Here is a 55,000-nt window from a genome sequence, read left to right as displayed (position 1 = left end):
CTCCTCTCTCTCTCTCTCTCTCTCTCTCTCTCTCTCTCTCTCTCTCTCTCTCTGGTGGGACCTTCTTCCTAGCATAACCACATCCTGCGGGATGTTTTATTCAAAAGCCACGTACGTAGGAATTTCTTAAGGAACATTATGCAACCGGCTTTGAATTCTCCACATCAATATGTGCGACTATGTACCTGTAACTCAAAACTGTTTCACAAAAACTCTCTCTCTCTCTCTCTCTCTCTCTCTCTCTCTCTCTCTCTCTCTCTCTCTCTCTCTCTCTCTCTCTCCGCGTTCACTCTATTTTCTGTAGGCTAATATCAGCCGGAAAAGTCTTGGTAATTCTGCACACGGCTCATTCATTACAAGTTTCCCAGAGGAGCGAATCGTCTTTCAGAACCTGAGAGAGAGAGAGAGAGAGAGAGAGAGAGAGAGAGAGAGAGAGAAGAGAGAGAGAGAGAGAGACTTGGAGAAAATTATTCCTGGCGGTCATGAAAATTGGACTCACAATGAGCTGATGAAATTGCAGTGGAATATTTTGGAATATTTTAGACATGTTTCCTTTGATATATGTACTCTCAGATAGTATTTCTATTATACTTTTTCATAAAATCTCTCTCTCTCTCTCTCTCTCTCTCTCTCTCTCTCTCTCTCTCTCTCTCTCTCTCTCTCTCTCATGCATAATTCGCAATGTAAGGTACAATTATATGAGAGAAGAGTCATCTGAAATAAAAATTATTTCTCTTCTACTATCTCTCTCTCTCTCTCTCTCTCTCTCAACGTCAGCTACAAGTATACAACAGAAAATTCATCCAAAAAAAAAAAAACTTCCCTTCTACTATTTCCTCTCTCTCTCTCTCTCTCTCTCTCTCTCTCTCTCTCTCTCTCTCTCTCTCTCTCTCTCTCTCAACATAAGCATGTACAAGTATACTTCTTCCCTTCTACTATTTCATAATTCTCTCTCTCTCTCTCTCTCTCTCTCTCTCTCTCTCTCTCTCAACGTAAGCTACAAGTATACAACAGAAAATTCATCTAAAAAAAAAAAAGTACTTCCCTTCTACTATTTCATAATTCTCTCTCTCTCTCTCTCTCTCTCTCTCTCTCTCTCTCTCTCTCTCTCTCTCTCTCTCTCTCTCTCTCAGCATCTCTATACAACAGAAAAAATTCATCTAAAAAAAAAAAAAAAAAAATTACTTCCTTCTACTATTTCATAATTCTCTCTCTCTCTCTCTCTCTCTCTCTCTCTCTCTCTCTCTCTCTCTCTCTCTCTCTCTCTCTAATCTCTCTCAATGTAAGGTACAATTCATCTAAAAAAACTCCTTCCTATTTCATGTTCTACTCTTCTCTCTCTCTCTCTCTCTCTCTCTCTCTCTCTCTCTCTCTCTCTCTCTCTCTCTCAGAGTCATCTACAACAGAAATAAAAACAAAAAGGTACTTTCCCTTCTACTATCTCTCTCTCTCTCTCTCTCTCTCTCTCTCTCTCTCTCTCTCTCTCTCTCTCTCTCCTCCGAAAGCCGAGGCCTGTAACGTGATCCGAAGGTCATTAAGAGTTTCTGGCCTGTAGTGGCTTTTAGAATGCTATTTTTTAGAATTTTTTTTATCCATTTTCCGTTTTTTATCTTTTCGTTTTTACTTCTTCCCTATTCGTCATATTTTCCCCCATTTCCAGAGTTTTATCTTTTCGTTTTACTACTTCCCCCATTTGCTTGTCTGAAATTCGTTTCGAATGGACTAAAAGTGAGTTGTGTGTTTCAGCCAAAGTCTTCAAAAAACTTTAAAATTAAAATATAACAGTCTGTAATTATTAAGTAAATGTAAAATAAAATCTATTATTATTATTATTATTATTATTATTATTATTATTATTATTATTATTATTAGTTTTACAAATTAGTAAGTAAGTTAAGATAGCATTATCTTGGTGGAATGAAATGGGAAGTGGTGGGGAAAGGAATTCTTTAAGACAATTTTAAGTAAGTTTATCTGCTATTACATGAAATTGCTTAAATTTATAAACAAATTTATAAGAATACTAAATATATATATATATATATATATATATATATATATATATATATATAAAGTCCCTATAAAGTCCCTATTTTGGAACGCCCCATATCAAAGACCATTCACACAATTCTCCAGAACCCTTAACTACTTAATACTGCATCCGCGTAGGCTATTTATTAACACACTATTCTACCTGTTTTTAATATAACAACTCTACGCCACTCCAAAAATAAAAGTTTTTTTCTTTTCGATATATAAAGAAAACTTTTTAATATATAATCGACAAAAGTTTTTACCTTCGGCATAAATAAATGTATAAACGTAATGCAATACAGAAGAAGAAATGCGATCAAAAATCACCATGAATCAGAGAGAAAAGGTTTACCCAACTGGGCGGAGTCGCCTCCCCTACCTGGAGTTAACTACGTAGGCGATGACGTATCTTAGAGGTATACCTGCTCATTACGGCAGTTCACCTGCTGACGCAGTAAGGAGGTAGAAAAGTCTCCGTCCACATGCGGGTATTTTGGGGGGAAGCGCGCAGACCTTCTCTTTCTCTTGGCCTTGACCAAAACAGCTTTATTTACATTCCGTTGAAATTTACCTCCGCAGTTGACTTCAGAAGCCACGCCTGTATTTGGGTCACTCTTGGATTGGGCAGAAACGCGATTCCGGTCCAGGACTCGGTGTTTCAAAAGTCTCTAAGTCAAAAAAAGTCAAAAAGTCATAGAGTTAAAGAGTCGAAAAGTTAATAAGTCAAAACGGCACATAAAAGGTCCAAAAAGTAAGAGAGTCTAAAAGCCTAAAAAGTCAAAAAGTCTAGTGTCAAGAAGTCAACAAATCTAAGAGTAAAAATTCAGAGTAAATAAAGTCTAAAAAGTAAAAAAAGGTCAAAAAGTCAGAAAGTCAAAACGTCAAAGGTCAAAAAGTCGATAAGCTTAAAGTCAAAATGCCTAAAAGTAAAAAAATCCGGTTAAAAAAATCTAAAAAAGTACAAAAAGTGAGTCAAAAGGTCAACAAGTCTAAGAGTAAAAAAAGTCTAAAAAGTCTAGAAAGTCCAGAAGTCAAAGAGTCAAAAGGTACAAACAATTCAGAGAAAAAGTCTAAAAAAAAGTCAGTCAAAAAGTCTTTAAAAAAATCAGTCAAAAAGTCTAACAAAACTCAGTCAAAAGTCTTAAAAAATCAGCCCAAAAAGTCTAGAAAAAGTCAGTTAAAAGTCTAGAAAAGTCAGTCAAAAAGTCTTAAAAAGGTCAGTCAAAAGTCTAAAAAAAAAAAAGTCAGTCAAAGAGTAAAAAAAAAGTCAGTCGAAAGTGTAAAATAGGCCAGTCAAAAAGTCTAAAAAAAGTCAGTCAAAAATTCTAAAAAGTCCAAGAGTCAATTCCACACAAGTCTAAAAAAAGGTCAGTAAAAAAGTCTACAAAAAGTCAGGCAAAAATTCTAAGAAGTCCAAGAGTCAATTCAACACCTCCGAACGGCACCAAGTCTTATAGAACACTGAGGGAAGTGGTAATTATACCAGGTACCTACACTACACTAATAGCGCCCCAGAACAAGCGATTGGTCAGTCTATCAAACAACCTCGTTAAATCCACACTATGTACTTCGTTATTGTCTCTTTTTCGTATATATTTATTTTAAATATAATTTTTATTACAAAACACAAGACGCTCTTTTTCGTATATATTTTTCATATATAATTTTTATTACAAAACATAAGACGCTCGTCAATGAATACGCTAGTTTAACATTTGCTGGTGAATGATATAAAAATCAGTTTCAAAATGAGACATTAATGATTTGGTGGTGACATTTTATATATATATACATATATATATAGGCTATATATATATATATATATATATATATATATATATATATATATATATATATATATATATATATATGTATATATATACATGTATATATAATATATATACGTATGTATGTATGTATGTATGTATGTATGTATGTATGTATGTATGTATGTATGTATGTATGTATGTATGTAGGTATGTATAATGTATAACTTCAGAGAAAAAAATACTAGAAGAAAGAGAAGCTTAAACGTAATAAAATCGAGCAAAAAAAATATAATTTTACTAAATCATTTTTCTTATTTTTGCAAACTGGAAAAAAATCCCAAATATTAAAAAGAAGAAGAGGAAATCAGAAGCCATTTCTGAACTCAAAGAAAACCAGAAAAAAATCTTTAATTGATTAATGAGAGAAAAGTTACAAAAAAAAAAAAAACACTCATGTTGGAAAACGAGAGAGAAAATATCTCTTCCTGGAAACGGAAAGAGTGAATAATGGCCTCGTCATTAGCGGGGAGAGAGAGAGAGAGAGAGAGAGAGAGAGAGAGAGAGAGAGAGAGAGAGAGAGAGAGAGAGAGAGAGAGAGAGAGAGAGAGAGAGCAAAATCTGCTTTTGTATACATAAATCTATTTATAGCTACTTTATTCATTATATATTCTTCGAAGAGACTGGGTGATAATATATTTGCAAAGCATGTTTTAGGAGAGAGAGAGAGAGAGAGAGAGAGAAAGCACCGCAAGTATGTAGTTTTTACCTCTTTTGTGATTAAGGATCCTAACGAAAAAGTAGTACAGATATTATAAGAAATTAATCACCATATATATAATATAAAATATATAATATATAATATATATATATAATATGTGTGTATAATATATACATAGTTAGTCAGGTTAGGTTCAGGATAGATAACGTCTTCATACAGCTAAAATCCCACAGGTTAATGAACGCAGGTAAAATCTGGCCTTCCAAACCGCAGGTGAAATCATTTGCACAAATATTCAGACATCACCGGACTTCCCTGAACTACTCCCCTTCTATATAGCTGGCCCTGCGAGTGCATGAGAGTGCCCGTAACTTCAAAAGGCCCACGAAAATAAATTCGGGAGAGGGGGGAAAGAGCAATGCTCGTGGCAAGCAGATAGGGCCAGGTGAGGCCTGGAAATGACAAGAGACCCTTCCTGACAGTCCTTCTGCCCCCTCCCCCGCCCTTCCGCCCCCCTCTGCTGCTGCACGCGTGACCTCATTAATATAATTAAACGAGTTAACCCCAGCCCACCCCAATGAAGGTCACACATATCTAAACCCACCCCAAACCCCCTATCCCACCTGTAACCCTGTGACAGACCCAGAATTTCCTGTCCTCTCTCGTGTCTATGTACCAAAATGCCACTTTACCACAATTTTTTTTTCCTTTTTAGTCAAAAATCAATTCAATTTTTACATACTCATACTTCACTTCTCTTTTTCTAGGACTGAATATCTTAAAAGAACGATTTCTAGGTCTTAATATCTTAAAAGAACGATTTCTAGGCCTGAATATCTTACAAGAACGATTTCTAGGCATGAATGTCTTAAAAGAATGATTTCTAAGCCTGAATATCTTAAAAGAAAGATTTCTAGGCCTGAATATCTTAAAAGAACGATTTCTAGACCTGAATATCCTAAAAGAAAGATTTCTAGGCCTGAATATCTTAAAAGAAAGATTTCTAGGACTGAATATCTTAAAAGAACGATTTCTAGGCCTAAATATCTTAAAAGAAAAATTTCTAGGCCTGAATATCTTAAAAGAAAGATTTCTAGGCCTGAAAATCTTAAAAGAACGATTTACGAAACACAATAATAGTGTAACTGTTAACAATAATTTTAAAATATTATGATATATATATATATATATATATATATATATATATATATATATATATATATATATATATATATATATATATATATATATATATATATAAAACAAAAAAAAAATTACACTCTATCGGAACAATCCCTTTTTTTCTTTACCTTCTAATCCATTTTCCATTCACCCAACCCACTCCTGCCTCATTCAAATTTCCTCATCGTCAAGCCTTGTAAATACGTCCCCTCGGGGTATATCCTAACTCGGGATACCAACTTTCCAATATTCTTTGAGATATAAAATGAATCAAGAGATAAAGAAAGAGAATGGGTACCATATAACTTTAACGGGACAGATTAATATTTTCTTCAACCATAACTTGTGAATTAGAATCCTATTTCAACCCTCGCAGACAGGAGGTTTCTCCTGTAAATGGCCGAACGCTTCAGGGTCCCTCCAATTTTTCGTAATTTCCTCTTCTCGTATTTATGGTCTGCCACATTAAATCTCCTATTGGGCATTCTATCTGATGCCCCTTTCTCTCTCTGGGATATTGTTATTGAGAGGGGCAAAGGTTTTATTGGAACTCGTCTGACGGTCGTAACTTTCTCCTACGCCCTTTTCGATATCTCTCCTCACTTCTCTTTTTCCTCCGGCCCTTTCTGAAAGCTTTCCTCACTTCTCACTTCGATTTTGCCTCCGCCCCTTTTCGATATCTCTCCTCACTTCTCACTTCTCAGTTCTCCTCTCGAGGTATTGCCGCACACGCCCCCAAAACTTCTCGTTGGCGGGTGGGCGGAGGGTGGGCGTGGGAGATTTTTAAACTAAGGTGGAAAATTCCACAGATATACACAGTTATAGGCAAGACATGAATGTATTGGCACAGCTGACATAAATGTATTGAAAACTGACACAAATGTATTAACAGCTGACATAAATTTATTGACGCCTGACATACATTTGAACAGCTGACATAAATGTATTGACGCCTGACCTAAATATATGAGCAGCTGACATAAATGTATGAACAGCTGACATAAATGTATTAACAGCTGACATAAATGTATTGACATCTGACATAAATGCACTGACATTTAACATGAATATATTATCATCTGCATTTAAATCTACTTAAAGTAAATAAAATAGAAGGTAATTATGTAAGCATACATTATTGTAATGAGATAAACTTCTGTATTGCAAAAAATAATAACCCTTGCAATAAGACATCACTGCACTACATTCCTAACTAATAAAAAATGCCCCAAAGTTTCTTCGGCGCAATCGAGTTTTCCGTAAGGTCGCTACAGCGTATAATCAAGGCCACCGAAAATAGATCTATCTTTCGGTGGTCTCGGTATATGCTGTATGAGCAGCGGCCCATGAAACTTTAACCACTGGCCGGGGGTGGCTTATCCTATACCGTTGCCAGAAGCACGATCATGGCTAACTTTAACCTTAAATAAAATAAAAACTACTGAGGCTAGAGGGCTGTAATTTGGTATGTTTGATGACGGTAGGATGGATAATCAGCATACCAATTTACAGCCCTCTAGCCTCAATGGGTTTTAAGATCTGAGGGCGGACAGAAAAAAAGTGCGGACAGAATAAAGTGCGGACGGACAGACAAAGCCGGCACAATAGTTTTCTTTTACGGAAAACTGAGAATGTGTTAATATTCGCAACCGAAGCATTAACTCGCATGCAAATCAGTTCCTTCAGGCAACAGCTGGTCAGTAAATCAGGAAAAAATTACATTCACGCGACAGCAATTATCTATTTTCATCGGAGCAATTTTAAAAGCGCGGAAAATAATTGCTCTCCGACGAGGAACTCATTATACAGGATTGCTCTCAAACGAGATATTCATTATATGTGATAGCTCTCCAACGGAGGGAGGGAATGGATTTATTTTTCACTGAATTACAATGAATGGGAAATATCAGTGACGGGGATGCCACGCTGAAACCGAGGGAGAGAGAGAGAGAGAGAGAGAGAGAGAGAGAGAGAGAGAGAGAGGCCTAAGTTTTTGGTGTAGCTTTTCATCCTTATCCCCACCTTTATTTTCTCTGAGAGAGAGAGAGAGAGAGAGAGAGAGAGAGAGAGAGAGAGAGAGAGAGAGAGAGAGAGATAGAAGAAGAGAGGCTAAGATTTTGCTTTCATTCTTATCCCCACCTTTATTTTCTCTGAGAGAGAGAGAGAGAGAGAGAGAGAGAGAGAGAGAGAGAGAGAGAGAGAGAGAGAGAGAGACAGGCCTGCCTTTATATAACTAAAGCTCTCTCAATTTAACATTACGATACGAACATTCACATAAAAACAAAATAAACATCAAGGCAAAAATTAAAATCATGACTCAAAAACAAAAAAAAAGATTTTCAAAGGACGGACGCTTTTAATCATTTGAATCATTTCCATACCTTACTTACATTCTTATCTGTTTATTCATTGTTTTGTTCATTTACCTTTTCCTTTTTTTAACAAGTGATCCCTTCTTTCTGTACTCCCCATTATCTTCTGTGACCTCTTTCTATTGAACGTCATAATGTTCTTTGGAAGCTTCTTGAATTTCAAGTCTTTAGCCCCTTGGGTGGGCTTGTTCTATATGAATAGGGTTCATCTTCTGTGTAATAATAATAATAATAATAATAATAATAATAATAATAATAATAATAATAATAATAATAATAATAATAGCTCTCTGGTGTAAATTGTCTACCTGCCTGAATAATAACAATAATAATAATATAAAAATTCTAACAGCTCTCTGGTGTAAATTGTCTATCTGTCAGAATAATAATAATAATAATAATAATAATAATAATAATAATAATAATAATAATAATAATAATAATATAAAAATTCTAACAGCTCTCTGGTGTAAATTGTCTACCTGTCAGAATAATAATAATAATAATAATAATAATAATAATAATAATAATAATAATAATAATAATAACAATAATAATAATAATAATACTAACAGCTCAGAAACTGTCTACCTGTCTGAATAATAATAATAATAATAATAATAATAATAATAATAATAATAATAATAATAATAATAATATAAAAATATTAACAGCTCTCTGGTGTAAATGGTCTACCTGTCTGAATAATAATAATAATAGTAATAATAATAATAATAATAATAATAATAATAATAATAATAATAATAATAATAATAATACTAACAGCTCTCTGGTGTAAACTGTCTACCTGTCTGAATAATAATAATAATAATAATAATAATAATAATAATAATAATAATAATAATAATAATAATAATAATAACAATAATAATAATAATAATAATACCAACACATCTCTGGTGTAAATGGTCTACCTGAAAATAAAATTGAAAAAGAAAAAAAAAAGAGCAAATGTCAACAAGTCTAAAGGTGAAGAGATCAGAATCGCCAGTCAACTATTTCACAGTGTATTTTGGAGGGTTTCGTCCAGGGGCCTCTTCCTGATGGGTTGCATCCTCTCAATTTCGCTTTTCGAAGCGTTGTTAGGTTTTCTTTTTAGTTTTCTGTGAAAGAAAACTATTGTGCCGGCTTTTTCTGCCCGTCCGCACTTTATTCTGTCCGCCCTCAGATCTTATTATAAGCTACTGAGGCTAGAAGGCTGCAAATTGGTACGTTGATCATCCACCCTCCAGTCATCAAGCATACCAAATTGCAGCCCTCTAGCCTCGGAAGTTTTTAAGATCTGAGGGCTGGGCTTTTCTGTCCGTCCGCACTTTATTCTGTCCGCACTTTTTCCGGTCCGCCCTCAGATCTTAAAAATTACTGAGGTTAGAGGGCTGCAAATTGGTACGTTGATCATCCACCCTCCAGTCATCAAGCATACCAAACTGCAGCCCTCTAGCCTCAGTAGTTTTTAAGATCTGAGGGCGGGCGGAAAAAAGTGCGGACGGAAAAAGTGCGGACGGACGGACAAAGCCGGCGCAATAGTTTTCTTTCACAGAAAACTAAAACGGATCGCAAAGCATCGAAGTTCGTTCCAGCAAGATTGCATGCATGCTTGGATCTCGTTAGCCGCAAGCAAAAAGCACCTAACTGTGTTCTGATGTGACGAATGGAGGACGCCAGGCCATTACCGAAAGCGCTACGGCAGAAACCTTTTTGGACAATGCCGGGGAATTCGAAAACATGGGGATATATGAGATTATTCTCTCTCTCTCTCTCTCAGTATCTCTCTCTCTCTCTCTCTGTCTCTGTACCTCTCCAGTCGTCAGTATATCTCTACCCTACCGTCAGCAAGTCTTCCAAAAGCCAGTGCTCTCTCTCTCTCTCTCATCCTCAACCAGTCGTTTAACGACAGCATTGAAATATGACCAGTCTCTCTCTCTCTCTCTCTCTCTCTCTTGCATCACACAAGTAAATTTTCGTCCTTATTTCATCATAAAATAGTCTCTCTCTCTCTCTCTCTCTTGCATCATACAAGTAAATTTTCGTCCTTGTTTCATCATAAAATAGTCTCTCTCTCTCTCTCTCCCCCCCCCTCTCTCTCTCTCTCTCTCTCTCTTACATCATACAAGTAAATTTTCGTCCTTATTTCATCATAAAACAGTCTCTCTCTGGCATCATACAAGTAAATTTTCATCCTTGTTTCATCATAAAATAGTCTCCCTCTCTCCCTCTCTTACATCATACAAGTAAATTTTCGTCCTTACTTCATCATAAAACAGTCTCTCTCTCTCTCTCTCTCTCTCTCTCTCTCAGGGCAAGAAGTCAAGCACCTAGGATTGTTCGGGAAATTCACAACACCAAAGAAAGATACAACTTCGAACCATATAACATAAACGCTTAGGGATCAGGGTGCCATCCACGTAGCCATGTTTGTCAAACAACGGCTTAGACACCCACCATACCGAGTCTCAGTGCGCATGCGCGAGCATATCTTTTACGTCTTTCTTTATCCTTTTAACAAATAGATACCGCTTCAAAAACCGAAGAAATATGGGACCCCTCAGAGCAGCCAGGGAAAAGTTATTTATTATTTTCGTCTCGCGCCCGATTGACAGATAATCAAATCAGTCTTATTTATCTTCCATACGTACAAGCTTCCATACGCTCGCATGCACATGTCGCATGCGCGCGCGCGTTGAGAGCGTATGACTAGGATATCTAGGAAGAGAAAACAAAATAAGAATCCACTGGAATGGGTGAAAGTTTTTTTTATCAACTTGGTAGAAGAAGAAGGAGGAGGAGGAGGAGGAGGAGGAGGAGGAGGAGGAGGAGGAGGAGGAGGAGGGAGAGAAGAAGAAGAAGAAGAAGGAGGAGGAGGAGGAGGAGGAGGAGGAGAATAAGAAGAAGGAGAAATAAGAATATCCAGGAATGGTTCAAAGTTCTTTTCATCAAACTGGCAGAAGAAGAAGAAGAAGAAGAAGAAGAAAAAGAAGAAGAAGAAAAAGAAGAAGAAGAAGAAGAAGAAGAAGAAGAAGGGCGAATGGGATATAAACGAACGAACCCCTCCCCTCCCCTCTACACCCCATACCCCATATACCCTACACCCGAGTAGCATTCGATGGGGATATGAAAATATTCGAGTCGTCTATTGAAGTGCTTCAACGCCGTTTCAAAGTTCTGATCCTTTTTGCACCTTTGGTATTCATGGGAACTGGAGTCTTTGTAGTTAATCTCTCTCTCTCTCTCTCTCTCTCTCTCTCTCTCTTTTCTCTCTCTCTCTCTCTCTCAATCTCTCTCTCTCTCGATGTCTCGTTCTCTGTCCTCTGTTGCTCTCTTTCAATTTATGGCTCTTTTTGGTGAATTGTTATTCTGTCTCTCTCTCTCTCTCTCTCTCTCTCTCTCTGTTGAGCATATTATGTATATATATATATATATATATATATATATATATATATATATATATATATATATATAGAGAGAGAGAGAGAGAGAGAGAGAGAATATATATATATATATATATATATATATATATATTACATATATATATGTATGTATGTATATAAATATAAATATATATATTTACTGTGTACATTAAATATATATATATATATATAGAGAGAGAGAGAGAGAGAGAGAGAGAGAGAGAGAGAGAGAGAGAGAGAGAGAGAAACCTGAAATCTCACATACAATGAAGTTTCTTTTAACACAATTTTGCACACACACACACACACACACACACTAATTGAAATGGTTCGCCATTTTCCCCCGGAGCAAATGCAATTTTTGTTTTGGTGATTTATTTTCACTGGTTTCAATTGCAAACAAAATTACGGCTTCGCTTTTCTCGGCTGAAAATTAAAAGAAAAATATGAAAACAAAAATAGAAAAGTGAAACGTGCAATGGAGCCTTTCGGCCGGAGAGTTTTATTTCTCCCTGTTATTTACAAAGCTCTTTCAGTATTACAAAAATGCTGAAGAGGAAATGAAGCTGTGTGTTATGGTATTGGGAAATGGAGTGTGGTTTTATTCTATATATGTGTGTATGTATATATATATATATATATATATATATATATATATATATATATATATATATATATATATATATATATATTTATATATATATATTATATATATATATATATATATAATATATATTCATATATATATACATAATATATATATTTATAGATATATATATAAACATATATAAATATTATATATATAGATGTATGTGTATGCATAATATACACATATACATATATATACATGCTTCAAACAACAGTATAACAGTTCATTCTCGTCCACCGTTTAGTTTTTAAGATTTCTAAAAAAAAAACAGAAAATTGAACGAAAAAAAGAAAAAAAATTTAGTCAGGTCAAAACGCGGAAACAAACTCTCTCTCTCTCCCCCCCCCACCCCCCCGCCCCAAAACGTCAATGCATCGCCCCGCTGCCTTTATCCTGACGTTTATAAAGCCCACATAGTAATATTTAGCCGGGTAAACAAAACCCCCGATTATTACCTGGGCATTTCAATGCAATAGGATATTACCCACCGTGTTTGCTTGCGTCCGGCAATCGAAGGCAGGTATTATGAGACTCCATTTTTTTTTTTTTTTTATTTATTTACGTTTTTTTCAGTTTTTTGCTTTATTCATTTATTCATTTACGTTTTTTAATAAGCGTCTATACTGCCATTCGCTACCGACAGATGGTGGGGCGGGGGTGGCAAGATATATTTATTTTTCTGTTTCAATTTTAATCTATTTTGATTTTTTCTTGATTTTTTCCCGTTGTCATGGATAAAACATTTAATTTATGTGTGTATATATAAATATATATATATATATATATATATATATATATATATATATATATATATACAGTAAATGTGTGCATGTGTGTGTGTATAAATATATACATATATTACATACACACACACACATTGACACACACACACACATATATATATATATATATATATATATATATGTGTGTGTGTGTGTGTGTGTGTGTTTATATGTAACTCTCTCTCTCTCTCTCTCTCTCTCTCTCTCTCTCTCTCTCTCTCTCTCTCTATATATATATATATATATATATATATATATATATATATATATATATATATATATATATATATATATATATATATATATACATATATATATATACATAAATAAAGTGGAACTGGGAGAAAACATCGCAGTTATACTCAAAAACAACTGTTAGAGGAGTTGGACAGCAAGCCTGAAGCAAGGGAGACGGAATGGAGGTCGAGTAAAAGGCTATACAGAAAGTTGGCGTAGCTAGGACACGACCCCAATACCTTTCAGCAACGCCTACAGCGCGCCACGCGATGAGTCGAGTCACCTGGACACCCTGACAACAAAGTCTTAAATTCAAACGCGAAGGTCATCAGCTTTAAAAAAAAACTCTCCATCGCGTGAGTATGCAATTGCTCTTTTCGCAAGCACACCAACCAACCCAATCTCTCTCTCTCTCTCTCTCTCTCTCACCTTCACCCTTATCAACACTCGACAGCCAGAGTGACATTCTAATCAACGTATTGGAAGATCCACTTCACGCTGGAAGTCTTTTTTTTATTTCATTTTTAAAAGATCGTGTTCCAACAATATTCTTCGGTCCCCCGGAGAAGGCCTTGCTTCGCCGATTTCAATTATTTTGACCTTTGTCTTATTTACGTGAATTAGGAGTGAAGAAGAGTTCGTATATATAAATATATATATATAACGAAAAACTAAAAAATAAATATATATAACACAAAAAAGAATTTAAAAAATAACAAAAGTCAAATAAAACAAAGAGCAGAAAAAAGATGAATAATAGCACCAGCTTCTACTACAAGACGTGACCGATTAAAAAAAAAAAAATTACGACAAATATTATGCAAACGTATCTTTACCATCTTTGATTAATGAGGGGAAAGAAGTCTTCGCGTAGACTCGCAAGAAGAAGAAGAGGAAGAAGAAGAAGAAGAAGTAGAAGAAGATAGTGAGTGTTGACACTAATTACAAGACGCGTTGGTAACAAAGGCTGTCACTAAAACGTTCAGTTATACCTGCGCAGTTATGCCTGCGCAGTTATGGGCCTGCGCAGGCAAAACAGAACTCACTAACGTTCAGTTATACCTGCGCAGTTATGGGTCTGCGCAGGCAAAACCGAACCCACTAACGTTCAGTTTTGCCTGACATAACTGCGCAGGAATAACTGAACGTTAGTGGGTTCAGTTTTGCCTGCAGTCACAGGCCGACTGCGCAGGCATATCTGCGCAGGAATAACTGAACGTTTTAGTGGCTCCCTAAAGGCTTTTTCAGGTCAATAAGCCTATAGGTTCAACTTACAATTCTGGAAGCACCAGAATTAAATGAATTCTTGGAAAAGAAATATTTCACGTTTTGTAAAAATACGGTTTCTTTCAGGTCGAAATCGTCGTATATTCATTAAAAACAAACATTACTAAATAGGTCTATAGAAACAGAGATTATTCAGTAGGCCTATAGGTCCAACTTACAATTCTGGAAACACCAGAATGAAATGAATTCTAGGAAAAGAAATATTTCACGTTTTCAAAAAGGATAAGTTTTCTTTTAGATAAAAAATAATCGTTTTATTCATTACAAAGACGATTCAAACGGTCTAACTTTAAGTTCTGGAAGCAACGCAGTGAAATGAATTATTAGAATAGAAATATTTCGTGATGAGGCTTTTTCAGACCAAAAATCTTTTTCATCAATTACAAATAAAGATTATCCATTAGTTCTCACTTGCAATACTGTATTGGAAAATAGTAACTCATGTTTCTAAAAGATGAGAATGTTTTTTCAGACCAAAATCACCGTTTTATCAATTACCAAACAAAGATTATTCACTTGTTCCAATTTGCAATTGTGAAAGCTACAGGATAAGATCAATTATTTGAAAGCAATCATTTCTAAAAATATAGAAAACTCGAAAAGCATAATTCTAAAAACTGTCACCTCACGCTGGGATAAGCATCAGTGACAAGTAACATTTATAATCACTGAGAAAATAACTCCGAATTTCCTTCTCAAAATACAAACGAAAAAGCAAAATCATTCCTCTCTGATCTTACTTCGGTGCCCAAATTGCTCGTGAAAATAATTACGTTATGAGATCACGCGGGGAATCTCCTTACCATAAGTTTCTTTCAGAGGAAGGCCAGTTACTCTGATGAGAAAAGTAGCCTGACTTTTTTTTATTAAGAAAACACGAAGAATTTTTAAGCTTTTCTTCTGAATTTTAAGCAAATGTTGTTGAATATATATACCCCGCGACGTCACTGATGTTAAAAAAAGACTAAAATGCAGTGATATTGTATGCCGTGACGTCACTGATCCTAAAGACTAATGAAGTGGTCACTGATCTCAAAAAGAATAAAATGCAGTGATATTGTATGCCGTGACGTCACTGATCCTACAGACCAATGAAGTGATTTTGTACGCCGTGACGTCACTGATCCTACAGACCAATGAAGTGAGTTTGTATGCCGTGACGTCACTGATCCTAAAGGCTAATGAAGTGATTTTGTATGCCGTGACGTCACTGATCCTAAAGACACGACGTGTTTTGTTAAGTAAGTTTGGTTCCGGAAATTAACACCAAATTTTGACATACAAAAAAATACGGATCTTGAAAAATTTGTAACTTCTCCCTTGAAATCCTTCAGTTGTTGACTTGACAGACAAATTCTTTCAAGGCAAAAATGATAAACAAAACAGACTGATTTAAGTAATTGATGTTATCTAAACTATAACAATCTTCTCCATTAAGAAGTGTGTGTGAATTGTATCACTTCCAACTTACGAATTTCCTTTTTTTTGGGGGGAGGGGATTTATTTAAACAATGAATAATGACCATTTTGTCACCTCGATGGACAAAAAGACATAGAAAAACTAAAAGATAAAATAAAACTTCCCGTCAACTGAACCGTTATATCTTCTGTCCAAATTTCCCGATATTTGTCTGTCTGTCAATAAAGTGTGTTGACCTTTTGAATTCAACTTCGCGTTGTTTTTTGGCTGGAAATTTTTCGCGTTCGTTCATTCTGATGTAATCTTGAGGCTACTTGATGTAATTGCGAGTCTTCCTGAGGTAATCTGGAGTCTACCTGATGTAACTGAGTGTCTGAAGTCTACCTGATGTAATCTTGAGGCTACTTGATGTAATTGCAAGTCTTCCTGAGGTAGTCTGGAGTCTACCTGATGTAATTGAAAGTGTCTGAAGTCTACCTGATGTAATCTTGAGGCTACTTGATGTAATTGCAAGTCTTCCTGAGGTAGTCTGGAGTCTACCTGATGTAACTGAAAGTGTCTGAAGTCTACTTGATGTAATCTTGAGGCTACTTGATGTAATTGCAAGTCTTCCTGAGGTAGTCTGGAGTCTACCTGATGTAATTGAAAGTGTCCGAAGTCTACCTGATGTAATCTTGAGGCTATTTGATATAATTGCAAGTCTTCCTATGGTAGGCTGCAGCCTACATGATGTAATTGGAAGTCTGAAGTCTAACTGATGTAATCTTCAGGCTACTTGACGCAATTGGAGGCCTGAAATCTACTCTACCTGAGGTAATGCTATGAAGTCTTCCCAAGGTAATCTGGTCTATTTGATAGACTGTAATTGGAAGTCTGAAGTCTACCAGATGTAATCTGGGCCTACCTGAGGTAATCTGAAATCTACTTGATATAAGCTGGAGTCTACCTAATGTAACCTGGAGTCTACTTGAGGTAATCTGAAATCTACATGATATAATCTGGAGTCTAACTAATGTAATCTGGGTGTCTACCTGATGGAATCTAAAGTTCACCTGATGAAATCTTAAGCCTACCTAATGTAATCTGAAACCTACTTGAGGTAATCTGAAATCTACTTGATATAACCTGGAGTCTACCTAATGTAATCTGGAGTCTAACTTGTGTAATCTCAAGTCCACCTAAAAGGTAGTCTGGAGTCTACTTAATATAATCTGAAGTCTACCTGAAATAATACAGTCTTTCTGATGTTATCTGGAATCCACCTAATGCAATCTGAAGCCTAATTTAAGGTGATCTGAAGTCTTACCGATGTAATCCAAAGTCTACCTGAGGTCATCTGGAGTCTAACTGATGTAATCTCAAGTCCACCAGAGGTAATACAGAATCTACCTGATGTAATCCAAAGTCTACCTGAGGCAATATAGAATCTACCAGCTGTAATCTTAAGTCTTACCAGATGTAATCTCAAGTACACCACAGGTAATACAGAATCTACCTGATGTAATCCAGTCTGCCTGAGGTAATACAGAATCTACCTGATGTAATCTTAAGTCCACCAGAGGTAATACAGAATCTACCTGATGCAATCCAGTCTATCTGAGGTAATACTGAATCTACCTGATGTAATCTTAAGTCTACCTGAGGCAATACGGAATCTACCAGCTGTAATCTTAAGTCTACCAGATGTAATCTCAAGTCCACCAGAGGTAATACACAATCTACCTTATGTAATCCAGTCTGCCTGATGTAATACAGAATCTACCTGATGTAATCTCAAGTCCACCAGAGGTAACACAGAATCTACCTGATGTAACCCAAAGTCTATCTGAGGCAATACAGAATCTACCAGCTGTAATCTTAAGTCTACCCGATGTAATCTCAAGTCCACCAGAGGTAATACAGAATCTACCTGATGTAATCCATACAGAATCTACCTGATGTAATCCAGTCTGCCTGATGTAATACAGAATCTACCTGATGTAATCTTAAGTCCACCAGAGGTGATACAGAGTCTACGCGAAAAATTAACATCAATTCCTTCCTTTGGAAAAAAAACAATAATAAAAATATAATCAATAGTATTCGCAGTATTTTGTATCCCAATGACAGTAAATAAAAATAAAATGAAGTACACAAGAAAAACAACAACATAAACATGGAACAACAACATGAAAAGCAACATCAACCGACACCCAAATATTAATAATTCCATTTCGCTTCGCCGCCATATCTATAAACAATTACCGAACGATTAGGCGAGTTGGTAATTTCATTGGAGGATTCGATTACCGGGGCTCTCTCTCTCTCTCTCTCTCTCTCTCTATGTGGCATTTTTGACGCATGGCGGGAATGGAATGGGAATTAAGTGGGAATTATTCCAGCGTCCGTAACAGGATTATTTAATGTTTATACACACACACACACACACACACACACACACACATATATATATATATATATATATATATATATATATATATATATATATATATATATATATATATATATATATATACTGTATATATATATGTGTGTGTGTAAAGAATAAAGCAATTATCTACCCAATGCAATTCGTCTCGTCTAAATGCACTTCTTCGTACATCGCCCCGTAAAATAAACAAACAAGTGCTCTTTTAATTGTACAACGTACAATGTACAAATTCTCTACATATTGTGCATTCGCGATGAACTAAAAATGGCTACAATCGCCGGCCTTGATTTGCCTCACGGCTGCACGGGAAATGAGACTCATTTCATCATGATAGTCAGTCTTAGTCACCGTTAAAAGTTACGTCACTTCCTTCAGTAAACACACCGAAGCTCTGCTACGATGGACGGAAGTGTCAGAAAAAAAAAAACTGTCCAACCGATGACGCCTCTGTCTTTCAAAACTGTACTTTGGTCTTAAAAGTTAAATGTAAACAATATTACAACACGGCGCTGGCGGCCGCACGATATTAGACGTTGCAATGTCACGGTAATCTGCCTATGGCGTCTGCTGATCTGAGTTGCATTCCTTGCCTCCGTTTGAAGGGAAGTTGAACTTGGGTAGATCTCGGCGTCTGGTTAGTGAGGATAACTAAACAATCGTGGTAGTTGGGTAATGCAGAAGGGTAAAGTTGCATGTGATCGTGCAATGTCTAGGCCAGCCTGCGTTTCTGCCTGGATAGACTCTGACGTGTATGCTGGGTGGGCTAGCACTAACCTGCTCTATCAGTAGTCTGTGGCTTGAGTGTTCAGTGTTCGCCGCTAATCCGTTGGCGTTGTCAAACCCTTTAACAAGAAGTATTATCTCGCCAAATAACAACCGCAGCTCGGCCAATGTTTATTCAAACAGACTGATTCCTTTTCGAGTTGAGACAAAGCCTTGTTTTGTTACAAAATGGTTTACTTTTTCTACGACTTTCTGCATCAAAATGCCTCTTAGCAACACTGCTTGACAGTGTTCTATATCTCACTCTCTCACTCTCTCCCCAACTCAATGAACGATTGAGAGGTGGAGGGTACTGCAAGAAGGAAATGAAGTAAAGGAAACAGAGAACTTTTGTGGATTCATTTATGTTGCATTTGGCTGTCGAGAACAGTAATCAGCTAATCGTTGTTATCCTTATCAAACCTAATCAGATGCAGTTGTCACACTGGATACAAGTGTCACAAGACTGGTATACAACCCTTTTCAGCTGACAAACACGTAACATTCATCTTTCCCTTCCGTCTGTTGTCCTAATATGTACTGACTGCTCTGCCATTTGTTGTGAATTTGTATACCCAAGAATGACGGTACTGAAGAAGTGGGCCGTCAGCTGTAAAGGCGCACTTTATAAAAATGGGCAAAGCTTCACAGTACTTAAGTTTTACAGCTAATAACAGCGACAATGAGGCTCTGGATTTGTGATACCCAAGAAATAGTAGAATCAGTTGTAGAATCAGGTTGTTTTAACACAGATTGGAGGCCTTAGGTCTGCCCTTGCCACAGCTAGACAGTGCTTAGAAACCAGAAAACTACACAGTGCAGTGAGAAGAAAAGGAGAACTGTTGTTGTTTCTGATGACTGAGGGGTGGCATCAGTGTTTAAAACTCACAGATATTGAGACATGAGTGTAAGACCAACGCCTCCAGATTCTCCCGACACAAAAAACGGCTCCAGTGTCTTGTGGTAAGTGTGCAGAAGAGATCTGTAGTCGGTCTTTTTTTTCACTAAATATTAGCCACTTTCAACTCTTTCTTTCTTTCCTTACAGCTTTTGCCTTATCCTTATTTAGGAGTTAGATGCTTATTCAGGATTATTAGTCAGTATTCTTAGTCAGCTTGTCCTATTTCTTGATGTTCTCTGGCGTGGAAATCAGCAGAGCCTCAGAAAGTATTCTGTTACCTAAAACATACGTAAAACATAGCCGTCATAACTGTCAACTGATGTACCACCGTAATTCAGTTTAACTCTTACACATCAAGAGATGAAAAAATATTACATGTTCACTTTCAGTCACATCTAGAAATGAGAAAGTGAAGAAAACAGGGGTATGGTCTACAAATCTGAAATTTTATAGTACAACAAGCCGTAAAATTTCTCTCTTACGCTTTAGGGTTAAGCCAGGGGTCCTGTATATTTCCTTATTCTCATGCTTTCTTTGTGTTTGCCTTCGTAATAATGTCAGTGAATATGCATGAACATACTCATCACTTCATAAGTCTTTACAGCAGTCAACTTGGACACTCCATTTCAGGTCAACATGGCCACCCCAAGCGCAGCGTCCACTTTCACCGAAGGCAAAGTTCGAGCCTTTCGTCTCCTCCATATGACTTGCAATGATGCCAGTCATGTGTTGTACTCTGTCTTCTCGTGGGGTACGCCAGATAAGGACGAAAGTATGAAGCTAGATCAGTTCTTGACGGAAAAACTAGGGTATGTCAAAACAAAATTCCGAAATAGCTTCAATACGGATCAAAGAGAAAAGATTTCCAGAGATCCAGCGTGCAGATCTTTCGATGTAACTTTGCTCGTAATAGCTGTCCTCATGGGATGCAAGGGTTTGCGAACTCCATTTCCGTATGTCCCGTCAGAAGAAGAATTCAATCTAAAGGAGCTTGTCATCAAAGTTAAAGAATTTAGGAACTCTCTTGCTCATCTGCATCCATTCACAATGGAAGATCAAGTGTTTACTCAAAATGCTGATGAACTCAGAGACCTTCTGAGGGCACTATTGGAAGTTGCAGCGAAATGTTACGGCGTAGACAACTCTATACTGAAAGAGAAAATTGAATACATGATTGACAGCGTAAACAGATCAAGATATGACAGCCTTGAAAGTCAAGACATCTACACTTATGAAAACAGCATCTTTCTGCAAGGCAGACAGAAAATCCTGACTACTGAAGGTAAAAGTCAGCTGGTCGATAAATATATGGTTTTTGATCACATCAGCCCAGTATTGTTTTACACCGACAAAAATATACACCTGGAAGTAGGACTTATTTTCACTCACATGGAAATAGTAGAGTCTAGGTCATCGGACTGCCAAGAACTGATTGCGTACGAAGACCTTCTGGAGTTCGTGCAAAGGAAGACAATCGACAAGGGGTCAAAAACTGACATCCTGTTCATCGAAGGAATTGCGGGTGCTGGGAAAACGACGCTGACAAGAATAATGACCTGTGAGTGGAGGAACCAGCAAAGCAGCATGCAGAACCTTCTTGAGTATGACCTCCTCATTTACTTTGAATGCAGAAACTCTGCAATTCACTCTTTCAAACAGTTGTTGGAAACTCTCATGTCAGATGTCCTCCCAAAATTCAAAGAGGGTGACTTGGTGACGTGCGTTCTGACTCTAAAGCTACTCATCATTGCGGATGGTCTAGATGAACTTAACCAATCATCAACCAAAGTATTTCAAGAAATCTTAGATCTTGGGACTTTGGCTGTCATAACAATCGTTTGCACTTCTCGCCCCGAGTATGTCAAGAAGTTTTACGCTCTAGTTCCAGAAGGTCAGTGTGTAACTCACGTAAGGATAAAAGGAATACCAAGTGAAAAGAGAACTGATTTTGTGGAAAGGTATCATGAAGAACTAAAAAGGAAAGGAGTTACCGAGAAAGAAGTAGATGGTTTGATTACTTTCATGAGAGACTCTTCAAATCATCTGGAGGAACCATTGCGTCTTCCTCTAAACTTAGCCTGGTTGACAATCATGTGGTCTCTTTCACCAGAGCGTCTGATCAAAGTTACTGGAGCAACGGAGCTTTATACAGAAATTCTGGGTCTGAATAAGGAGAGACTCGTCAACAGACTAAAGATGACTGAAGCGATGAGTTGTGATGGAGACCTTACAGAAAACTTGGACAGATTTCTACTCTTCCTTTCATGGGAGGCTCTTATAAGTCTTAAGGAGCAAACAATAGACTCTCTACCAAAAGATTCAGTCGACAGACTGAGGAATGCCTGCTCTTCTCTGCGGCTTCCTTATGAACCTGTCCTCAGCACCTTCCTTATAGAAACAATTGTGTATGATACAACAAGGACCAAGTCAGTCTTCAGCATTGCTCACAAAGGGGAGCTGGACTATTTGGCAGCTAACTACGTGATCGAGGCCCTCAATGGCAAGGATCTGCGATTCGATATTACCAGCATCATGAGAAGTATTGAGAGTCACCCATCATATCAAAATGAATCTTTGCGAGAGGAGCTCATCGAACACATTCTCAGTCGCCTGAAAGCATCGCTGACCAGAGGTGTAAGAGAAGAAGTGCATGATAAAGCAGGAGAAAGTAGGGTTTTAGTTGGCAACGAAAACCATCCAAGAATTACAACTATAATAGGTGTGCTGGAGGGTCTGTACGGCACTGACAGAATTCCCTCAGATCTCAGCCGTTACCAGAATATGTTCCAGTACGTAGCGGGCCTCTTTCATAGGGTTCCGAACACTATCAGGAAAGAAATAGGGGATGAGCTAGTTAGTCTTTTCCATAAGTCTGGAGTAAGTAAGGACCAGTGGCACGACCTACTAGCAGAAACAAAAATGAATGAAGATATAGCCAAGAGCATTGCTACTAAAATATGCAGTCTAGGAGAAGGTAATGCAAATATCACAGATAGCCGGAGTCTGAATATCTATTCCAAGCTTGTGCCTCATGGAAACTATGCCAAAATAACAGTCAATTTGACAGATAGTGCAGAAAACAATCAAAGGCTAGATGAACTGTTCACTAACATGACTGAGAAGAAAAATTGTCCACTTCAAATCTATCTTCACCATCACTTCCGCAACGCTGGAACAACTAGCCATGAATTGGATGTCAAGCTGAGAAGGCTATTTGAAAGGTAAAGTAGCACTTCTGAATCCCAAATTCCAGCCTCCTCACTGTCATGTTCTTTTTCAACTTTAATGCAGATCTATATAGATAATTCTCTTGACCAGTCAGATCATTATTCATAATTTTCTTGACCAGTCAGATCTTTATAGACAATTCTCTTGACCAGTCAGACCTTTATAGATGATTCTCTTGTCCATTCAGATCTTTATAGATGATTCCCTTGTCCAGTCACCGGCAGGTATTCTTTTGTTTTACAGAAATTATGGTGTAAATGTCACAATAATTGCAAGTAACAAAGTCAATATACTCAACATTACAGAAGAAAAATTTAGAGCCTCAGTATGCTACAGTGATTCAGAAACAACCTCTGATCGACCTAAAGACACAAACAAGTCATTAGGAAAAAGAAAGTAGGGAAATATGAACACTGCAAGAAAAATGAACAACTCTCAGATCATTATGAATTCATTTGCCAAACTACTACAGCAGGTGGACAGTATACATCACAAGCAGTTCTATTTTCAGGGGAAATGTCAATAAATTCATGGGCTGGTTGAGTGGAGAGACTTCGCAATTGTTGAAACCCACCGTGGTAGGCCTGTGGCTCCAACTAGACGAGAGAAATGCAGGACCAGTCATTGAAGTGCTTTCACACCTGAAGGACCAGGCAAAAGGGCTCGAAAATCTCTGTGAGTTGCTTTTACATCTTTGCTGAAATTTTTCAGAGATATAGTCTTCTGCCTCAGACGTTACCGTGATCTCTTTCCCTGTTCTCTTGTTCTACACCATACAAAGGTCCCGCCCGTAATTTTTTTGTGGCAATGTTAAGTTTGTCCAATTCACTCAGGTGTTCACGTTGTGCCCGGCCTTGACCCTGGCGTTCTGGCACCTCTTCCTGGAGGAGTTGACCTCATCCTGTACTTGAGTGACATAGATGATCAGAATGTGGAATGGGCCAGCCAAGTGGCGAAGGCTCTCCAGCCAGCTGATGGAAGGTAAACGTGTACGAACGTGTACTGCTGTCTCTCAATGGCCGCAACGTTTTCCGTCTTCTACTTTTCATCTTTAGCCCTGTCCACACTAGCAGGCACTGCCCGATGGGCAAACACTGTTCCCATAACCCGTTCCACTATACTGTACTGACCAACCGAGTATGGAGCCAGAACGATGCGATTGTCTGGTAACACTGCATCAGAAGCGAGAGAAAATATAAACTGCTGGAAGTGCCCGTCAGGCAAGCCCGCTAGTGTGGACAGGCCATAAATTACATGGTTATTGCTGCTGAATATAACATTCATCAAGCCCAACAGCCCAAAATTTATATAAAAAATACAGTACCTTTTTATCAGTACGACCAAGTTATAATTGAAACCTTTTTTTTTTATCCAGACTGGCTGATCTAGAACTCTACAGACCAATCCAGAAAACATTTGCCGCTGCACAGAATCTTTATTAGAGGCTTTAAGCAGACCTCATCCATATTAACTCAGCGACCTGTTTGTTTCAGAGAAATATCATGATGGTGCTGGTCATGATTTTGATAGCCGTGGCCTCAGTTTGGTTCTAATATTGCCACAAGTCCCTTCAACCATTTTTCAAAAGAGCATCACAGATTACTTACTACTAGCTAAGCCTGTTCGCTTACCATTCACTTGTTCTACTGCTTTTGGCTTCTTAGTATGCTTGAAAGTTCTTGTGATTTCTTCATATCTTCTGTAAAAGTTCATATTTTGTTTCTTTTTTTATTTCGTTCATTTTGCTTGCTTGTCTTGCTTGTACAACATTCATGACTGTAACCTCTTTTTTTTTTCCTGCCTCTGAGTATCTTAAGTACTGTACAAGTTTGTGTGAGGTCTCGACTTAGGAGATAGGCCTAAGAGCAGTTCAAAGAGAGAGCGGCAGGGGTAAATATTTGTGCTTCGATTATGGCATCTCTCTCTCTCTCTCTCTCTCTCTTCAGTTTACATCCATTAAAGGTAAACGTTTAAATCCAAAAACCCAACACAAGCGTCATTTTGACCTTTCCAAAACTGTCATTTTAATCTCTACGAAAACTGGCTGATGTATTCTCGAACTCCAAGACATACCTTAGAAGACAGACCTTGCCTTAGCTGATTAAATTAGTCTTTTTTTATATTTAACCTTGCTCTCAGGCACGCTGTCTTGCACCCACTATCACCAAAACCACCTGTCTCACTGATCAACATGTGATGTTCTTCTGTCAGATTCCGTCTGCTTCGTAACAAAGCCAAAATATACTTGATTCTCTTAATACATTACCAGCAACTGTGCAGCCCCGTAAGGAGTTAGTACGATCAGTGCGCCTCACGTGGTGCACCGTATAGGCACTGTACCGCACAGGGTGTTGGCAGCTTCCCTTTGGTCCCTAGCTGTACCATTTTTTTTTTAAGCCTTTCTTCTCCACCTTATCTGAAGCGCAACATAGCCTATGGAAAGAGTCCGAGTGCTTGGCTTGACGGCCTAAATCTCATTAAGAGGAATAAATTCAATTCATAAAATATATATCCATTCATAAAACAACTCGTGAAAGAATATTTATTATTAATACATAAAAAAAACAATTTCTTTTCCAGGAAAGCCTTCGGCAACATTCTCATCCCAAGAAGCCGCCTGACTCCCGACGGGCTGATGCTGTTGGTCGAGCACATGGGAAGATACGAGGTCTGCATTCGTGGTGTCTTCATCAGCGACATGGCTGTGTATTCGGATAGGATCTTCCCGCAGGATCACGACAGGCTGAAGGATTTCACTCGGCAGGTCCTGAAATGCGATCTAAGGTGAGCTGTCTGTTTCAAATTGGCTTTTCTTGCACGTTACTGGCGTCGAGTACAAAGATGTGTGTGTTTTGTTTTCGAGGTTTTGAGTCGTTGCTTGTGCAGTCAGATGAATTATATGTATATGTAAGCATGTAGTTTTATATATATAATATTGCTGTCTACAAATTCCTCGTGGCTATATGCTCTTGTGTCTGCAGTATTTCATATCACGTTGTTGTTCTCGAAAGAGAACGTGAGTCTTTATACCAAACTTTCTGAGCCCACCAGAACCGTTTGTCTTTTGACGCAGATTCTCCGAATCGGAAGAGAAGCTGTGGCCTAAGAGCATGAGATGAGGCCTCACCATACACACCTCACTATAAAGGAAACTGAATGACTCGTGAAGTTTTCCGTAACGAGAGGAAACAATAACAGCAGCAACAGCAACGAGCCTTCGCACGGCGGGAGTATATACGCGACTCCATAATGGCGTCGAGAAGAAGAAGAGGAATCGGATGGTCTGAGGTTTCAAAGCTATCCAAGGGCGGCCCTTGGCTTAACCATTGAAACTATCTGTGATAAATGTTATCGAGACGCGTGCCAAAACATTAGGAGCTCTTCGGCCGTGACGTGAAAAGCGTAATGAATGAATATGGGTTGTAATAACTTTCACCATGCCTTTTCCGGACGCGTATTGACGCGAACTAAAAGGCGCTATTTTCGTGTTAACTAGGATGACAGTTCCAGCAAGGCTTACCATTTCCGCCGGAGGTCCAACCGCCATCATCCAGGGACATCCGGTTATTCTGTTCGTCTCCACCAAACAAACTGTCTGGCAAGAAGTGAAAAGCAACACGAGAAAACGTCGGTAAAATTTTATAAGTTGCCAATAAGACTCCAGCCAGCCACTTTTGAGCGAAAAACCACTTTAGGTTTTTCATGCAAATATAACTAGGAAATGGTAGGGCACCAAAAGAACCTTAAAATACCTATATAACTTAACCTAGGGGTGTTTACCGGTTACAAATTTGCCGTGTTAGCTATGGGGAGGGAGGGGCGTATTCTTACCTTGTAAGTCGTAATTGTATTAATTTTGTATTTATCATTTGCCCATAGTGTTTATGGGGTTCAAAATAACGAGAATGAAGAACTCTTTTTAAAAAAATGTAGGTTACAGTTCTATAGCTGTATTGGCAACTTATAAAATAATACCAAAACGTCGCGTGTCACAGTCGACAGGAATCAGACCATTACCTGCAAACATCAACGATAAAATGAAGTGCTTTTTTTTTTTTTTTTTTTTTGCGTGTAAATTTATCAATGAGCTGATAGTGATATCACTATACCACATTACATGGTAAAACGTTTAATAATCTATAATACGGAATCAGAAATTACCGTTATTGTGGCATGTGAGAAGCTGCAGCAACGAAAGAATGGCTCTTCAGGAAACACGGCCTTTAACTGTCACGATGTAATGTCGGAAACCGCTTCTTCTTCTTCCTCACTTCTTCTTCTTCTTAGCCAAAGTCACTGCTTTTAATGAACCTTTTCCTTCTTTTTTTTTTATCTTCCCTTCCATCGTCTATTCATGGCTGTGAAGAAATGTGCAATTGAAACCTTAAAACAATTTAATTAGCCGATATTAAGCAGGAAAAATTTCGCTACAGCAACATTGTCCCATCAATGTTGCAAGACATTACTTTGTGAAAACACTTTTTCCACATTGAAATTCATAAAGTCTAAACACACATGTTCGTTATTCAGTCAATCAATAGTGCGAATCACGTTTTCAAACTAATATATACTCCACTGCATCACTCAGTGAAAACGAAAAACCAGTGTTTTCGATACAGTTAAATATGAGCGTCCATTCGTGTGCCTTCACCAAGCAATGTTTGCATTTTCTTAATAAATCTTTTAACAATGGAATCGTCTTTGTTTTATCATGTGATTTTAATGGCATAATCATCACGCCATTATTTATGAGGTATTTGTACTAAAAGGCAACGGTTTTCTGCACGTGGGCCTATGAACTTTCTCTAGACCTAGTAAAATTCAAAGAACGAATTTTATGATGATAAACAAATGAATTAAGTTAGAAGTAAGTGGAAATCAGTGTCCATTTAAATCAGAAGCTTTGCAGGAACAATGCAATCAACATGGCGCCATATTGTGAGCAAGATTTCAAGTACGCTTTGATAAACCCAACTGCCGGGGACAAGCATGATATACTGAAATGAGATTTAGTTTTTTTTTTCAGATTGAAATCATAAGAATCGTGATAAGATAAAGCTAGATCAGTGGGTATTTTCCTGTTGTCAAGGGTAGGCCTTTAGTTAAGGAGAAGGTGGGATTTGAAAAGCTACTGTTATAAGTACTTGAACTACGTGGTAATGCACACAAGTCTGGCGTAAGAAGATTGAAATGATTAGGAACAGAGTTTATGAAATCGAGAAAGTGATTTTTTTTTTACATATATTAATGGGATGGAAATGAAAAGGTGAAACTATAGGTGAAGATAGGACTCAATGGCTGACCCTCCGTTAGACATTATGGCGGCTGATTCAGTCAAAGATTTTATGGACTGATGCTTGAACACTTCACCCAGCATCGCTCCAAGCAGATATCAAAATAAACATATTAAGTGTCGACACTTATTATAGTACTTCAAGCAGGAACTAAAGTGTTTAGAGTGTTTTGACAGTGATCGAGTTGTAGACAGTGGTGCGCTTTTGTTTTTTATTTATCTTATTTATAGCAAGACTTTCTACAATGAGCAAAGTGTTCGATATACGTCACATGACAACTTGATCACTATACTGTGGTGTCATTGTTGCATATTGATCATTATACTACAGTGAAAGCTACGATTTTCTATAGGAAAACAAACGGCTTACTTCAAAACCACTGGAATTTATTTTTGAAAAAACGCATCTTAAAGTTCTTATATTTCCTTACTTAAAAACGAAGTTCTTTTATTTTCTTACTTAAAAACGAATTTCTTTTTCATTTTCTTACTTGAAAGCGAAGTTCTTTTATTTTCTGACTCAAAAACGAAGTTATTTTCCATTTTCTTACTCAAAAACAAACTTCTTTTTCATTTTCTTACTTTAAAAACCAAGGTCTTTTCATTGTCTTACATAAAATCGAAGTTATTTTTCATTTTCTTACTTAAAAAAGGAGCTCTTTTTCATTTTCTTACTCAAAAACGAAGTTATTTTTATTTTCTTACTCAAAGGCGAAGTTCTTTTTCATTCTCTTACTTAAAAACCAAACTTTTCATTTTCTCACTTAAAAACGAAGTTATTTTTCATTTTCTTTCTTAAAGATCAAACTCGTTTTATCAAAAACGAAGCTTTATTTTCTTACTTACAAAACGAAGTTCTTTGTCATTTATTACTTAAAAACAAGCTCTTTTCCATTTTCTTACTCAAAAACGAAGTTCTTTTTCATTTTCTGACTCAAAAACGAAGTTCTTTTCCATTTTCTTACTCAAAAACGAAGTTATTTTTTAATTTTCTTACTTAGAAAACCAAACTCTTTCCATTTTCTCACTTAAAAACCAAATCCTTTCTTATTTTCTTACTTTAAAAAAACTTACGTGGAGAAAAAAATGTCATTTGAGGGAGAAGGTGAGCCGTTACAGAGATCCCCTTTTCAACTTGTAAAATAAATTCAGGAGCCGTTACAGAGATTCTCCATTTATTAATACATTCATAAAGGCGATGCCTCCTCCTCTTAACAACTGCTGCTACTACTACTACTACTACTACTATTGATAGTATAGGCCTATCATTGTAAATATATATATTTTTTTATTGTTATAGTGTTACAGTGACGTAAAATGTGTAAAATATTTTTGTAGACATTTTTTTAGACATATTTTTTAGACATTTCGGCTTTTTAATCTTTAGTCTATTTCGGTTTGGCTTAGGCCTAATGGCCGATGACGTTGCAACATTTATTTTAATATATTATAGTTTTAAGCTTTTTTTATTCATTGTAATTTGCAATTAGGCCTATTTTATTCCAAAGTTTTAAGGCCCGGGCTAATTTTGGGTATCGGCGCCCTATCAGGGTCCCGTGACCAGCCCTGACGCCCCCCCCCCTTGACCCCCTTTAGTAGGCCTAGGCCTAACGCTGAATTAACCCCAGACCTGATTATACTTTCCCCATTGCGCATGCGCACCATAATAGGGGAACTTTTGGTAAAAACTGGAGTTTCCTTCAATTGGGGTCACGAGGGGGGGGCTCCGTCCCCTGCTAAGTAACGCAGGCTAGGCTAGGTTAGGTTAACATGGTTCCCTTTATAATAGATTTCCTTAGCCAATCCCTTCCCCGGACAGATGGCTCCCTGACGTCTCTCGTCTTCGCGGAACCGCTCCGTACAATCCGCGCGGAGCTGTTACCCGGAAATACCGTTGCGGCCTCACCTCCCCTGGACCCCCAAGTTGGCCTAACTCCGATTAGGCCCGTCGGAAGCGGATCGACGGGGCTAAATTCCCGCTGGGACGCATCTCTCCCGGAGCGTCGTGCCTGGACCTAGTAATCAGAACTTAACTGACTCAAGGGCCCAAGCCCTGACTTGGCCAGGCCAGGTTTTGCCCTCCCGGGCCCCCCGGAGTAACAATATCGAGCACTGGGTTCTTCAGACCACAAAGAGTAGCTTTCATTCTGGGTTAGTTTGTCGCTTCTTCTGGGGGTGAATGTCCAGAAGAACTCCGCATGCGCAAAGTACCAAAATTAAAAAGTAAATGTAATATTTTTCAGCGCCCTACCCTGTCTCCTTCTTCTGAAAAAAAAATCATTGTAAATGTTATTTAGAAACATTACAGTAAAAACCTCATTTGGAACTAACTCTACTGGATGTAAAAAAACGCATTAGATACCATTAATATCACATATGGTGAATCTAAAAAGTGTTCAGAGACTCTTATAGTGGACCTATTTTTCTTATATCTCACCAAGGTGTTCTGGACATTGACCAAAATTGTAAATGCTTTAGCCTGTCTCCACTGTCTCCGATGTTTAGTGTTACTTTGGGGGGTTTAGGGCGGGCGGGCAAAGCCCCACCCCTCCCCTCCGGCCAGGTCAGGGTGTGAGGCCCTTAGCGAGATTAGGAATATAAGGTCTGGTTAGGTCAGGGACATGGCATTCTACGAAAGGTTAGGTTTGTTTCCGTCTGCGGAACCTGTTCCCTTTGTTCTACGCTCGCCCCTTTGGGAAGTTGGGGGTTGGGGGGGTGTTGCTTAACTTCCTAACCTAACCTATTGTACCATAAATCTTTGTATGAAATACAGGGAGACCAGAGAATGTTAAATCAGCATATCACTGTTAACCTAACTTAACGTAGGATGCCAAGGCAGTAAAACTGCAGACTACCACAGCGGCCCGATTTCTGCTAGTCACTACCCAAAATATTTACCATCATTTATATCCTTCGTTTTCACGTATGGCATTTTTACGTTCATCTCTAAGTGCCTGGTACCAAACACGACACCCTGATTTTGCACACAAATTGGTAGTCGCTTAGCTATAGGGCCGCAGCAGTAGTCTGCAGTTTTACTCCGCAGCCTTTACCAGTTCGTGTGAGTAACATGGATAATTTTTACTGATGATTTTGTGTTCTTATTTTGATTTTTAAAAATATGTACTGAAGAGACCTTTCATATTTTAATTTTTCATATACCACTCGAGTACAATGGTTTATTATAAGCTAGCTTATGATTTGAAATTCGATTTAGCTGCGCATAGTCATGTATTGTAAATTATATTTCAAAATCAATTGTAAAGTCCTATTGTTTCGTTAAAGATTATCCTATGTGAATCGACTTGAGGATGAGGTAGGTTCTCCAGGGAACATTGGCTTGTGATTTATTGCTGCGTGTGATTTTCGTTGTCAATTGTACTGTGAAGAATGATTATATCACTGCACGCAAAACTCAGTTTCATAATGTTCCTGGTTTCCCTTCAGTTTCGACGATGGCCGTTCTTCAGCGTGCTCCGAGACTGTGTTCCTCGTTGCTTAAACAAAACTTGCTGATGATGAACTCCAAAGGTAACTTTCACGTTTCTGCAGCTGATCCGCCAACCCAGTTCCTTGAGGTAGCTGAACTGTCTTCGGCAGCAATGCTTAAAGACAGTTATTTATTTTAATCGTTAATGTATGCCTAACCTTGAAATAAATACCTCTAGTCCTTGCGTGGCTAAAGTAATGCACTGATTCTTGCTTAGCTAAAGTAACTTTAGAAGCAGTTTTGAGTTTTGTGCCGTTGGGTCGTTCAGGATACTCATCCATTTCTGTACCCTTTACTTTAAGCAAAGATGGTACAGATATGATTTTGCCCGTTGGTGAAGAAATCGACAATGGTGTAAGTGTAGAAATATATTAAAAATATATATATACAAAATGAGGGCTCTTCTTTTCAGAACCTACTCACTTCTCCTTGTCAGTCTCAGATAGAGATTGAGAAGGAGAATCAAGCAGGTACTGTATTTTAATATATACACCTACTCTGTTGTGGGTTTCTTCACCATATTAGTACTTGTGCTGTTTTGAGATTTATATGGATTTTGCTTTGAAAATTATGGTCAGTTTATCAGAGAGGAATAATTAAGATTTCAGAGCGATGCTGTATGACGTATACCTGCCCTCCATTCTCCTAGATATTAAGTATTGCCAAACATTTCTCCCATGTGTAGCCTACAATTTCAATCCCTTTAGCCTACTCTGTACATATATAAAATCCAAGAGTCGCACAGTATCCCGAGCTCTTAGAGGAGAAAGATAATTTATTTAAATGCTTCGTTGTTCATCCCTGTGTACCAAAATAAGCTTCGTTATGGCCATAGCTTGCACTTTGTAGGAATATGTGAGCTTAAGCATAGTGTACTATCTCTGTTTCAAAATTGTATGAGTCAGATCATAGAGTGACAACTGTTGCATGATGTCTTTAAGTATGTTTTGGATGTAAATGCCATACTTGTAGCTTTGGGAGTTTTCCTCCCTTTGTCCTGTGACGTTGTAGCTTAGTAAATTCTTATAGGTCTTTGGAACAAAGATTATCAGTCCAGTGAAGTAATATATACTGTTAAATATAATTTTCTTTGCGGGCTTTCAAGACGTGTTAATGTAATATTACAAGCAACTCTGGAATAATTGTCTTGGAAAATCCTGTATCTATTTTTACCCTTGTGATTCCAGGCTAAACGAATTACCATTATGCATTATTAGTTTTATACTGGATATCGCTAGAATCTTATTAAATTTACATTTCCCATCATTGGACGAGATTGCTTCTTTTCCTTCCGTTTACGAGTGTTGTTCAAGTGATCATTCTCCTTTTATTTTCGTATGTTGTGTCAGTACATTTTAATATTCATTTTTATTAATGACTAGTACTGTAATATCTCTCCTCCTGCAGATCAAGGACGAAGAGGCGGGGTTGACTCGCGAGATTGCCTACGTCAAGTCTCCGGGTCCCCGAACGCCTGGTATCATCTACATTCCTGGATTCATGTCGGACAAAAGTGGCATCAAAGCTGTGAGCCTTTACAAGTTCTGTCAGGCAAATGGCTTTCCGTATGTGAGGTAAGATCTTTGGACTAGTGCGTTCAAGTTAAAAATAATCATTTATTGGAACTTTTTTTAATTTCTGTATTCTATTATAGGTACCTTACCCCACTACATGGGTTATTCTAAATACTGAAGAATGTTTTTTTCTCTCCTTACAGATATGATCCTTCTGGTTTAGGTGAAAGTAAAGGTGTTAAGGTAACGCAAGTTACGTTTAGTCACTGGGTTCGAGATGCCAAAGAAATTCTGCTGAAAGTTACCGAAGGGCCGCAGCTCGTTGTAGCTTCATCAATGGGCGGCTGGGTATGCTATTATGCACATGTATAGTATCTGTAAACAGAGTATCATACACGTTCAGTGTATGGTGCATACTACTTTGCAGTATGATTGTTTGAATTTTTTATGTACAGTAATTCTGTGTAAATTTATATCTAGTTTTAATGTACCGTTCATATTTCTGATACAGTACAGTACATTAAGGCTGCTAGTGTATTGCAGTTTACTGAGAGTATACTCTCTAGCAAAGGTGTTGTTTTCATTCATTTATTTTATTACCAATGCGACATCGACCACTTACAATATTGCTAAAGTTTTGGTAAATGCAGTTTTGTATAAGCATACATTTACTCCACTTGAAATAATCAGTTTTAAAGTTAACAGAAAGAACTTGATTTCTCAAAAACTTTGAGCCTTGTATGTTTTAAATATCCTAGATCTTACCTTTCATTATTTCCTCAACACCAGCTTACACTTTGATCTTTTAGCAATAAATTCACGTTGTCTTCCCACCAGATATCGACCATTATTGCACAGGAACACCCTGAGAAGTTTAATAGCATTCTGATGATTGCCCCAGCCATAAACTTCCACGTCAGATATGAGAAAGTACTGCGCAGTCAGTTAGATGAGAAAAGCCTGAAGAAATACGAAGCAGGCGGCATAGTGCCTCTTTATAATCCAGATTACGGGTCATTCCCTCTGATGAAGGCACAATTTGATGACATGAGAAAACGTGCGCTATCACTAGAGGCAAATTCGCTGGATATAACGTGTCCTGTTAGGATAATTCATGGATTACAGGTATGTTACACAGGGTTTTGGAGTATTTTTTTAACCAGCCTTCCTTACGAGCTATATGATTAAGTAACTGGTGATTATTCTTAAAGTCTAAGTTTGGTTTTTAATGATGTGTAAATTTGTTATTCTTTGACAATAGTTTTCTGAAGATTTTATCCAGTTGCACAATGTTTCTTATCACTTTTCAAGCTGACAACTTGCAGGAAATTCCTTTACTGCATTTTCGGCGAACCTGCAGTTATCGTGTCTGGGATTCTACGTGTAGTTTTCTGGGAACTTATTGGCAGTCTTTATGAATGAGATGATTACTAGCTCTGAAAATATGGTAGCAGAATATGGACAGGATGTAACTTTTAAAGTGAAATTAAGGTAGCGATACTCATAGCTCCGGCTTTCACTTTAGGAGAACAAGAAACCTACTGTCTTGTGAGGCCAGACAGTTGGCTGCTGGTAATACCCCAGATATGTGCAGATGAGAGGAAACCATCTTATTAAACTGCATACAGCACTGGGTCTGATCTGGATGGACTGATGTCCATAAATTCTTGAAGTTTGCGTGTATATCTTTCCCACAGGGCAGATTATGACTGGGCAACCCCCACTTCAAATTGTGGCTCAGTGACAAGTGATGAGACAAGGCAGCCTTGAATGAAATCTTGTTGTGCTACAAGTCTCATTATGCCAACGCTGTTGACAGTGATTTTGCAATGAGAATATTACAGGTTCTTGTCCCCATTGTTGAAATACTCTTGAACGTGATGCTCCATTCTTATTAGTGCAACAGTCAGAGGTTTATTTTCATATCCTATTTTGTGTCACACAAAATTGGCTGCTTTTATTATCATATCCTATTTTTTTGTCACAAAAAAATTGACTCTTTAAAGTCATTTTTTAGTATATCAGAAATTTGTTCCTAAAAACTGCATTTTCTTATATTCTCAGGATAAGGATGTGCCATTCATGGAATCACTCGCTTTGCTGAAAGCGCTGAAGGGTCCTGACGCCCAGCTACAGTACCTTAAGGATGGCGACCACCGCCTGGCAAGCGAAGAAAAGATCAAGCTAGTCTGTGACAAGATTCTGGAGATGACGTCACCCAAGTAAACAGTTGGGTCACAGCTTTGAATAAGCAGACGCTTCTTTGTATTGGGTGGAAATATGGGAAAGCTTTATGTTGATTTTATGCCATGTGCCTATTAATCTTGATTTTATGCCATGTGCCTATTAATCCAAAACTTTCATTCATGTGTCATGAGCCATTTTAAACATTTGAGATTTCATACTGATATTGTAATCTACTGTGCTTGTAAATAGTATCAGATACTTTATATTTTGAATCAGAGTAAAAGGTTAATGCTTAAGTTGGATTTCTTCATAGCACACAAAAATCCTAAGAAAGTACAGTGCTAAACATGGTTTTAAAGTATCATATGGAAAATATTAACAAAAAGCTGAATAAAACCCTGCAGATGAGAAATACTGGAACCCATGAAAGATGTTGAACAAAAAGTAAAATGAATATGAGTACTAAAAAGTAAATAAAATGTGAGCACTTACAAACAAAATGGAGGTTACTTACGGTAATGGGGACATGACGCTACATGTGCGAAAGGTACCAAGATCTCAAAGATTGAGGTTTGAACTGTGAGGAGCAGTTAGTCAAAAAAGTAGGCACTAAGGAAGCACTAGCAAGAAGGTTACCAGGAAGGCCCAGGTAATGGAAAAACAAAAATGGCATAGAGTACGACCTACACCAGATAGGGAGTCAAAATAAAAATATATTATTTCTCAATTCCTGACAGAATGTTAAAAATATCACTAACATTCCTTGAAGTACATTCTGAATAAACAGGGCCAATAAAACAAAACCAAATACATTTTCCAAATGTATAAATAGTCATTCTACAAAGAATATAACGTTCTAAAAATATCTATCTAATCAACAACTATGAAAATGAATGAACATATGTCATGAAGGGAAAGCACTGGTGATTAAATAAATACCCATAACCAAAACAATTATGATCACATGATAAGCACCCACGACCGAAGTGAACTGTGCATGTACCTATTACTGCAAATAATCGAAAGGTCAAGAATGAGTCATTAAGGCAAATGAATACAACTCACAAAATAACGTAACTGAAAGCCTAATTAATGTCTCCTGAAAATATGCATTACTGTAAAACTCCACCTGCAATATTTGATGAAACTAATCAGAATTATAGAGATAAAATTCAAAAAGGCAACGAATTCAAAGCAATACTGTGTGTGGCAAAAATATAAAAATAAAATTGGATGTCACTTCATTTTCCAATTACATTTTTTTAAAATAAATTTCATTGTTCGTCTAATAATGTACTCAAGTTTCAACTGACACAAAATTATCAAAACATGACAAGGCTTTCAAATTACCAGAAAAACAGCAATGTAAATTGGCTAATATCAAACAGCCCGTACAATCCAATGCATATTAGTTACGCATACCACCAAATGCCATAATACCAAATATTTCAGACACTGCTTATCCTTACATTACATTCAATATAGTTTCGAAGACCCAAATATTTGCATAGCCTAGGAAATTACAGAGAAGTTCAAACAAAACCCCATAACCGAAATTTTCCACCTTACTTTCATGTATATCATTCACATGGGGAGAAGAAGAATATTGTTTTTATAATACTTCATTTGTTTTTAGCATCAGTGAGCAAGAAATATGGTGATAAAAGATGAAGAGAGCAGCTATGAACTGGAAGCCTTTTGAACCTTGATGCATTCTTCCATATGGGTTATGTTATTGTAAGATCAGAATGAACACCTGGGGAGAGAGATTGAGTGAGAAGAGACAGTAATTGAAAAATGTCAAATGTTAAACATATATTTTGGAGTCTAATCTGACCCACATCTGACTGTAAAGACAGACCAAACTAATAGTTTGGCTATAATTTCACATCAAAATCTGTGATGGTTGATATTTTGGCAAAAAGTCCCATTTCCAATAAACTCTGGTAGAGTAACACACACCAGTAAGTATCTATGGTACTGTATATGGTACTTAGGGCCTTCGAGGGTTAATGGAAAAGATACAGATTGGGGAAAATAACTTTGTACATTCCAATGCATCTTAGACCAATCTCTTCTGCTTTTCAATACTCCTTCTCTAAGATTCCCTACAACCTTAACCTACTTTCAATATCAACGTCACTGTTATTATTTTGGGCAATTTAAATGTAAAGTAACTCATCACAAGTGTTAAAAATCTGGGGCAATTTAAATGTAAAGTAACTCATCACAAGTGTTAAAAATCTGACATGAATGATGTAAATTAAACATTTTAGTAGCAACAGTTGTCTCTTAATTAGCATGTTGGATTTTCCGTGTCATGATTTCTCATACGTCAATAATTTACATACCCATGAAATAATTACAAATATATAATGCATTCCCATATTTCAAATTCATATACCGTAGGAATTCTTAACAATATAATTTAATCTAAGCTAAGAAGAATGAAGAACGTACATTCGTATGTATGTTTCTCAAAAGTTATTTTCTTTATCTCAAGAAACAAGCTATCCCTAGATACATAAACATAATGATTCAGAATATTCTGTGAGTTGTATGTTGCTGACTGTGACTGAACTTTGGTTATAAAAGAAATCTTACAAGTGTCTGCAACTAAATGTGCACCCTGCCCTATCCCCATCTGTGGAACTAAATGCTTTTTATTTCCCAGGTCTTGAACCTTATTTTGTTCGTCCTGCTTTTCGACTGAATGGAAGTTATTAGAACTTTTTTGTTGCGTATCTGAACCATTTTTTCGGAGGCATAACAGGATGGGTTGATACAGAGAGGGCAATTATGAAGGAACTGTTCCGAGCAACGATGGCCCTTTCTGAGGTGCTGGCTCACGACGTCGACTAACGCGTCGATGAAGAGTGGGTGGTCGTTGGGTGATGCGCAACGGCGAATGCATTCCGCTCAACCTGGAAAAAGATGGCATTATTGTACACCAACTTGTAAAGGAATTATAAACCTAAATCTTCTATTTGCTTCGAGTAAAATTAAAATTATAGGGGCACACAATCACTAAAGGATCCACTTTCCACTCACAAAATACCTCAGTACTGATGAAAGTTTATGCTTACTGTTTCTGATCTCATATCCATGTTTCTAATGCATAAATCCTTAAATTTATGAGTACTGTCCTTAATGTCAGTCCTCATAAAGCCTACTTATTTTGCTTCGGCAATATATCAAGAATACACTCAAGAAAAGGCTCTCAGTTTATCCCAAGATCTAGTAAGCTGCAGACAAGGGGATTTAAGAGAATTACTCACAGCCTCCATGAGTTCTACTCAAAACAATGATGATGTAATTCCCACCTTTTCTCCAACTTCCTCAGCATATTCAATGTCGAGCTCATGAAGTGTTTCGATGTGGTCGCTCGTGAATGCTATGGGCACCAAAATGATGTTTTTTCTTCCTCGCTCTACTAGACCTATAACGGAAAAAACGTGACATTACAAAAAGAATGACGATGAATACTATACTGATAAATGATCACAGAAAAAAGACCATTACAATCATACCAGGTAATCAATTACAATTACAATGATATTCACCATCGTTTCTTAATATTTACTGAGATGTAAATGATTTGGAATCTTTCTCAATATTTACCAAGATGTAAATCATTTGGTAAAGGCAGTAAATTATATTAATCAGGATATCACACCCCTTGAATTACAAAAGATTTATGAATACAAAAAAACCATAAAATATCTTTATCATGTAGGATATCAAATCATCAAGACTCCAATAAATTCTACAATAAACCTGATTATGACCAAATCTTATCATCCCTTGCTTATTCAGCAATTTCCCTCTATCTGGCAGTAACATAAACTCAAATAACTAATAACATATAATTTCAAATTTCTTTCGTAGCCATGATTGTTCTTACTTGAATTTTGTAGGACATAAGACTGCGAAAATGGCAGTACAGGTATTGTTTAATATTAATTTACGGAAGTGATAGTTCATGAGACTATGACCAAAATAATCTTAATTCATATTGATTCTTAACTTTAATTATGCCCAAGATGCTGAAGATAGTGTCATAACAAAACATGCACTAGGTTCAAGAGGCCAAAAAATGTACGAGAGAAAAAGAAAGGTATATATCCAATAACAAACCACAAGAAGAAGAAAACTGGGATGTTGATGAGGAACTTTCAAAACAAAAAGTGCACCAGAAGCAGCTCTGAGGTCATGCCCCTACTGTGGCCGTTAAGCGTTCCTTGTGACAGCTACACTTTTTCCTAAAAGCCCCTGACGTTAAGGAACATTCTTTTTTTATTCATGATACTGTACTAATAATACTAATAATACTGTAATAATATAATATTAATAATTACGGACTTAACTTACCTTTAATGCAATCATCCGTTGCTGGGGAGAGCCACGGAAGTGGTCCGACTTTGCTTTGCCACACTAGACGATACGGGTTGCTGAATCCTAGTTCTTGCATTACCAACTGTACCGTAGCTCCTACTTCAGCAGAGTAAGGGTCCCCACGGCCCACTTGCTGTCAAAAACAGTGCTGGATGGTTACGAAGAATTGCAGAGGAGACAAGAAGACCCTTCTTGTGTAGTTTTTTGAAGAATTCTAGCATAACAATACATAATTCTTTAGAGCAATACTGTACGAAAATTCTTTAGCTTTCAAGGGCCCGTGTCTCCTTGATAGCTAAAGAATTGTTTGTTTTTATAAAGAATTGTCTACCGTCAGGCTAGAATTCTTCAAAAAACTACACAAGAAGGGTCTTCTTGTCTCTTGTATTTAACAGAACATGATTATTCTTTATGGGCTACATACAGTATTAGGATTATTATAGAAGACCTTGAGAAAAGAATACATCTGATCATTCACTTATACTGTATCTAAAATTTTGGCTAAAATATACTAAAATAAAGACAAATTTTATGGTTAGGCTTAAACATCTAAACTTAAGTCCAAATAGTTATGGACAGGAAACTTTTATGCTAAATAACTTCTCAGTACTTATGAAGGCCACTGAATAGGATGGGTCAGTCCCAAAAATAAAGAGAGAGAGAGAAAGAAAGAGTACTGAACACACAGGAACGTGAGAAATGTCAACCCAGTACCTTTAAAGGCAGAGAATGTGCTGAAAAAAGTACGAAAACATCCTTCCGTTTCTCCTCAGGGAACTGGTCCAACTCCTTCTGTATATTTTCTGCAAAACACTTGACCAAAAAGGGATTTGTGCACCAACGGTCTATGACGCTCCACTTCATCTTGGTTTCTTCAGTTCTGGAAAGGAATATAAAAAATCGCAATGGGGAAGCATAACTGTTTAAAGCTAATCTATCGTCTCCCAAATACCTGTAACTACCTACTGAAGGAACTGTAATTTATAAAAGCCAATTCAAACAGTATAAAGCAATGCAAAATTTTAAGCAGCTGTGCGAACAGAATGATATTCCAGAGGCAATACTTGGGAAGGAACACCAAGCATCAATGTGAATAAACTCAACTAGATTATTTACATACAGAAGGAACTGTAATTTATACAGCATAAGCAATCAGTCAGTTCAATTGCAGGCAGCTGTATAAACAGAATATTCCAAAGATATTACTTGAGAAATAATATCTAGCTTCGCACTGTAAGCATTACTTAAGGTTCTCAGCAGCGTGCCTTCGGTCCTGACAATTGATTCACAGCGCAACTGCGAAGTTTTCCTCCTGTTACACCTTTCAAACCTTTTACTATCTATTTCCGTTTCAGCGTTGAATGACTTCATAGGTCCCAGTGCTTGGTCTTTGGTCTAAATTCTATATTCAATTCACTACCTAGCATCAATGTGAATAAACTCAGTTACATTATTACCTTCGACATTTTCTAATTCCAAGGAAATAATAATCAGGATTAATGAAGCACTGACTTTCCAGCTGAAAAAATCAAGAACTTGCTCATTTAACTTTAAAAGTAACTATGCATTTATCAATGGTTTCACTTCCCTCAAAACCAACAAAAACTACCTGCTATATTTTCATTGAGAAAAACATTTGGGAATCACCTGTCAGCATAGAACTTGTGGATGGCATTCATGCTGGACCCAGTTGTGCTACAGCTGTACTGAGGATATTGCGTGAAAGCGATGCAGTTCTCAACACCGTCCCTGTAACAGCAAAATGGTAATCATCAAATCAATTAGTTCAGAAACACGTAAAACGAGACGTCACAATTATCTAGTATTGTCACCAGAGCCACTTTGAAATGGGTGAGTAGTATGGTACAAATTATTACCTGCTTAACATTTATCTATTACACATCAAGAAGGCAATGAAGTACGAGGACTAAAAAGCCAAGTATACTTTTCAACAGTAAGTGTTTGAGATTTCCATCTCGATAAAAGTCAATTGACCTTTAGAGTGTAAAAATTAAAAATCCAAAATTGTATCAATAAGTTGTGTTACCTATAAAAGGTAAAAACAAAGACTTTCGAACACCTGAACGGTGTCCCTTCTCACTGTTTACGTTACTTTTTATTTTCTTAGCAAAATCACTGAGGAGGAAAACCATTCAGGTTTTTTAAAGTTGTTGTTTTTACCTTTTAAAAAAAATACAATTTACTGACATAAGTGTGAATTTTAATTTACAACAATCTAATCATGAGGACTGAATTTATGAAATCAATCTTAGGATAATGTTAAACCTAAACAATATGAAGAATAAAAAAATGCAAAGATACAAGAGACAATGGTTAATTTACAATCCAAACTCCCAACTTTTTAGCCTGAGTTCTGGCCAAAATGTATACAGTACACTGGAATTATCTTAATAACATGGCATATTCTTGCAGGTATCAATAAAAAAATTATATAAGCTTCCATTATAACTACACTTTAGCGCAACAAATAACAACTGAGATTCACTCACTCTTCCATTCGTTGTAGTGTATCTTCAGTTAACGGCTTCGCGTAACGGAAACCAACGTAGTGTTTGTGTGGGGCCGACTCCGGACAAATCTCGTCGAGGCGCTCACACATCAACCGTCCCTGATAAAGAGAGCAAAATTCTGAAGCAAAAACAAAAGCTACAGTAGTTTGTTGTAATGTGAAGAGGGTAACTAAACTCTCTTAATATCACTCTGCTCTTCCTGAATAGCAAAAATAAGGTTTTAATCCCTTATCTATAAACAACTATTTTCACTACGTACAGTATACAGTATTTTCTTTCAATATCTATTCATTTCTTTTACCCTGGGTGCTCCAAAGAAAACAATACAAAGGTCAAGGCCACTTCTATATTTTTAACCGGTGAATTGTGGAAGAATCCCCATTTGCATTTGGTCTCGTACATCCTTCAAACTAAGGCTACAGTTTGACGGCTGCTACCTATTTTTCAGTGAATATTAAAAAAATGGAAAAAACTCCCTGAAACCCCAATGAACACATACTATGAAATGGACAGCAGATGAGAAGTTTCAGATTTCATTTTCAAAATAGACCACAGGGTCAAATTATGGGGATGACTGAATAAAATTCTGGGGGGAGCATGCCGAACGGACCTTTCTACTCTAGAACTCTAGCATGCTACAAACTTCAGCCTCTTACTCAAAATCTAGACAAGAGTCTGTAAAAGTAAATACATAGGTTAACTGACATCACAGCATCTATTAAAAACCAGTAGACCCACTACACTGAACATCCATGAATTAATATGTCAACGGATATACTTTCATTGACGTAAAGCAATAAAGATACTAAAACCTCAGAAGTGACTCATTATCTACCTGTAGGTCTGTCCATTTAAAAATTGGTGATCCTCCACCTATCTCATCATACTTCTGCTGGATGCTTGGTGTTCTTCTTTTGGCAATCCAGGGTCCCATGTAGCTGAAAAATAAATCAGAGAAATTTTACAATTAATAAAACACATAAAACAATTTTCATAATTCTACAGACTGAATACCTTTCAGTTTTCTCTACCTGACTTCCACTGGAATACATACATTTCATGAAAAGGAATGGTAAGGGTAAATATCTCTGAACAGTAAATAAAACTCACATATAATCTCCATGTAACTCTTTTGACGCTAAGTCAATTAGTCATTCCAAGTCAGCAATGGTATCATTAGCAAAAAAATGATACTGAGAGTGGAATAAAGACTTGACAATAAGTAATTTCTAAGCAAAGAGTTACAAACTAATTTATGTCAAAATAAAGAGATTTGTAATTCGTCTACCAAGAAAATCAATACTGTCATAAAAAAAATCACTTCCCTTTTTTTTTTTAACCATAACATAATATACAATCTAAAAGCCTTACTCTTGGAAAGGAAGTTGTATGATATCTCGATCTTTGAAGAGTCGCAAAAGGAAGTCGTGAACTTCGTCTAGCGTTTGAGGTCCACCCATGTTGAGCATGAGAATGCCAGTTTTGGGAGAATCATTTTCTTTTCTATCCTCTGACACCTGCAGAGCTTCAGCACCAGAATCCTTTGCAGATGTGGTAAGGCGGACCATTCTCTGCTGCGATACATTTTCTGGAAAACAGACAAGAAATGTAGACTCAAACTTTAAGAATTTCAGTATTTCCTTGAACCATAGGCTATATTCTCCAAGCTACAGATTAGGTAAAGTTTGTGAAAACAAAATTAAGTAAGGTTATGTATAAAGGAGCATGGAAAGACCTTATCAAGCACATCACAGCACCGCAGGTGAAGTCGGGTTAGGTTAAGATGATTTAGTCAGGAAACAGGATCCTAGGTAGGGTTAGGAAGGTTGGGAGTCCAAACAGGTTTAAATGATTACTTCTGTAAGTTACCTGATGTCAAAACTACCATGGACACTGACATACAGGTTCAGTAAGAAGAAACTGTCCTAAGTGGACAGTTAGGACATTGAATCTTAAGTTAGGTTAGGTTAGGTTACGATATTTACCTCTCAAGTGTCATTCTAAACTCTTCTATTGGTTAATTTCTCTCCTTTGGAGATAATGAGGGATAAAGAACAGACATCTCCCATTGCCCCTCTTGCATCCTGTGTATTTCACTACATCCGATTTTGCTTATCGCTCATACAGTTGTTTTCCCTAACCCAAAAACCTGTTTCTGACTCTGGTTTCCCTACACTGTTATTAAGGTATGGGTTATGAAGGACATAAAAATACTATGCTTCATCAATAATGGTTAAAAGTCATAAGGCAAAGACTAATAGGCAGTCCTAGAAAATCATGGATAGGCTAAGAGACAAATTCTACTGGAAGTCCCGGACCATTCTGGAATTATGGAAGAAAATGGACGCAGTAGTGGAGAGAGCTCATCTAAATTGAACTCCAACCAGGAAAAACTTGACATTGCCTAGAAGCCTATGGAAGATTCTTGGAATGGAATGGAAAATGAAATTTAGGCCGAAGGCCAAGTGCTGGGACCTGCAATGAGGTCATTCAGCACTGAAAGGGAAAATGAGAGTAGAAAAATTTTAAAGGTGCAACAAGAGGAAAACCTCACAGTCGCACTATGAAAGAATGGTTAGGAGAAGGTGGAAAGTAAGATGGGAAAAAGAGAATATGAATGGATGTACAGTAATAGGAATGAAAGGGGTTGCAGCTAGGGGCCAAAGGAACGCTGCAGAGAACCTTAAGTAATGCCTACAGTACACCACGTGAGGCACACTGGCGGCAATAAGCCCCTACGGAGAAAATGAAGATTCGTGGTAACCATTTGAACTAAGCTGCCGGGGACTTGAACTGACCTCCGGGTTAACTACGCGAATGCAAGAAAGTCTGTCAGCCTTAGCCTTACCTATAAGACACAGACTGCAGATTCTATAAGGGTAAGCCTGACACGACTGGCTAACCTAACCTAGGATTATCTGCCCTTTATTTGCACGGCAGTGGCAGCTCACATTGCATAAATATACGCACAAACAAGATTCTTTATGAATATATTAGACCTAAATACATTAAAAATGTCTAAAACTATCAATTAATAATAAGATTCTTTCCGAAAAGCGCAGAGAATTCGGTCGCCATAACCATAACGGTACCGGCTCGATAATTCGCAAGGGTAATTTTAACACATTTCTCCATAAATTACGGTTTTAATTACGCTAAATTACCTTATTAAACAACTATCACGTATAAATTACGTCCAATACTTACTAAAACACCGCAGCAAAGGCCTCAAATGAGATGACATATTTGATCGCGAGTTACACAACTCGACCGTAAAGTATCAGCGCCGAAGTGAAGAAGAAGAAGATGAAGAAGAACATCAACAAAGGTAGAGCAATGACGCAATCATTCCTGTGACGTAACGGGGCTTATATATTATATGCCTTTTTCTTCGTATTTCTCTATTTCCATCTTTTAAGAATAACATATTAAAATGTTAATGTACTTTTTTAATATATTATAGGATCTTGATGATGGTTATACGTGTTACAGAGACGCTGTTGGCGAATTCATATTCTTTTTTCAACTTTTCTTTCGAGTGGGATTTGCGTTCTTCGTATTTCTCTGTTTCCATCTTTTAAGAATAACAAGTTAAAATTGTAATGTAGCCTACTCTGTAAATATATTATATGATATTAATATTGATACGTACCTGGTAGAGATGCCATTGGCGAATTCATATTTCTTTTTATAACTTTTCTGTCAGGTTTTGTACAAACTTTTGGTCATAGTTCTGCATTCTATAGATTCACAGCTGTCCGCATTTTTCTTTTTTCTTATTTTTGTCATAAAGACCATTATTAATTGCTGTCTAAAAATTCAGAGTTGTTTTATTTTAACTTTTCTTTCAAGTACATTATGTATAAACTTTTGGTTACAAAATCTGCCTATTTGATTCACTAGAGGCAGCATTTTCCTTTTTTTGGATTTTTATTATAAAAATCATTATTAAATCCCGTAAAAAATTAAGATGTCTTTTATCCAATGCTAAAACTCAGATAAGGCAGTGTACCTACGTTCAGGTCAAGAGTGCTACCTGGGCCTGGCATTTAATATTAAAAAAACGGAACAAAAAAATCCTATGTTAATCAGAGAATGATATGGCAGCCTTGAGCAACTAGTAATTAGGAAATATAAAGCACTGGCATGGCGTGCTAATAGAACTGAAATAGCTTCGACTAATATGTGGCATATTATTCGAAAACCAAAATAAATTGGCCTGTTCTCTATATGAAAAATGTAACTGTGAGAATGAAAATACAGGGATTTTTTTTTACTTTTTATATTGTTAATTTTTTTATAAATACACGAAACAAATCATTGACAAATACCTCAGATTATGACTAATGCTGAAAGCAGTTATTGGTATAGTTAGATTATGAAATGCCATTATACATATATACGTATGTACATACATACATACACATACACAATATATATATATATATATATGTATATATAAATGTATATATATATTTATATATAACATATATATATATATATAAAATGTATATATATATATATATATATATATATATATATATATATATATATATATATATATATATATATATATATATATAATATATATATAGTATTAATAATAAATAAGTAATGCATGAACAGCTATATGATAGACAGATACATGAATGAAACATTGGGATGATGTAAAACTACTGATGCATATGATGTAGGGTATGGACAAATAAATAAATGAATACATTTTCCTTATAGATGTGAAGTCAATAAATAAATATGTAAACAAACTCTTTAAAAAAAAATCATTACGCCTTTTCTTCTCTCTGTTGGGTGATAAATGTAACTCACAGATATAAATAAATAGTGCCCTTTAGTTAGTGTCTTTAAATGAAGCTAAAACCACTCTGTAGTCTGTTATATGGAGCCGAGGGGAAATATCCACAGCTGATATCACTCGAGATCTTATCTTGCCTCTGATTGGTCGATATAAGAACTTCCACCAATCACCGTTGAGCTCCAGTGATATCATCTGCTTATATTTACAGCCAGCTGACTTTATCCTTATCCTTTCACCCCCGGCCACCTCTTATCCTTCCACCCGTTCTTCATCTTCTTATTGGTCATCCACCATTTCACCCTCTCCTGCCCCATCCTCCGGCGGGCACCGTCCATGATCTCTCTCGCCACCTGATTGGCAGAAGAAGCCAGATTGTTCAGCAGCTGCCCGTTGCCCAGGCTCGTCAGGCCGCTGTTGACGGCGTCTATGTTGTTGTTGATCGTGTCCTCGACGTCGAAGTTGATGATCGTTCCCAGGATCGAGGCTCCGGGGGGCCTGGCCTGCTCGGGGCACGATTCCTGGGGCTCCAACTTCCTCCGCGTCCCGGATCTGAAGGCTTGGTCTAGGCCGCAGAACTCGTATCTGCTTGGGGGTCGTTCGTGGGGGAGGGAGGAGGAAGAAGAAAGATTGAAAGACGTATCTGCTAGAAACGTTGGGATTAAGAAGAAGAAGAAAGAAGAAGAAGAAGAAGAAGAAGAAGAAGAAGACGCTCCAGCCAGTGTCATTTCCAAAATTGTATTTCACACTTATGGGTCTAAGTCTACAATGGAAAGCCCTAATGAATGTGAACGAATGAAAACTAATGTCTTTCATAAATATATTTTAGAATAGTTTTTAATTTTGTTATCTTCTTATTTAATAAAACTCATTAACAAGTGCTTTTAAAAACCCAAAACATTAGAACGTGATTTAGTTGAAATATAGACCTATCTCTTCTTCTTTTTTGTCAAATTTCTGAGAAAGACAAAATCTTTTAAAGTTTCAATTTCAAAATCGTTTCTCAAGAGTTTTTATTTACTAATTACCTTTGCTGCATCTCGATGGAGTCAATGATAATCCGGTTGACGTAAACGGAAGGTTGAGAGAGAAACCTCCAGGTGAGCGGATTGTAGAGAGCCGTTACATAGGTCCACTCCAGGAGCGCCCATTTAATTTCTCCGAGGTCTGGCGTCCCAATCATGAAGGTGTAGACGTTTCCGGGCTCGAAGAAGATCTCTCTGTAAAGGTCGTAGGATAGGAAGTTAATATTTTTGCTTAATCTGTATTCCAAAGCTTAATTCAGTCTCGATCAGTTTTTCCGCTGGGAAAACGTTCCAAATATAGGCCTAAAGGCAGTTAGGGAGCAACGATTTTTAAATCTCATTTTGTAAATAATTTCATGAGGAAATAGCTATAAGGCAAGTTTGCAAAGGATAACCCATTGTTACGCTGATTTATTATATGATTTAAACTAATTTAAGACTGTGTCAAGAGCTAAAATGACTGAAAATAGTGAATTTACTTTTTAAAGTATATTCTTCATTCAAATCTGAGCGGGCACAAAAATACCGCAAGCTCCTAAATAGTACGAAAATGTCTATTTCTCATCACAAAACTGTGGATTCTTTGTAACTGGTTCTCTTGTCTACACAAAACTAAGGTACACAGAAGCATAATTCAACCAATACCCTCTTCAGTATGGTTAAAACCTGCCAAAACTAGGCTGGTAGGTCTATAGGTCTATCCTTCTTATTTCCACTGTGCTTTATTTTCTCTTTTATATATTTTATATCCTCAGCTCATTATGTATTCTTCATCCCTAATTAGACCTATAGATCTATCTACTTAGAATCAGTTAAACTTAAGTGCTCCTTTTATCTTCCTTCCAACATACTCCAAGTTCAGCTGCTGGCGGTGCGCGATGCCCCGCTCTCCGAAGAGGGAAACGAAGAAGATTCCGATGTCGCCCCCGTGGAGTCGAGCCTCCCTCGTGTAGGACATGGCGACGCTGATGCGGTGATGGAATGCTGTTAGGACGTAGTGGTCATTCAAAGTCAAGATCTTCGTACAGAAAAATAGACTCATAGAAAATGGGATAAGGCTGAAGACTACTACTGCGTCCCTGTAGTTTGGAAATTACCGTATTGGTCTACTGCAAAATAGGAGCCATGTTTGGTACCAGTCCCTTGGGATTGAACATAAAAACATAAACAAAAGATTCTAAATATAAATAAAGTAAACAAAAGGCAAAACATCACCAAAAAACATAAACAAAAGGCGGTAAATATTCCGGTCAGCAGCAGGCGGGAACCAGGGCGCCATTAGTAGTCTTCAGTTTTACCAAAAATAGTCTTATAGTCTGTTTCATTTGGGCTGACAGTAAATATATGTAGTTGATATCACTGAAGTCAACTGTGATTGGCTGCTCAAGCTTCCTGGCATCTAACATTGGTTACAGTGATATCTGCTGTGGATGTTTAACGTCAACTCCCAAAAGAGACTCTAGCTAGTAGCTTAGAAAAAGCTGTTATTCCTCTTATTTAAACTATTTTGCCATTTCATAAGCACACTTTGCTGGTCTCAAACACTTTTATAAAAGTTGATTCTCATAATCTTTATAGAAAATAAATAGCAGGTGTGATTTAGATAAACGTACAAACAAAAGCATCATTGGCCTAATTTATACCCTTATGGGGAAGTTAGTATCAGTGGCAAACATTTCTTTATACCTCTCAAGGACAGACCTGAACAAGAGAAGGTCATTCAAAGACCTTTGGACAAAACTCCTTCGAAGGATGACCTTTCCACCTCCGTTCACTTACTGCAGAAGGGAGACTCTGCTCCCGTTATGAGGTACATTCTCGCGTTGACGGATCCAGGTCCCGTGTAGTTCAGGTAGGAATCGGCATGCGCCCCCATGCGGTTGCACTTTGCCCAATCGTCTCCGCACTGCCAGCAGAATCCTTTCCAGTAGGCCTCCCAGGAAGCGCACTGGATGGACAGGAAGGGGCATTCGCTGTTGATGGACTCCGTGAAGTACTCGTAGGATCGTATGTGGTTGCATCCTATGAAGCGGCGTAGGCCTATACAGCAAACGACAGGAAAAAAGGATTAGGTCTCTTATTAATGGTGGAGAATAAAATTGAAAAAAAGTTATTATTAATGATGGAGAAACAAATGGCAAAATATTTTGCCAATTAATATAGATACATAGGCCTGCATCATCATCAATGCTGTAGATTTCAGTGCCATGTGACGCAAAGGGCCTTTGTGAAATTCCGGCACTCGTGTCTGTAGGAAGTCGCAAATGACACCATTGAGCTACCATGACTCAAACAATCTTTTTTAAAGGCCAACAAACATATAATGGCTATAACAAGGAAGGTCCCAGAACCTTACCCAGAAACACCATAGGTCTCAGTTCAGTGAAAGCGCCATTAGCTACAACTCCCAGTTCCCAGTCACATTCAAACACATCAACACCAAAGTTACCATATTTATAAGTTTTATGATTACCAATTAATAAAAACGCTAATGAATGTAGGAAGACGTACCATAAGGGATGTTTCCTTGTTCCATGGCTACAGAATCTATGAAATGGTGACCGCAGCCAGGCATTCTCACTCCTCCGTTGGGATAAAAATCAAAATGGCCGACGGGGGACGCCATACCTAGTCCTAAAAAAAGGAAAAATAAAGTGTTTATAGTCGCATTGCGTCAATCTGCACAGATGAAAATGGAACAGTGAGTTGCGTGAGGTGAAACTGTTTATAAACGAGAGTTTGACTCCACAAAATGCTGTCTTGATTCACTTCATAGTCTCATAGATCAAGGACATTGGTAACAAAGTCACACTTACAAATTTTTACAGCATTCTTAACACAACTGATTAAAGCAGAGTGTCACTAAACTAAAATAATGGGTTAACAACTTGTCAGGAGCAAATCAAGAGGAATAAATACAGTCTACACTTGGTGTCCTATGTGACTAGGGGATAACCTAACCTCCAGTAATAATAGGTCCACCGTCAGTGTGAATGACATCAACAAAGTCTGCGTCAGAAGGATCGAGGCGAACGACTGGGTCAGTCCCTTCGAAGTAAGGCTCGGCTGGGTCGAAGACCTGAAGGGGAGGAATTTAGAAGCTACATTCTGATAATACTAAAGTAACAGAAGTGATTAAAACTGTAGTACAGTGGTGCTGTGTCAGGTTTTAAGCACTGTGAGCGTTCGTTCTGTGACTGGGTCCTAAACGTACAATTCATATAAGCCTGAGAGCAGTGAATTTATCTGAATACAGTAGCAACAAGTTTACAAGTCAAATTCTAAGACACTAACTCTTGCACTTCTTCATAATCACAAATATTCCATTTGCTGACTGTGTAAATCAATCTACATTCTTTATTGTCAATGTCATGTGTACAAATGAATATATATTTTTGGCAGTTTGATGCAAACATCAGCCTTTCCTGTTTCCATCATACAAGAGACTTGAATTCTTTAGGTGTGCTTTTTGACAGATAAGAGGCACAAGAAGAAGAAGAAAAGAAGAAGAAGAAGAAGAAGAAGAAGAAACTGATCCCTCTGCTTACATTACACACACACTCACACACACACACACACAGGGATCCTTGAGTATATTATGACCTTTTGTTATTCACCTGTGATTCTTCCAAGCTTGGCATCCTGCGTCTTCAAGTATTCTCCAGTATATCCAGCCAAGTGAGCCCCTAAACTGTGGCCTATGATATGCACATTGGAGGGAGACACGCCAAAGAAGTCCTGCAGAGCAGAAATTATGAATTGGCTTATAACAAAACGTCTACACCCATCTATCCTTGCCCACAATAATAGACAGAGGCTACATGATCTATATCCTTAGCTTGTGTTGAAATGTCACAAGGACTTACCCTCAGGTCTAGTATGAACCGGCCTGTAATGGCGCCGATCAATCTGATGTTGGCAACAGTCTGAGTGTAAGGCGGCCCAGAGCCGGAGAGCCAGTCGAGAACAATAACATTGTGGTCATCGTACAGCAGATATTCTTGCACCATTTTCTGTTAACAAGATTGAATCAAGTCAGTATATACATCCTATGTTTAGTGGTTAGGTTAATATTTATCTCATCTTTATTGGCCTGTGATTGGAAGGCGAACATCAGCCAGGATTATAAAACAAAAATTGCATTTCTGTAGTGAAAAGAAATGAGCATTTTTGATTATCGAACTAGAATAAAACAAGTTTATACCCACAAGAGAACTTAGCTAAACCCTTAAGGCATAAGATCACAAATTGCTAAAGCTTAGCTTCATGACTTTGCAATAATAAGTAAACCATTGCATAGACTACCACTAATACTACTACAACTAGGAACACCTTCCCTGTGATTTGTACCATACAAAAATGAGTTTTGCTTAGACAGAAACTAATGCAAGTGCATTCACTGTTAGGCATGAGGCTTCAAATGCAAATGAGAAGTCAGACACACAGGGTAAATGAGCAGTTGGTAAATAGTAATAACCAGAGTTATGATCAGGTGCATTCTTCTTCTGTCAAGCACGATTTACAATATCTCACAACATTGGAATAGACTTAATCACTAATGTAATGAATTTTGAATGAAATCTGTTTATGTTGATAAGCAAATAAATGAAGGTTTCAGATGGATTACCAAGATTCAAACAGATAAAAAATATTTTTTTCAATTCAAACCCCACCTTCACATGCAATGGTTTCAGACGGATTACCAAGATTCAAACCGTTAAAAAGGAAAGCTCGATTCCAACCCACCTTCAGCCATCTTGTCTCACCGTGCTCCAAGTAACCGTGGGTGAGAAATTTGACTCCTTTCCCAAACCTGAAGTGGGAGACGGCGATGCTCTTGGGGTCCATGACGTGTAATCTCTTGGGAGAAAGAAATCGGTGAAATAGATAGAATTATTTTTTGTTTGCAATAGCTTCCATGGCCTCTTAAACTTCTCTATTTCCATATATTTGTGATTTTTTTACTGAATGACTCTATAAATCATTGAAAAAAATGAAGAACCAGCGGCAGGGTATTGAATCCCTCTTAGAACTGAGAATTTCTTCATTTATTTCCATAGTATTTCAAGGCTTTCAGTGGAAAATTTAACAGCCAAAAGCAAGAAATAAGGAAGTAGACGTCAATTACCCAAAAGAATATGTAGTGAATTTGATCAAGAGACTACTTTTGCTTACTAATAGCAGTCTAAATCAGGCTTTTAATCTATTTAAAATACCAATAAGAATGGTCGTACGAAATTAACCCTTTACTCTACCTGGCACACGTCAGGATAATCCCGGGTATAGAGGCAGAACTTGGGCATGATGGCCTGCACAGGGAGAGGGAAAACATTGATGGGCCGCGCCATGGAAAAGTACGGCTGGTCGATGCTGAAGCAGCCGTAGATGCCGTAGCATCTCGTCGTCAACGCTGGAGAAGAAGAAGAAGAAGATACCGCAATATTAAGAGCTGCCAAGTTTAAACATTTCTAGCTAAAAAGGGGTATTGGAATAACAGAAGTTTCTCTGTTACTGTTACGTTAGTTAAGGATCCAAAGAGATTTCTAAGATTTTTTATTAAATGCAGGTTTTAGTAATGTATATAACTCATTCAGGGTACATTTGTCTGCTTGATGGAGACTTTCATCTGGGGTCAATGCAAGGGCATGGGTCTAGCATTCTTACCCCTAAAGACTTGGATGATAAATGGAAATAAATAGAGATATATCATGAAAATTTGAAAACCAAGACGTATTACCTCCACCTGTAAGAATAAAATTATGGCCATACATACATACTATTATGACATGGCTGAAATTTTGTCGAGTCAGCATCACCATACTCACAATCAGTGTCATTCCTAGTGTCGAACACCACCTTCTCAAGGACGTCTTCGAGAGAATTAGACCTGGAATCTTCGTCGTCATCTTTCCTCGAGATGCCGAACAGGCTTCGGGGCATCAGGGCATTGGGCACCAAAGTTAGGAACGTCTGTAAAGTGGTAACTGCTAGGGAAGTCATGGCGGACAATGGCAGTGCTTGGATTCTGTGGCTATGCTTCTCTGGAAGTCGCCATCTTCTCTGTAAGGAAAGAAGGAGGAGATGTCAGTGAATTAGACCAATGGGCACTAGCGGTGTTGGGCATTACTTGAGTAAACCTAGGACTAGGTTTACCAGGATAAGCTTTAGACTTAGATTTACCAGAATAAACTTTAGGCTTAGGTTTACCAGAATAAACTTTTAGGCTTAGGTTTACCAATGAAAAGCTTTGGACCAGATTTACCAGTGAAAAGCTTAGGCTCAGGTTTACCAGAATAAACTTTAGGCTTAGGTTCACCAGTGAAAGCTTAAGGCCCAGGTTTACCAATGAAAAGCTTTGGCCTAGATTTACCAGTGTAAACTTTAAGCTTTGGTTCACCAGCGAAAACTTTAGGTCTAGGTTGACTAGTGAAAACCTTATAGTCTTACCTTTACCAGAACAAACCTTAGGCCTAGGTTGACCAGTATAAACCTAAGGCTTAGCTTTACCAGATGAACCTCAGGCTTCCCCGAGTCAGTGCTGTTTCCAGAAGG

General features: G+C 37.4%; 4 protein-coding genes across 8 annotated transcripts in view; 2 read left to right on the top strand and 2 right to left on the bottom strand.

The window, feature by feature from the left end:
• The first annotated feature begins 18,864 nt into the window (after nt 1-18,864).
• LOC136854893 (uncharacterized) lies at nt 18,865-27,895 on the top strand. The gene is made up of 6 exons (XM_067131422.1): nt 18,865-20,034; nt 20,603-23,193; nt 23,712-23,875; nt 24,034-24,181; nt 25,781-25,984; nt 26,274-27,895. Exons 2-6 carry the CDS (start codon nt 20,609-20,611, stop codon nt 26,317-26,319), a joined length of 3,147 nt encoding a protein of 1,048 aa, XP_066987523.1. The 5' UTR covers nt 18,865-20,034; nt 20,603-20,608; the 3' UTR covers nt 26,320-27,895.
• A 395-nt stretch (nt 27,896-28,290) lies between these two features.
• Nucleotides 28,291-35,980, top strand: LOC136854896 (palmitoyl-protein thioesterase ABHD10, mitochondrial-like). Of its 4 annotated transcripts, none has more exons than XM_067131426.1 (6): nt 28,291-28,356; nt 31,941-32,071; nt 33,391-33,557; nt 33,701-33,845; nt 34,335-34,622; nt 35,562-35,980. In XM_067131426.1, exons 2-6 carry the CDS (start codon nt 31,949-31,951, stop codon nt 35,721-35,723), a joined length of 885 nt encoding a protein of 294 aa, XP_066987527.1. In that variant the 5' UTR covers nt 28,291-28,356; nt 31,941-31,948; the 3' UTR covers nt 35,724-35,980. The 4 variants fall into 4 exon arrangements, with proteins under 4 accessions (XP_066987527.1, XP_066987530.1, XP_066987529.1 ...); XM_067131429.1 differs by having other exon boundaries at nt 28,295-28,313; XM_067131428.1 differs by having other exon boundaries at nt 28,352-28,376.
• A 512-nt stretch (nt 35,981-36,492) lies between these two features.
• Nucleotides 36,493-45,957, bottom strand: FeCH (ferrochelatase, mitochondrial). The gene is given in 10 exon segments (XM_067131430.1): nt 36,493-38,443; nt 38,445-38,605; nt 39,004-39,123; nt 40,056-40,212; nt 40,794-40,959; nt 41,727-41,828; nt 42,590-42,708; nt 43,446-43,548; nt 43,982-44,198; nt 45,818-45,957. Coding segments are annotated over 10 exon segments (1,218 nt in total). The 5' UTR covers nt 45,855-45,957; the 3' UTR covers nt 36,493-38,407.
• Nucleotides 45,958-47,232: 1,275 nt separating this feature from the next.
• LOC136854895 (pancreatic triacylglycerol lipase-like) overlaps nt 47,233-55,000 on the bottom strand; it is a 10,738-nt gene continuing 2,970 nt past the window's right edge. The window contains exons 2-11 of one of the 2 annotated variants that reach the window (XM_067131423.1): nt 54,274-54,508; nt 53,704-53,858; nt 53,195-53,308; nt 52,315-52,461; nt 52,066-52,186; nt 50,960-51,082; nt 50,228-50,488; nt 49,300-49,432; nt 48,452-48,643; nt 47,233-48,011 (exon numbers count right to left, since the gene is read on the bottom strand). In XM_067131423.1, coding sequence (XP_066987524.1) covers nt 47,651-48,011; nt 48,452-48,643; nt 49,300-49,432; nt 50,228-50,488; nt 50,960-51,082; nt 52,066-52,186; nt 52,315-52,461; nt 53,195-53,308; nt 53,704-53,858; nt 54,274-54,448 — 1,782 coding nt within the window. In that variant the 5' untranslated portion in view covers nt 54,449-54,508 and the 3' untranslated portion in view covers nt 47,233-47,650. The remainder of the gene's footprint in view (nt 48,012-48,451; nt 48,644-49,299; nt 49,433-50,227; nt 50,489-50,959; nt 51,083-52,065; nt 52,187-52,314; nt 52,462-53,194; nt 53,309-53,703; nt 53,859-54,273; nt 54,509-55,000) is intronic. The other variant, XM_067131424.1, reaches the window with a different exon arrangement.

The sequence above is a fragment of the Macrobrachium rosenbergii genome, chromosome 30 (assembly GCF_040412425.1).
Source record: "Macrobrachium rosenbergii isolate ZJJX-2024 chromosome 30, ASM4041242v1, whole genome shotgun sequence".
Lineage (NCBI taxonomy): Eukaryota > Metazoa > Arthropoda > Malacostraca > Decapoda > Palaemonidae > Macrobrachium > Macrobrachium rosenbergii.
The sequence above is the reverse complement of the archived record's forward strand: the minus strand, read 5'-3'. Positions and strand labels throughout refer to the sequence as shown.

Excerpts from the sequence above, each read along its gene's own strand:
- LOC136854893 (XM_067131422.1), top strand. The coding sequence starts at position 20,609 with ATGGCCACCCCAAGCGCAGCGTCCACTTTCACCGAAGGCAAAGTTCGA. Across the intron at positions 23,876-24,033 it reads AAAAGGGCTCGAAAATCTCT|GTGTTCACGTTGTGCCCGGC; the intron begins GTGAGTTGCTTT and ends CAATTCACTCAG. Across the intron at positions 25,985-26,273 it reads GTCCTGAAATGCGATCTAAG|ATTCTCCGAATCGGAAGAGA; the intron begins GTGAGCTGTCTG and ends CTTTTGACGCAG.
- LOC136854896 (XM_067131426.1), top strand. The coding sequence starts at position 31,949 with ATGGCCGTTCTTCAGCGTGCTCCGAGACTGTGTTCCTCGTTGCTTAAA. Across the intron at positions 32,072-33,390 it reads CGCCAACCCAGTTCCTTGAG|ATCAAGGACGAAGAGGCGGG; the intron begins GTAGCTGAACTG and ends CTCCTCCTGCAG. Across the intron at positions 33,558-33,700 it reads AATGGCTTTCCGTATGTGAG|ATATGATCCTTCTGGTTTAG; the intron begins GTAAGATCTTTG and ends CTCTCCTTACAG.